Source organism: Dipteris shenzhenensis, chromosome 7 (genome assembly GCF_047967505.1).
Source record: "Dipteris shenzhenensis isolate YYH24624 ecotype China chromosome 7, Dip_SZ_1.0, whole genome shotgun sequence".
NCBI lineage: Eukaryota > Viridiplantae > Streptophyta > Polypodiopsida > Gleicheniales > Dipteridaceae > Dipteris > Dipteris shenzhenensis.
The window spans coordinates 59,828,419-59,900,507 of NC_141602.1; the positions used below are offsets into that span (position 1 = coordinate 59,828,419).

At 40.5% G+C, this 72,089-nt stretch overlaps 1 protein-coding gene across 2 annotated transcripts; it reads right to left on the reverse strand.

Annotated features, from left to right (window-relative positions):
- Positions 1-22,236: 22,236 nt before the first annotated feature.
- On the reverse strand, positions 22,237-45,875 carry LOC147900594 (uncharacterized). Of its 2 annotated transcripts, none has more exons than XM_087377412.1 (2): positions 44,935-45,875; positions 22,237-22,464 (listed from the first exon to the last, which is right to left on the reverse strand). In XM_087377412.1, exons 1-2 carry the CDS (start codon positions 45,705-45,707, stop codon positions 22,398-22,400), a joined length of 840 nt encoding a protein of 279 aa, XP_087233538.1. In that variant the 5' UTR covers positions 45,708-45,875; the 3' UTR covers positions 22,237-22,397. The 2 variants fall into 2 exon arrangements, with proteins under 2 accessions (XP_087233538.1, XP_087233539.1); XM_087377413.1 differs by lacking the exon at positions 22,237-22,464 and adding an exon at positions 23,074-23,202.
- Between the last annotated feature and the right edge of the window lie 26,214 nt (positions 45,876-72,089).

The following is a 72,089-nucleotide window of genomic DNA, read 5'->3' on the forward strand; positions in this document are numbered from 1 at the left end:
CACAATGCTATAGTGTGATGTCACCAAGTAACACACTTTCTCTGATGAAGTGCTCTCTGACATCAATGTGCTTTGTCCTGGAGTGATATACTAGATTCTTGGCCAATGCTTGAGTCGATTGATTATCACAGTATATTGTTGTCGGCTTTGACTCATCAAAGTAATCTGTTTTCGACAATAGTCTTCTGAGCCATATAGCCTCACATGCACCTGTAGTGAGTGCTCTATATTTTGCTTCAGTCGAAGACAAAGAAACAGTTGGTTGTTTGTTTGACAACCATGATATAGTGCCTTGTCCAAGGAAAAATGCATATCCCTATGTCGATCTCCTGGTCTCATGATCTCCGGCATAGTCACTGTCACAGTATCCATGCAACCGTGGATGACTTCTTCTATATTCTATCCCAAACTGTCTTGTACCTCTGATGTATCTCAAGACTCTTTTGGCTGCATTCCAGTGAGACTATTTTGGATTTGCCATAAACTGTGCTAGTGAGCTTACTGCATAACAAATATCTAGCCGTGTGATTGTCAGATATACAAGAGATTCGATGAGCTGCTTGTAGTATTTGTCATTGACTGTAGGCTTTTTTGAATCTTTAGTAAGTTTCAAACTCTGTTCCATGGGAGTGGCTGCAATCTTGCAATCTGCCATATGAAACTTCTTCAGGAGACTATCAACATACTTGATCTGACTCATGAATGTGCTATCTGAATCTCTCCAAAACTCAATTCCAAGACAACAGTGCATAAGTCCAAGATCTTTCATGTTGAACTCTGCAGATAAGTCTTGTTTCAATTTTCTGATGAAGCTATCCTTGCTTCCTGTCACAATCAGATCATCTATGTACAAAAGTGCAATAGTAATGTCTTCCCCTTGAACTTTGTAGTAGAGAGTATGATCTGCATTGGACTTCATGTATCCCAGACCAGCAAAATACTTGTCAATTCTACTGTACCAACTTCTGGGTGCTTGTTTTAAGCCATAGAGACTTCTTAAGATGGCAAACCTTATTCTCCTCTCCTGGTTCAACATAACCTATTGGTTGTTGCATGTAGACTTCCTCGTCTAGATAACCATTAAGAAATGCATTCTTGACATCAAGCTAATACAAATTCTATTTGCTGAGTGTTGCTAGTGATATCAAGAACCGTATGGAATCCATCTTTGCTACTAGATCATAAGTCTCATCATACTCTTGACCATATTGTTGTGCAAATCCTTTTGCAACTAATCTAGCTTTGTATCTCTGAATACTTCCATCTAGATTGTACTTCACTTTGTATACCCATTTGTTGGCTATGGCCTTCTTTCATGGTGGAAGGTCGCAATATAATTCCCAAGTATTATTCTTATACAAAGCATCCATTTCTTCATTCATAGCAGTTTGCCATTCTGGCTTGTCTACTACGTCTTCGAAGTACAGTGGCTCTTCTGTAGCCATGATGGTAGTCATAAGAGCATAGTTGATGGTTTCCACCTGAATTGCTTTGCCTTTCTGAGCATATGTCAATCTGGCTTGTGGTCTGCTTTCCCATCCAATTTCCTGTGATGATCATCATGTATGTGAGCATATGCTATGCAACCAAATATGCAGAGATGCCCAATGTGTGGCTTTTGTCCAAAGAATGTTTCATAAGGAGTCATACATTGTATCGGTTTGGTAGGAAGCCGATTAAGCAAGTAGTTTGCTGAGGATAGTTGGCAATTCTTGTCCATCATGGAGCCATCATGTCCAGTGTGAAAATTCTTCATAATTAATTGGGCCATTCATGAAACACACATAATTGCCACACATATTTAGCTGTTATGGTATGTTATGTTGGTATGACTTTCATGCAATTATACTTAACCCCTGTAATGCAAATGATTGGGATAATTTTGTATCTTTTGACTTACCATATTTGGCACAGTTCAATACCTTATGTTAAGTATCATACTTGCAGAGCATTAAAGTTCATGAATGCTGAAGACATGTATTCACCTCCTCTATCCGATCTCATGACCTTGATCTTTCTGCTTGTTTGGTTTTCTACCATGGCTTTGGATTCTTGAAATTTGGAAAACACTTCAGATTCCTCTTTCAAAAAGTAGACCCAACAATATCTGCTGTAGTTGTTGATGAAGGTCAAGTAGTAAAGTGAACCATTGATGCTGCGAGTCTGGGCATATCCCCATACATCTATATGTATCAAATCAAGAATACCTTGTGCACAAGAGGTACTTCTGAGAAAGTTGGTTCGCTTTTATTTGCCGAAGCAGCATGCTTCGCAAACTTTTCCAAGAATCTATAGCTTCGAAATCCCAATTGCCATATTCTGATTCTTGAGATCTAACAAGTACTTGAAATTGACATGACCATATCTCTTGTGCCATTTTGCAGATAGTGGCATCTCTTGCATTTGAGCTGACATGGCATGCTTATCTGGTACTGTAGCTAGCATTCTATATAAGCGTCCTTCCTTGACACCTTTTGCTACTAGCTGACATCTTTTGGATTTGTCTCTGATAGTGCATTCATCACCATCGAAGATGACTTTGTAATTGTGTTCCATCATTTGACCTACTGACAAAAGGTTCTTGCTGAGCTTCGGAACATAGAGCACATCTTTCACTAATCCTTTTGTACCAGTGAAATTATTCATAGAGATAACACCTGTCCCTTGAACTAGATTCGGTGTATTGTCTGCTGTGTAGATGACATTTTTCTATCCTTCTAATGGTTTCATCTCTGTGAACCATTCTTGATGATTTGTCATATGACATGATGCACTGCGGTCGATGTACCAAGGATCCTGTTCCACTTGGTCGACTTGATAGCTGTAATCCTCTTTGGGATTGAAATCAGTGTCTAGGTACACTGTATTAGTCTGATGCAATTCCTTGCTTGCAAGAAACATATTTCCATGTTCATTTGCAAAATGACTGTGACTAGAATGTCCACCACGATGATTTTCTCTGCCTCAGGAGTTCCCTCGATTACTGCTAGATTGACCGCCTTGGTCGCATTGCTTCTTGTGACAATCTCTTTCATAGTGTCCAAACTTGTGACAGTAGTTGCACTGAATGTTTGATACATTGGTGGATGCATTCCCTCGTCCTTGGAATCTTCCTCGATTGGAATGATTTCCTCTTTGATGTTGCTGAGGATGATGCTGATGCTGATGTTGATGCTAATTTTGATTTTGTTGCTAATGATGACCACTTTTCTGGTATGATCTACCTTTGCCTTTGCCTCTGCCTCTGCTTCTGTCTGAAGCTGTGAATGCCTAATCATTAGAACGACCTTTATGTGCTTGAATGGCCTGAGTCCTGAGTCCTTCACCAAGTAGGATTGATTGAAGTTCTTCTAGTGTCGGAATTTGCCGTTGGATGGCAATACTCTGGACTAGATTCTCGTATCCCTCTCCTAGTCCATTCAGAATGACTTGAACCATTTTTGCACGGTTCATAGTCTCTCCTGCTACTGCAAGTTGATTGTTGTAGTCTTTTATGCAGAGTACATAAGCATGACCAGTTTCACTGTTGTTGCGAAAACTCTGGTTGATCTGGTTTCTCAGGGTGAGAATCTTAGATGTGTTCTTGGACTCGTAGAGAGTTGCGAACATATCCCATGCTTCTTTTGATGTCTTGACTGTGTTGAGTTGTCCTAGCATGACATCTTGCACATTCTGCTTGATCAGGTGATAGGCATACTTGTCTTTCTTATCCCATTCTACTTGAGCTTGGGCAATGGCAGGATCTGCTACTGGTGCGGAAACTGTTTGTGTAGATGTAGATCCCATTGTAGATCCTATTGCTAGTGTTGTGACAACAGATGAAGTAGAGCTACTGGTAGCTGGATCGTCCGATGGTCTAGGTGTAGACCCATCAACATACTCCCATTTGTCCTGAAGCACAAGAATGGTCTCCATTCGGTATTTCCATGTACCATAATTGGAGTTGTCTAACTTAGTCGATGCCTCCAGATTGAGGTTGCTAGTCGACATGGTGCAAGAAATGTACTCAAAAGTGTCGTGAAGATCTTTGTATGAATCAATTGCAAATACATTGACTATGCCAAGTGAAATCTCTGAACCGTTGGTGAAGATAGAACTGCAATATATAAAATCTAATCTATATTACAAGGCTTGTGGCAATGATGCCGGAATAGCCAAGAGGCTTTACAAGGGTGAAATGATGTGCACAATGCCGTGAGATAGCCGAATAGGCTTTATAATGGTGGCATGTGTGTGTGAAATCAAATGCTATCGACCCACTGAAACAATTTGCAATGCCTCTGAACTCTGAAGTCTGGTCACTGAACTGATGAACGTAAGGTTTCAGGTAATGTAATGATGTGAAACTATATGTGAGCATATGGACTGACTCCGAGTAGGTACTAGTCAGGAATTTCGAGCATGGCTTAGATTGGCAACTTGGGGAAATTCAAAGCATCCCCTCTATGGCGATCTAGTCTACTCTGATCTAGATCTAAACCAACCGTCGATCGATAAAAGAATAGCAAATAATTCCTTTTCTTTTGTTCTTTTTAAGTGCTGGGTCAGATGCATCGATGTAGAGGCAAATGTGCATGAAGGAAGTGGTTTTGTCGATGAGGCTCAAATGTGAGTGTAACTTGCATTGAAATGTGCACATGATGTAACAAGCACGTAGAGCACAAAAAAATGAGCGACTTTCCTTTTTGGAGCACCCTCAAATTCTTCCTGGATCAAGAGATATGACTTGATCTAGGTGGAGGGGCAAAAGGAGTGCAAATGTGCTCAATGATGATGTGTCACTATGAGTCACATGCAGTGATGATGTGGCACTGTGCCTAGCAAGAGGTGAGCCAATGAAGCCCTATGTTGAGGTGGCAGTTGTGTGCATAGTGTGCCTGGCAAGGGACTGCTGTGCCTGTAGGGGTCAGTGCTGACTAGACAACTGAGGTGGCACTACTAAGGTGGCATAGATGATGATGTCAGCAGATGACATGGTAATGCTGACATGGTTGTGGTGATGTGGACTGCTAATGTGGCTGATGACGTAGCCAGATGATGTGGCCTACCTATGTGGCACTGTTGATGTGGCAGTTGAGCTAGTAGGGTGACTTATAGATTAGATGAGTTGATGACATGGTAGCCTCATTGGGTTGCTGATGTGGCAGTTGGAGATAAGGTGATGATGTGTCCAGTAGATCAGATGATGTGGCAATCGATTACCACGTGTCACAATGTTGACCAAGCTCTCTAACCTATGATCAATCTAACCGGGATTAACTTACCCTGACCCAGGTTGGAGCTTATGTGCCACGTGTCAGATGGATGTGGTTGCCTGTCGAAATATTTTAGATTCTGATAGAATCTTCTAGATTCTGTCCTAGTTCGGTGAGTCATCGCTAGAGGACGCTGGATGACAAAATCATTGAGGAGGCTTTCGTTGAAAGCGCTGTAGTCCGGTGTGGAGGCGAGCTCATTGGATATTGCTGTTGGCAGTTTTGGAGCCAGTCGCAGTAGATAGGCTACATGTTGCAGTAGCTTGCAACGTTGGCTATGGCAGTTGAGTACACGAGATCATGAGGCTTGGAGGTGCAAGGCGCTGTTTGCTGGCTTTTTGACTAGTGTGGTGTGGTGAGCCTTTGTCATTGTCGTAGGAGCCTTTGAGACTACCTTTGAAGCGGTCGTATCAAGGATCTACAGCATCGTTAATAGCTGTGAGCCTTAGAGGTTTGTTGCAGAGGAGGCTTGCGGGAGCTCTTCAAAGAGGCTGGTTGGAGTAGAGAGTCGCATGCGAGGCTTTTGGAGCAGAGAGTCATAGGCAAGGCTTTTGTTTGAAGAAGGCGTGGCCTGTGAGTAGGTGAAGGAGAGGTAGTGTGAGGCTACCTATACCAACCGGCCAAGATCGACCCTGCAGTTGGAGCTGATGGGCTGAGAAGAGCCACGTTGTTGTTGAGGAGGTCCTAAAGGCGCTGTTGGAGAGGTAGAGCCCGTGAGCAGTCGTAGCTTTGTGGTTGTTTGATGCTGTGTCGATGGTTCATTGTAGGTTGTGCATGGCTAAAGAAGGAGCATCGGCGGCGGGTGCCGAGAGCCTGAAGGCTGGAAGTCTATTAATGGAGCTGCGCTTGTAGCAGGAGCCTCAGCAAGGAGTCTATCACTCAAGCCTCAAAGGCTTTGCTCATTGGAGAGAGGAGCTTGGAGGTGCGCCTTGGTGAGGAGTTCGTTGGAGAGCGCAGCAGTGGAGACTATGCCTTAGTTGTTAGATTCGAAGGGCAGCCACGAACAACCGCCATAAGCCCAAGCCGTGAGCTTGCAGATAGGCTATAGATAGCCTCTCAATCAATAAAAAAATCTCTTTCTCTCTCAAATCTCTTGGAGTGAACTCTGAAGGAGATCTGTCACACTATGAAGAACCACTCACTCTCACCGAAGAATGAACGGAATAGAGAGTGAAATGAATCTCTCAATGAAAATCTCACAAAAGGAATGGACGGAAATTCCTCTCAAATGGATGGAAATTTCTCTATCACTCAATGGAAGTGAAAGAATACTCAATCTCTCTCGATCTCTCAATCTCTCAATCACTCTCACAAGAAAGATGGCGCCTCAATGGAAGGCAGAACCATGCTCTGATACCATGACAAAATATGAAGAGGGGAGAGGAGAAGAGTGGAGATGAGGAGAGAGGGCATAGCTAGAGAGCACACCACAAATGACTAACTGTACACTGAATTTAGTTTAAAAAATAGAATATATACAAACCCTTTTAGGGTTAGGGTTAGGGGATCTAACCCTTTCCTTTATAGCACTCTATAAGGTTAGTGCTATGCACATATGATCATGTGATGGTGCTATGCACACATAATCACATGATGTTGAGCATGAACTCTCAACATCACTTGCCTTCCCTTTACCTTTGGTTGTGAGATGATTGATTCCCTGACTTGACCAAGTCCCACAAATTCTCTTTTATAAGCACAAATTTGATTTTCATTTGCTAAGTGTGAAAACCTTGGCCATTGAACTTGTCTATCTTAAAGATGGCCATGAGAGGGTCTTACCTTTATGTTTAGGAAGTGTCTGCTCTCTTACAAATGGCTTATGAGTCTCAACCATACAAGTACATATTGCAAGCCATAAAATCAAAAAATCCTAAACTTTTTGCATCAAAATAATAATATGGTTTATTTGACTTTTCCTTCACAAGTTTGGTTACCTTCCTATTGACATATCTAGGTGCTTGTTTCTTCTTCTTTGCTTTCACATATGAAGCATTGGAAGATGAACAAGAGCTAGGCATTATTAACTAATAATTTTCTGTCAATAAGTCATCTCCAAGCTTGCATCAAGCATTCAATAATAAAAAATGCCCAAAATTGAAGAACAATTCAACTTGTTGAAGAGTGTATTCAAGGGGCATTTGTAGCAGATTGAAAGCTTGATTACCAATGAAGATCCACTAGAGAGGAATGGCGCAATTAGGTGCTCAAACGTCCGAGATAGTTGTGCCTTCTTCAACTGTGAAAAATGCAAATACTCCTCACTCCAGCAAGCTTTGGTCCTCAAATTTGGATACAAGGTAGCTCATAGTGTTGCCCAGCTTGTGCTTAAAGTATTTATCGATATATGGCCCTAGCAGACGGAATTACATGACAAATTAGTGCACTGTATTTGTGTCGGCACACGCAACAGGGACAACCTAAGCTTAATTTCTCTGGGTCATAGTTTTGCCCTAAGACAAGGTATCTCCAGCCCAAAGGGTTTGGCAAATGGCACAACAGATGGAGAGAACAAAGCTAAGAAAAATCTAGAGAGAAGAGGGCAAAATGTGAAAGAAGATGGAGAGTGGAGAAGAAGGTGTTGAGGTGGCAGTTTGAAGCTGAAGTGGACTAAGGGATCAATGGATGGTTTGGATCTAAAACCAAATGTTGGAAAGTGGGAGTGAAGGAGGAAATCATGGAAGAGATTGTGGGAACCAAATGGAAAAGTGTTCCATTGAGTTGGGAGGAAGTCCTCTCTTTTATAGAATGGGAGAGAGGGTGGCCTAAATCAATGGCACCTCTCCTACATCAAAGGAGATAACTCTCAAATCATAGGAACTCCACAATCATAGGCACCACCCCATGTGGGGGCCTTTGCATTACATCATCACCTGTGTCATGGTCTATGGCACTAAGTGTGCATCTTCTACACACACACACACACACACACAACCATATGACTGCTAGTGGGGGCCTTTGCATTACATCATCACCTGTGTCATGGACTATGGCACTAAGTGTGCATCTTTTACAGACACACACACACACACACACAACCATATGACTGCTAGTGATGCACACATGCACCCAAGCCCTTGATCACACATATCCTAACACGCACACCTTGCAGAAAAGGTATTGCAACTCGATTCTCCAAGTCTCTCTCTCTCTCTCTCTCTCTCTTTGAAGGGGTGGTTGTCATGAGGAAACCAGAGGTATAGATCTAATTCACACAAGAATCATTACGTAAGCACTCGTGAGGTTCTGCTACCATGACAATATGTACATACAAAACCCAATGCAGAAGCGATTAAGTAATTCACATGTCTAGGCCCAATCATAATGCATTACATTAACACTCAACTATCATTACAAAAACAAAATCAAAAAAATCAAGAAATAAAATTGATAACTATGCACACATGCTAACATGAATTTCTAATAGATAATTATAATGTGGATCCTACAAGCAATAGACTGGCTCACACAAATTGGTCCAAGAAACCCTATCAGGCTATCGAAGGAGGATAGGCTATAAAAGACGAAATAGGAAAACATATAATATCAATCACGATTTAATGAACCAAGATGATCTAGATCACCATTGTGTGATCCCACATCTTGAGCTCGTTGGGAAGGTCATCATCGAGATGAATCCAACCGACCAAAGTGAGCTATCATCCAAAAAATAACTGGCTCTATTGACATCTACATACAATATATATGAATACATGATACTACCGTAGACCAAAGTGAGGTGAATCCAGCCGGCTGAAGCGAGCCATCACCTGGCCTTGATCATGATACTACCTAATAGAAAACCACTCGAGGCAAGATGAATCTGACCGGCTGAAGCGAGTCATCATCCAACACCAAGTGATAGACATCATACATGCAAACACATATAAGCAAGCATAACTAAGCATCACACATATTCCTCTCTCTCTTGCCCTCTCTCTCTTTTTCTCTCTTAGTTGGGGTGAGGTAAATCCAGTCGGCTGAAGTGATCCATCACCTGGCCTGAATCATGATACTACTAGAATGTCACTCGAGGTGAGATGAATCCAACCAACTGAAGCGATTCATCATCCGACCCTAAGTGATATACATCATGCAAGCATACACACAAAAGAAAGCAAACATAAACATATCACATATTCCTCTCTCTCTTTTGTCTCAGCTAAGGCAAGGTGAATTCAATTGGCCAAAGCGAGCCATCACCCACAGCCCTAACTGAAAACAAAAGTAAGGCTAGAAGCTCACCAAAAGCTTAAAGGAGAAGGCGATAAGCAGTCGGAATGTGGGAAACAATGGAAAATAGCAGTGAATTTCGATCAAGGGTGAAAAAAAAAGCAGCGAGGCTCACCTTTTATAGACCCAATTGAACACACTGGTCGGTATATCACCACACAGGTTGGTGTTTTTGGCCAATGCATGCACATTGTGTGTCCTGACGGTTTACACCAACCGGTGTAGCACTACACCGATTGGTGTAATCCTAATACATTGCCCAGAGTAGGGGTTCACCGATTGGTGTATTTGATACCGATCAGTGTAGGGGTTCACTGATCAGTGTTTTTTCACCAAGCAGTGTTTTGTTACACCGTGTGGTATATTTAGCCAAATATCACACGGTGTTGTGATACACTGAGCGGTTTTAGCCAGTCAACCAGTGTATGTTGACTAGTTATCAAAAATGTATTTTTTGCGTTTTGAATGTCCACAAGTGTTTTAAAATTAAAAAACACGTTCTTTTCTTAAAAAAAATGTACTAAAAAAATCCTAGATGATAGCATCCAAAACGGAAAAGAAAACTAAAAACAATTAGAGTACTATGTGCCCATGTGAGCACATTGACTACATAGCGGAAGCATGTACAATGAGTACAAATTATGAGATCCTGTACATATCATGGATTTACCCCTCTTAAGTTGTGGGGCATCCTTCAACTTTGGGAACCCATAAAATAGGCCAAAGGGGAAAGGAAGGAAATATGCATAAAGTAAAGTCCACATGGATCAAAGACTATGGAATGAGAGTGTGTATGGCTACATGCTAAACATGTCAATCGAATGATGACTACATGAATGACAGTGTGTATGGCTATGTGTTGAACATATCGAGGCTAAACATGGACTCTGCAACTATTTTGTAGAAGAGGCATCCAAATGTGAGGCTACTTAATGTAGCTATGGTGATGTGATCCGATAGGTTGTGACATACGAGAGTGTCACCAACCCAAAAGAATTGACAACAATAGTGAAGGTATGTTGTAGTAGAACTATAATCTCTATCGAATTATGTGGGGCCAAAGAAGACCGCATAGCCAAGAAGGCCGCATAGTCAATGTGGACAGAGTGATCCAGGGGCTAAAATTTGGGGCTGAAGGTGCAAGTATGATACATTGCTCTATTGAAGAAGAGGCTTATAAAACTGGCAAGGTATGGTAACCTATCAAACTTGTATGCTCAATTGTCATGAGCTGAAGGTCATCTGATGTGTGCATGGCTAAACATCCATGTAGTATCTATCATAGACTCATAAAAAAGGAGCTGATAGTGCAAAGGCCTAGAAGCCCGAAATATAGTTGAAAGTGCATAAGATGTCCATGGATGATTTTTCAAGTTAGTTTCGTTAAGAAAATAAAATGTTATGGTGGCTTTGAAAGTTTGTATGCCCTAATAAAAATAAACGTTTAAAACAATCGCCAGGATTTGAAACTTGTTTGCAAAAAAATTTAAAGTTTCGCCAGGATTTACATTTTTTCCTTCAAAATTCAAAATAAAAAATATAAGAAAGTACTATATTCTACCAATATTGTGAAACTAAAAGAATGAGCTTGAAAACTTTTGCCAAGATTTTATATTAATATATAGGCATAGCTTCGAACAAAACATCCTTGAAGATGTCCCTGAGGTATATGAGGTGCCGAATGTTGATGTAGGGACTGATCTGAAGTCATGAATCCAACCACTGATTTGCAAGTATGGACTATAATGACAGCCATAAGTGCATACTAAAACACTGAGTCTCCCTAGGTTGCACTATGGATGAACTTGATGATTTCCACTGCATTGGGGCAAGACCGCATTGACACATAAGTATCCTCGTGCTGAGGAATGATCTATTGATTGAAAGAGGTGGCGATCCAAGGGTCGTGCAATGCAGCATGACTGAGCCAATGTTAGAATGTCCTATAGACTGATCTATTGATCTATACTGCTCGTGGAAACTGTCCAAAGATGTGGTATGCTCCATATCAGAGGTGAAAGCATCAGTGATGGATGTTGGAATGGAATCATCTGAAGAGATGGATGCACGGGGACATATATCTCTGCATGCGATAGAAGATGTGAGTGCCTTGTACTGAGGAATTACCTCCTATAAGACTGCATGATCGATGGTGAACTCCTACTCTCTATCTGCATCTAATGTGATAGTAGATGGACTTGGATCCATGCATGAAGATGATGGTTGTGAATCATGAGAATAAGATTGTGTTGATATGAGTGGGATTGCCTCATGTTGAGGACTTATGACAATCAAATGTGCCTCATGCTGAAAGCCTCGAGGGGGTCACTATGTATAAACCCTCTATATCACGTGCGTTCAAGGCCTATATTTAAAGTCCCTTATCTGTAAAAAATTTCATTAATAAAATGTACCCCTTTCCTATACAAATCTGTAAATTTTTTCCAAAACTATTTTAAATAGTCCCTTATGTATATTTATTTCTGTAAATTTTAGAAATAAAAAAATCCTTTTGTTGAACTCACGTGATAGGGTTACATATAGTGAGTGACCCCCCTGAGCTGAAAGCTTATCATCAAATATGCCTCTTGCTGAGGGCTTATTGTCAAATGTACCTCATGTCGAGGGCTTACTGAGAAATGTGCATGATTGAAAACCACAGGCTGATTCATGCTAACATCTGAAGCATCTACATCTAATCTATCAAGGACAATGAGGCTCAAGTCGGCATCATACACTGGTACATACCTTGTGGCAATAAATGGCCAAAGAAGGTTCTCTTTCCCCTCACGGATCTCATCCAAAGTTATGACTGGTGTATCATCAATTGTGTGATGTGGATAACTTCATGCTGGAGGTGGCGGTCTGGTGCTCTACGCAAGAGGCTTACCCATGTATCAACAAGTGTATCTACCCATGAGAACACTATGTGTAAGCTGCCACTAGAGGGCTTACACAAAACTATCAGAACCAAGTCATGTGTAGAATGATGGTGATAACTGAGTGTCAGGTGTAGCCAAGGGGCTGTACAAGGCTGATGTGTATGTGTAGGGACCAATGCTAAAAATAGTCAATGTTGTACAAGGCTGATGTGTATGTGTAGGAACCTATGCCAAAAATAATCAATGAAAATGACTATACATGGGTGGCATATGTGCATGCAAGAAGAATGCAACAATCTTGAATCTGAGAAGAACTCTACCAACTTGAAGTGTCAATTGAGGTGCTGAAGTGTCAAATGCCAAGAGACTGAGCTGGTGTCAGTGTGTGAGATGGACTGACATCATGGGAACTAATCGAGTAATGTGGCAATGGCTGACTTCGCTTGGTGGAGTTGGATCTCCTCTATGATAGTGCTAGTCTATAGCTAGACTACACATCGAAGTGCAAAATGCAGCAAACTAATTTTATTTGGATTCATTTTAAGTGTTGGGTGCACTGTAGTTGATCAAGAGGTGGTTTTGATGATGAGGATTCAATGATGCTGGCATGTGGAAATGTCAGATGGAAGATTTGAGGTGCTCAATGCATAGAGCACGAGTTGTGAGCATTTTTGCTTTTTGGATCACCATGAAATTCCCTCTAGATCAAAAGTCATGGCCAAACTTGATCCCAAGAGGGTGATAAAAAATTGATGATGTGGCATGGAGTGTGAGGTAGTAGGTTGAGGTCACATGCTAAAAGCAAAGTGTGCCTGTGAGGCATTGTGTGATGAGGTGGCACATGGTGACATGACATTGTTGATTGGGTAGGCTGGCTGTGCTATTGATTGGGCACTGCCATGTGTCAAGTGACTTGGTAGGTTGACTAGGTAAATGAGGTGGCATTGCCACGTGGGCATGTTGAAGTGGCTATTGACATGGCACTTATGATGAGGTGCCACATGGTACATCCTTTACCAAGCCTCTTAACTAAGGGTTTTATGAACCTAACCCAAGTTAAAGACTATCTAACATGTGTCCACTTGGGAAAGCACCCACTAGACCTATGGTTAGATTCAGTAACCCTTGGTATAGGTCTATATGCCACATGGCAAAAGGAGAGAAGTGAGTTTTGGAAGGAGGCGCATGGCACGATGGTATGACAAATGCTGTTGAGAGAGGCTCATTGTAGATGACTTTTACAGAGGAGGAAAGCCGCTTGTAGACTGCAGTCGATGGAACTGCATCGACTTTGGAGCTTGGAGATGTAGGCACTTACTGTTGTGGAGGATCACTGCTGGTAGAGGCTGAAGTCCATGAGTTGTAGGAGTTGATCTGTGTTGAGGTGGCTTGGTGGTTGGAGATATTTGAAGGAGAGAGTCATAGAAGTCATGATGGTGGTCTCGTTGCTTGCAGTTGCTGCACTGCTGAGGTGCTCTGGGTCATCATGAAAGTTGTTGCAAGCTAGGAAGGGCTACTACTCATTGTGGTTGATGGATGTCGCAATAGTCATTGGAGCTGGTGATGGCTGATGGAGTCTGTTTCATAGTTGAGGATGGAGAGTCACGACTGTGAGTTGATGTTGAAGATTGTTGCACCCGCTTGCTATTGTAGTTGAGTCAAGCTATTGAAGGCGAGAGCTGGCATGGCCAGAGAACTATAGCAGGGAGCTGTGGCGTTGAAGTTCAAGGTGGGCACTTGGATGAATGGTGTAGCAAGAGGTCGATGGCTGAGCACTTGAGGCTACATCCATTGCTTAGGCAGGCTAGTTGGTTGGAGCTATGAGCTTGGAGCCTTGTTGATGCTTTAGAGGCACTAATGATGCCGATGGAGATGGTTGTCAAAATGTAGGTCATCATGTCAGCCATGCTTTCAAGATGAGGCTATTTGAGGGCTGAGAGTTGAGCCAATTGTCGAAGATCTTGGGTGCAAGATGTTGTATAAGGTCATCCGTGAATTGCTGCAAAGTTCTCAGGGTCTTAGTTGTTGCTGAAGGTCACCTGAGGCAACTTGAGCTCGTTGAAGGAGCCACTATAGACCTGGTTGGTACTTCTATTGCTCGGTGATGTAGTCCATTTATGGAAGACTTGGGTGTTGCTTCTACATGTGCCAGGGAGTAGACTTCACTTAGAGTGAAGAGGCAGTACTCCCTTTTCTCAAACACCTTACTGAACACTTAGCACTAAATCCCTCAAAGAACATCATAGATTGAACTTTCCTCATTTCAAAACATGAATGATAATATCTCAAGATCCAGGAAGTGGATTCCTGAGTTTTCTGATGCAATTTCTGATGCAAATCAGAGAGAAGAGGGAGCTTTACAAGAAGAGCTAAAGAAATGATGAAGGTTCCTCATAGAGAGGGCTTGTCACCTCAATGGAGCAAGGGCTTATACTCTCTCAGACGCAAAACTCTCTCTATGGAAGATGCTTCACGCACAGAGGGCTTGATGCCTTGACAAGATGCAAGGGCTTGGGAGCACCTAGTGCTCTGATACCATGATTGCGGAAGTGAGAGAGGGAGAGAAAGAGGAGTGCACATGATATAGCTACCTGTACACTAAGTGTATAGAACATGAACATGAAGATATACACGTGGACCCCTTAGGGTTAGGGTTAGGGTTTCCCCTAATGCCCTAGAGGTATCGTGCAATTTACACCATCATCAACAAAGCATTGCATTGTCAGAGAGATGGTCATCTAGTAAATGCAGATGTGATGCCTCTAAATCCAATTCTTCCATTGGATCCATTCCAAAAATGAACCTTGGACTTCATGGGTCCATTTAAGTCGGCAACACATTACAGGGCAACAAGTATGTGGTGATGGCCTTAGATTATTCAACCAAATGGGTCGAGATGTAGGTACTAAGAGATAATATAGTGGCCAATACAGCATAGTATTTGTACCAAAATAGATTTTCACGGTTTGGATGTCCAATCAAATTGGTGTCGGATTAGGGAACTCACTTCTCAATGCGACGGTGAAGCAATTGACGGATGTGCATATGGTAGTTCACAAGATGGCCATGATGTATCATCTGTTAGGAAACAAAGAGGCAGAGAGAAGTAGCAAGACGATGAAGTAGATCCTAAAGATGACCTTATCAGAGAACGAGAAGGACTGGGATACAAAACTAGACTCAGCGGTGTGGGCATACGAAATGGCTTTCAAAGTCACCATGGCCATGAGACCGTTCTAGGTGTGCCCACACCATGGGCACACATAGAACTAACTCTTCTGGGCTCCATCTTCTTGATAGCAATCCATAGAATTGAGGATATAAATTCCATCAGGATGAAAACCTCCAAACTTTGAGCAGTTCACCAATTTGCAAAAATCAAGCAGATATTGCACTAGGTGTATAGCTTACGGAGGAGGTCATGTCAAAAGTGTTCTAGTTACCTCTGTGCACCAACTAGTGCAGAAGTGAAGTGCACAATGCATCCAATGGTAGCAGAATTTGGGATGCCTCAAACCACACAGTTGTATTACATGATCAAAAATTGTAGAAGTCCAATAAGATAGAAATAGTTTCTTTGGTTTTTGGAACGAGTTTTATTTCTAACAAAGTATGGTTATATGTCAGAGGCCAATTATTTTGTGATGGAAATGGCAAATCAATTTGCAGGTGGATGAGTAGTTCACCAATTTGCAAGAATCAGGCAGATACTACACTAGGCATATAGCTTATAGAGGAGGTCATGTCAAAAGTGTTCTAGTTACCTCTGTGCACCAAGTAGTGTGGAAGTGAAGTGTAGAATGCATCCAATGGTAGCATAATTTGGGATGCCTTAGACCACACGGTTGTATTACATGATCAAAAATTGTAGAAGTCCAATAAGACATAAATAGTTTCTTTGGATTTTGGAACGAGTTCTACAAAGTATGGTTATGTGTTAGAGGCCAATTATTCTTTGATTCTTTTTATGAAAATGGTCATCAATATAATTGGGCAGGGATTATTTATGCTAGAATTATGGGTAAGGAAAAATGAAGAAGCGTTTTGCAATCCAAGCTAAGATAAATGGTTGTTGGTTTGTTTGAGTATGCCAATGTGGTAACACAACCTAGGAGGCTCATTACAGCAATAGGGGTATCAGAGACTCCAGTGATGGTACCCCTTATAGAGTAGGAAAGAGTGCAGCTAAAGAAGATTGGATACACAGGTCAAGATTTAGAGTAGTCTTACAAAAGGGTGAAAGTTATTGATGACATTTTGCCATCACCACCTCGTCCTAATTTTGGAACCAAGAAAATCATGAAATTGAGATTTAAACAAGGAGGGTCAAAGACGAAAGCAACAACAACACAAGGAATTAAACATAAATGATCCACCTGGTCAAGAGGAAGAAGTACCTTTCATAGAATAGAAACACAAAGGAGTAATAGAGGATACAAAAGAGAAGCCTAGCAAGAAACTAGAGGAAGTGCTTGACATGCCTACTAAGGAGAAGCCAAAAGAGAAGCCTCAAGAGCTTATTGTTATACCATCCCCTGATAGGCCAACTGATCACAGCAGAATATTTATCTAGTAGAGATGTCTATGCCAAGTTAGAAAATTGTACCTTCTTTATTAAGTGAAGTGACTACAATATATGAAGAGCAAGCTGACTAGGTAATTAATCAATTAATTTCTTCTTTTAATATTTAATCTAGTTATCATCATGAGTAGAAGGGAAGAGTACAGAATGCACAATTGTTGGTGGAGGAGTTGGAAACTGAGAGGCAAATGCATAAGGCATTTAAAGATGGTCATGAGAAATTTACGAACCATATGCACAACAAGCTCACAATTTTGCAAACTGCCGACAGGCCTTAGATGAAAAAGCATTGTGGATGCAAGACAAGAACAATACTGCAAAGTTAGAGGGAAGCACAAAGGAAAGAAGAAGATAATACATTAGCCTTAGTAGAGATTTAGAAGCTGAATGCCATTACATTTGAAAGAACTCAGAGATTACAACAATTTGTGGCTACTAAAATAGCCATCGGGATGTGCTAGGTGTTTGAAAGAACTTAGAGATTGCAGCAATTGGTGGCTACTAAAACAACCACTAGGATGTGCCAGGTGTTAACATAGTCAAATTGTCTATTCGGATATGGATAAAATATATATGATCCAAAAAGGTATAGGGAAAAGGGTCGTAATAACTATTGGGATCAACTGTAACTAGAAAATGAGTAATCCGCATGAAAGAAGAGAGATGTATTGGAATGAATATGTTCAGTGAAAGTGAATGAAAGCTGAATGATTGTCTACTTGTATTTATCTATTTGTTGGATCACCTCCAATTACCTATTTTTTCTAAACTTTCAAGTTACAATAAGAGAGAAAGAGTTTTTCCAATTATGTTTGAATTCATAATGCTTCCAATTAAGATGGTAGATCCATGCAAACACGTTAATGCTTCACCTTGCAATGCATTCCATCTCAACTAATTGCGAAGTACTCAACCTCGTTAACAAGGAAGTCTGGCTCGATGGATATTGTTGTTACAAGAGTTCCAATACCGAGTGGTACATACACCAGGAATACAACACTTGGTGGTTGATTACCTGAGAAAATTAGGAACTAGAGAAAGTCCGTGTGGAGGCATCTCGGATGATTTTACTAGATGCTGCATTATTTTTAGTAATCAACCAAGGCTAGAGAGAGAGAGAGAGAGAGAGAGAGAGAGAGAGAGAGAGGGAGGGAGGGAGGGAGCGAGGGAGGGAGTGAGAGAGAGAGAGAGAGAGAGAGAGAGAGAGAGAGAGAGAAAGAGAGAGAGAGAGATTATAATAGACCTTGGCTTACAGTGGCAAAGGGAGGTGCTCCTTAGTGACTTTCTTATGTTTTTAAGAGAGAGAGAGAGAGAGAGAGAGAGATTATAATAGACCTTGGCTTACAGTGGCAAAGGGAGGTGCTCCTTAGTGACTTTCTTATGTTTTTATCGAAGCTATTCTTATTTATTAATGTAAAATCTTGGCGAAAGTTTATTGAGCTAATTTTTTAAGTTGAACATAATGTTGATAGAAGATATTACAAATTTATGTATTTTCTTATGGACTTCGAAGAAAAAGTTGTAAAATTTGGTAAAACTTTAAATTTTCTCATGTAGAAGTTTCAAATCTTGGCGAAAGTTTCAAACCTTTATTTTTATAAGGGCATACAAACTTTCGACACCAATATAAAAGTTTCATTTCTTAACAAAACTAACATGAAAAAATCATCCATGTTAATAACTGTTAGACTTTAGTTGTTGGTCATGGTGCCTCTTCATCCTTTCATCTTGGTGCCCCAAGACGGACTGGGAGCAAGATAACAAAGGTAGGGTCTTAAACTCTCGATATAACCTACATCCTTTAGTTATAAAAGAAATCATGTGAATTTCCTCCTTATGTTTGATAGAAAGGGTGCAATGAGCTCAACCTAGGATGGGAAGTATTCAGATGTCAAGTGGAGATCAGATACGTCCCCTAGTAATGCCGATTGTTTGGTTACAAAGGAATAGGTGTATGTTTTGCTGGGAAGCCTATGTGAATAGATGGAGAGAGATAGCATTGAGGATTTGATGCAATATTCTAAGAGCAGAGAGGTTGAAGGTGGTATGTCTTATTGATTGTCATTTTATTTAGTTGGATAATGAAGATTCCTATTTGAAATCTCATCGGTCAAAGTTGTGTGCTCATCACTGCAAGACTTATCGCATGTGACATATAGTGCATGGATGATTTTTTAAAGCTAGTTTCGTTAAGAAGCTAAACTTTCATATTGGTGTCAAAAGCTTATATGATCATTGCTCTAATAAAAATAAATTTTTAAAAAATTTGCCATGATTCAAGACTTTTATGCAAAAAATTTAAAGTTTCGCCAGGATTTACATTTTTCCCTTCAAAATTCAAAGAAAATATGTAAAAAGTATTACATTCTACCAATATAAAGAAGCTAAGAAACTAAGCTTGAAAAAATTTTCCAAGATTTTATATTTATATATAAGCATAGCTTACATAAAAACGTCCCTGATATAGTGTTTTAAGGTTGATGGGGTATGTTTTCTACCATGGAGCATAAACAACATTCTATGGATTGATAGGTGTATGATTATAAGGGATTTTGTAGGTTTTATAGAGGGCATTCCACTACATACTTAGGGGTCATGAGTGCTTTAAAATCTTATTTTCATCCATCATTGGCTATGCAAGATGTACGGGGGTGATTTCTTGTTGTGGAAATGGAATTTATGGGGATGAAACACTACGATTTCTTGTTGTGAACCATAATTTATGGATGAAACACTATGAATCTCTCATGATTGGCCTTTTGTTTAGCTGGATAATGAAGATTTTTCTTTGGTATGTCAAAGATGTGTGTTCATCACTCCAAGACTTATCGCTTGTGGCATATTGGGTTTCAAGGTCAATGGGATATGTTTTGTGCCACGGAGCATAAACAACATTCTATGATAAGACTATTTTGTATGTTTTATAGTGGGCACTCCACTACATACTTAGGGTTCATGATTGCTTTGAAATCTTAGTTTCATCCATCAATGGTTATGGAGGATATATGGGGGTGATTGGAGTTTATGGATGAAACACTATGGATATTGGGATTGTATACACCTAATGGTGGTAACACAATTTTCTAAATTATGGAATGATTTATTGTGCTTGAGCCATGCTAAGGTTGGATTTGTGCTTACTATATGTGAATTACTGGAGCATGTCTCTATACCTCATTTTATTATAGATGGGACAAAGGAGCTTCTCCATTATGTGTTTTCCAATCAAGTTTTGAAACAAGATATGCTAGTCATGACTACATGCACATGAAAGAGGATTTACATATGCTTCTCAACAATATGTGAGTACAAGAGCTCATCCAGACTAAATGTATATCTACAATTATCGAGGAAGTCTCCTCTTAACAATATGCTTCTTAACAAATAGGATTTACATATGCTTCTCAACAATGTGTGGGTACAAGAGCTCATCTAGACTAAATGTATATCTACAATTATTGGGGAAGGCTCCCCTTAAGATTGACTAGAACTTCTTGGAGCATAAATCTTCCATTAGTTTATGTTGTAGATGATACAAAACTTTTGAGGCCATGTGATCTTGCTAGAGTGTTAGCTTAAGATTGTTTTCTATTCCATATTCAAAAGCTTTCTTAGTAGTATTGGATCCACGATGCATCATATGTAAGGGAGAATATGTAGACCCTCATATTTGAATTGGGTGGCTCAAGAGGATTCCTATCGCTCGGACATTGTCCTAGCTTTTGATTGGTTTTCATATTAGGTTGCAAGATTACACAAAAATCCATGTATGAGATATAAGATTTTGGATCTCATGTAGATCTTAGCAAGGATTAGTGATAAGTTTGTGTACTAGAAATCTCGAAGTTGGCTAATGCATGTTTGTGTACTAGAAATCTCAAGGTTGGCCTATGCATGTTTGGTTCAAAGTGGCATAATCCATTATGCTGAATGCCAAATCTTTTGCATCAAATACATGAGCCTATTAAGTTTATGATATGGAAACAATTAAGCCACAATAGACATGGAGGTCTTGGGCCTTGGGATCATATTACTGCCTTGAAGACGAGCAAAGGCATGGCCCTGTTAGATGTCTAATTACATATGGTCACTTGGAGATGGCATTTACTCCAAGATATGTGTGGATCTCAAGATCCATGGGTGCTAATTGCTCAAGTACTCATAGAGGAGGTTGCACTTGGGCATGGTAAGACCAAGAGTGATGGTATGTGGTGGGACATTGTGAATCATTCCCAATAGGTTAGGTAGTGCTTCACCTCTTCTTTATCACTTGCTGATCTCATGGAAGGAGGTGTTGGCACCTACTAAATGGATTCAGCCCTTGGATTAGTGATTGTGTAGTTGAATTTTATGATAGGTGAGGTGCTAGCTACTTTTCCCCTTCTAGAGTGTCCTAACAATTGTTTGAGAGGCTAAAACTCAAGAGAATGGCTTCTAAGATTCCTCGAGGGGTGCACTACTAAGAAACCCTATGTATCACATGCGTTCAAAGGGTATTAAAAAAAACCCTCAACTAAAATTTTCCTCCTAATAAAAACACCCCTCTTTACTAATGGACTAAGTAATTTTTTTCTAAATTTGAATAAAAAAACCCTTCCTATTATTGTAATCCTATTAATTTTTTTCGAAAAGTCGAATTAAAATACCCCTCTGTTTGAATGCATGTGGTACACTAAAATTTTATGGGTGAACCCCCCGAGGAGGATTCTTTGCTTTGTATAGTTGTCATTCACAATTGACCTTAGTATCTCGATACTATCTTGAAGGCTTTGCATTGTACCCATTACTCTAGACCCCACCAATTTGAATCCAAAGACATTCTGCTGTGACATATTCAAGTCCATTATTTCTTTGTATAATCAACCCAATAAGCAAGTTTTATAATTTTATTTGAAAATTGCATCACCTCTCTATCCATAATCCTGAAGCACATGATTTTGTAAAGAGTTCAATTAGCTTATGAATGAATTTCTTATTGCCTCACTTGTTTTATCTACTTTCCTTTCACTCTCAATATTATAATTGTTTCATAGTTATTATATTTGTAACTATTTTATTCTAATTTTTTATGGATGCATTTCATCCATGATGGAGAATAGGGATGCTCAATGTGAAAAGTAGATGAGTGGCCGCAAAGGACAATATGATCTTTAGATTAATGTAGGTAACCATTTAAGACATTACATTTTTTGAGCTTATTCAGATTTACTTTATAACTTATAAGCATTTCTTCCAACTAGCATGGATATGGATAAGCAAAGACTACTAAACTCAACCATAGACAAACAATTTTAGCATTAAAGGAAAGTAATGTGTCCAAGTCCAAGGGATTAGCAAAATTTTGAAGGTGGTGGCATCACTATATTGTCTTGCTAGGGGAATGATATTCCCAACGGCAATTATATTTGTAGAGGATTTTAAAATATATAAATCTCTCGCTCATTCTCAGCTAATCTTGCACCTCTCTTGGCAGATCGCTTGCGCAGTGATTTTGAATCCTCCTGTACACCCCCTGCAGACAAAAACAAAACATACTTTAGAGGATGAAATTACATGCACAGTATAATAATTAAAGCTGCGCGCTCTCTCTCTCTCTCTTCTACTACATCCATAGACTCATCGATAGAGACTCATTGTAATAATTAAAGCTGCGCGCTTTCTCTCTCTCTTCTACTACCTCCATAGACTCATCGATAGAGACTCATTGATAGTTAGTTCCAACCACGAGAAGCCATGACACGACATATGCCCATCAGGGAAATGGAACAGTTCCCTTGATTTGAATGCAATGCAAGTATCGCCTTGTTGTGATTCGACCTCGTGCAACCAACTTGGTCTCATTCTGAGTACTGGTATTGGGCTCGGTGTCTACGATATTCTTTCCTCGTGGGTTTTGGGCATTGAGTAGATTGCAGATAGCATTCTCAAAATGTTGGATGTCAATTATCATAAATATGCAGAGATAAAGCCAGCTTTGACATGCTGAAAACAGCAAAGAAGTATCGCCTATTTCGTCTTACAATTCGACTGTAATATTGCGCAACTTAAATGGTATAGAGCGACGGTATGAAGGCAAGAGACAATTCAATTTTTTAGAACTGGAACGATCGCGAACTGGAAACCCTGGAACCCCTTGCAAACTGTAACCTGGTCAACTAGAACTCTTGAAACCTGCAACTCTTTCAGACTAGAACCCTCACGACTAGGCAACTCGCGACCTAGAACCTTCACGCTCTACAACTGTTCCGACCTGCAACCCTCGCAAATCCAAACAGTTATTTTCATAGATTACACGGTCTTTCCTGCTCCAAAGCTCCAAAGTGAATTATCATAAGCTCCAAAGCTCCAAAGTGAATTATCATAAGACGAAACCGAGCTCCGAAACCGAGCTCACAACGCTCACATAATCCACAAAAAGAGCAACCTATCGAACGTGCTATGCCGCTTCAATCCAAGAGCCTTCTAGGCATGTGCTGAAAATGTTTCGCTTCATTTCAAGGGATTCTTAGGCATGTGTTGAAAATGTTGACAGTACCTTTCAAACCGGATTCTGTATCAATCTAGAAAACAACGCTTGTGAGTGCATATGGTCCAAAAACATGGGGTTCGAGTTAGCAATCCCAGCAATCGAAGTAGGACAACTGGCAATTTTAATGAAGCTACCAGCTCGGTCGAACATCCGTCTTACGATGGCGGAGTCGCCTGGAACTAACAGAGGCAATTGTAACATTCTTTCAGTTCTATGAGGAAGACTTAGTTATAATGCATGGTGGGTAAAGGCCACGATCAATGGTTTGCATTGGAGCTATGATAAGAAGAGAGCGAGAGCGAGCTCATCGCCTTATTCTTTTTAGTACATAGGACATTTGAAGGCAAAGTGCTCCTGTGGTTCAATCTCCTAGCCACAATCTCTTGTAGATCACATAGGGCGCAACACAACCCTCTCTAGGTATGCCCTTAGCTTATCCAATCCCAATGCGTAATCGGTGTAAAGAAATATGGAACTACACAATCAAAAACCTCAAAGAGGAGGGGACATGGATTGATGCGTAGCGTGGCAGGTCCATGAGAGAGAGAGAGAGAGAGAGAGAGAAAGAGAGAGAGAGAGAGAGAGAGAGAGAGAGAGAGAGAGAGAGAACAATGATGTAGTGGGAGAGGAGGAGCTTCAAATCTCAACAGTCACACAAGTATACAGAGTTCTTCATACAAAAGATAGATGGAGACATGCACAACTCTTCGACCACTCTATTTGACTCCAAATCTCCCCTAATTCCTACTCCCACTTAATGCTTGCATATCTAATAGCTTTGAACTTACATGTCTTTCATGTGGAAAGAATTTCTTGGCATGCTTCCCAAGTTGACATGTTTCACTCACCCTTAGAATTTCTTGGCATGCTTCCCAAGCTAACATGTTTCACTCACCCTTCCCATGTCCTCTGCTCTGAACTTAGACAAATCTGCAACTATTCCTCTAGAGTACATTAACTTTAGCCGTTGCACATCCACATGGCCAATCTTCTTATGCCATGTCTCGATGTCCACAACAACTCCACACTTGACATGCCTACATTCAAAGTGAACATCCTACCAATGTTGCATCCTCTTGCAATTACTTTGTTTCTATTCATGTAGTCCTCAATAAACACACTATTTGTATTAGTTCCCCCTTCAGGAAAGGAGTAAGAGGGGTCGAGCCTGCAACCAAGGAGTTCAAAGTAAGGAAAGAGGAAGCAACATGAAGGAAGGGGCCGGGGCTCTGGAGAGTGCAATTAGCCCCCTTTAGGAAAGGAGCAAGGAGAGTCGAGCGTGCAATCAAGGAGCTAAAAAAAGTGACCTGCTTAAAGCAATGTGGAACCAGATCCCTTCAGGAAAGGAGCAAGGAGGGCCGAGCCTACAATCAGGGATCTCAAAAAGGTGACCTTCTCAAAGCAATGTGGAACCTTCCCCCTAAAGGAAAGGAGTCTTTGAGATGTAATCTATTGAATTATTAATGTTCTTCAAAGTTTACTTAGGCAATGTATTTGTTTTAAGATAGCACTTTGTAGCAATACGATTCATTTTAGTATAGCACTGGTTCAGAGGTTAGGTGCACACTAGGATATTAACTGCCACCAACGTAGTGGTTTGCTTCTATTATTACAAAATGGATGGCATACAATTCATTCATTTATGATTTGTGGACACCAGCCCGGTGGCTGAGATCTCTAACCAATAGATAAAGAGAACCATCCTAAAGGGAACTGTTTTAGTATAGCACTTTGCAATAATTCAAGGGTAGCATGGCAGTAGTGCAGGATAAGTGGTCACTAGCATGGTGGTTGGTTGCACACTAAGATATTAAATGCCACCGGCATGGTTTTCTTGTATTATTACAAGATAAATGTCATACAAATTCATTCGTTTAGGATTTGTCGAGTAGTTATGGGATTTACTAAAACAAGCACGGTGGTTGTTTAGGATATACTAAAAACAAGCGTAGGATTTATCATTTGGGATTTACAAAAACAACCATGGTGATTAGTTTGGGATTTACTAAAAGAAGTGTAGTCTCAAATACATTTTCCATTTCTCAAGATAGGTGGAACATTGTTTCCTTGCAATGAGACTATATTTTTTTAGTACTATCTTAGTTGTCCTCGTCCACTACTCCAAGACACCCCAAGATGTGCTCATGCATGTCTAAATCCAATTTAAAGACACTCTTGCCCTTATTTCATTGTGGCACATGTTGCATCTGGAACTTAATAGCTCCTGCTACATGAGAGCACACAAAAGTTTGAGGACACTTGTGTAACAGAACGAAATTCTGGCCTCTCTAGATGTTTTTTATACCAAAAACCTCCAACTACTACATCCCACTTCTTATAGGTTCCTCCCCAATGCTTAAATGCTTCCTAATTAACCTTGTTTTTAGGTTTTCTGCATTGCAACACAAATTATGGCTCATCTTCCTCATTTTTTCTAGAGGCAGCGACAACTACAAAGTTATCCCCATATTCTCGACAATCAGTGAGATCATCAGAACTCTCCCCAAATTGTGTCGAGTCATTGTTTGTCACTCCATATGAACAGAGGAAAAATTTGATGAGCAAAACAAAATAATTTCAACCATTGGTTTTGGACACTCACAATTTCAACCATTTGGCTAGTTTCCTGATGGTATATGACAGTTGGAATTTCAACCATTGGGCTAGTTTAGGGCACGTTCATAATTTTTACTACAAGGCTGATTTAGGATAGTCACAATTCCAACTACCAGTATGGTTTAGCCTGACACTCTTAACGTCACATATTAGATGATAACAAGTATATTGCTTTTTATTTCTGAATTTCATGATTAGAAAATAACAATATATTGCTTTTCATTTCTAAATTTCACAGTAGACAATACCAACATATTGCTTTTCATTTCTTTATTTCTGTTAAATCACAATTTCAATTAGTAATAATTGTTGTTTGAGGTAAACTAGCACTGGGTTGGTTTAGGACAATCACATTAAGTCCAAGCCATCTTAATCTAGAAATTAAGTGGTATGTGACCCGAATAGTAGGAAATAAAATTTAATTAATTTAAGTACTAAGAAACACAGTAATTTCAACCATCGGGCTAGTTAACAACTAATGTCTGTTCAATCATGTTGGTTCAAGACAATCACATAATTGGTGATTGAGCTGAACCAGCCACGATTGCACGATGTTCCAACCATCGGGTTGGTTTACTAAACTAACAATATATTGCTGTTCTGTTGCAAAATATATTACTCTTAATTTTTCTTCAGCCATGTTGGTTCATGACAATCACATAATTGGGGTTTGAGTTGAACCAACCATGGTTACACGATGTCCCAACCACCGGGCTAATTTAGGACAATAACAATATATTGCCATTCTATTGTGAAATATATTACTATTAACTTTTGTTCAACCATGCTGGTTCAGGACAATCACATAATTGGTATTTGATTTGAACCGGCCACGGTTACATGATTTTCCAACCATCGGGCTAGTTTAGGACAATAACATTAAGTCCAAGCCAGCCTGGTTTAGAAATGAAACACGTTAACTATCCCAAAGATCAATCACAAACAACCACTGGGCTGGTTTAGGCAACCACTAACCTGTGTTGTATTAAGCATGTGTATGATATGTTTGTTAAACACCTTGCATCCCGTCCACTTCTTATAGATGTTCTTTCTATTTGGAGAAAATCTCATCTTTTTGTGCCAAAACGTTATCATTCTAGCAATGACTTCCACCCTTAGGTTGTCTCTCCTTTTCTTGCATTCTGTTGAAGCCCATAGACTTCTCGGATCGAGATGATCGTGCATTGCTTTCGCTCTACGTTCAACCACTGGAGCCACATTGGCCCTTTTGATTGACAACATCTTCAACATTGTGCTCCCAAGCCATTTCTCCTTTATTTCAAGGAACACCAACAAAGCTAATGTTGCCTTCTTTGCAGATAGTTGATCTAATCCAAGCTCACCGCTACAATATGGGCATATTGCACCACATTCAAAGTTGCAACTAATTGCACCCCATTTAGCCTCATCTTTGGGGTAGAGGTGGTAATGCCCATGGAATCAATTTTATCCAGCTTGAGGGTGGAAGTTTGAGAAAGAATAACCAAAGAAGCCATCTCTGAGATGACTACTCGGTTCCACCGACTAGGTTGACTGGTCGGGTCCACTGATTAGGTTGATTGGCCGGGTCCATTGACTAGGTCAACTGGTTGACTCCATCGACTATGTTGATCTGACTACTGCCCTCATAGCTAGAAAGAGGCAACCTCCCCAATCCATTAGATCAGATTAGTTTAGATCAGATCAGATCTTCCAGCTAGTAGCTCTTCACCTAGTATCTATCTAGATCGCCATCTAAGCTCCACTGTGGGAGTGCATGGGTGAACAGAGCCATCATCTGTACTACATCAGTATTGAAGGAAAAGTTTGTTCCTCTCTAGTTTGCTGTGTACTCTATTCTTTGTTCAGTTTTTGTTCTGTTGCGCCGTGTAATTTAACAGATAGACACTTGGTTGTAACCCAAAAACCCATCTAGGAAGCTATAGGCTTCCTTTTCGGCTACCCTTTCTAGAACATGTTCTGTGAATGGCAAGGGTAGTGGTCACATCTAGTGGCAGCATTAACCTTTTTCAAATCCACGCATACTCTAATTTTTTCATTTTTCTTTAGGACTATTACGATGGGTTATACCCAATCTGTATGCTCAATCCATATACTCTAATATTTCCATTTTTCTTTAGGACTATCATGATGGGTGATACCCAATCCATATGGTCAATCTCATAGATGAATCCCGCATCTATGAGTTTCTAGATTTCCTCCCTACCTATGAGTGCATACTTGGGATTCATATGGTAGGGGCGTTGATGTACCAGCCTAGCATCGTCTAGCATGGGGATCGTGTGCTACACTATGGCAGGCACCCCTATCATGTTGGTGTACCTCCAGGACATGTAGCCTTTATACTCTCGTAAGACATCTATTAAAGTGTTCTCCTCATTGGGGCTGAGATCATTGGGGACGAATATGGGTTGGGGATCCTACCCTTTCGGCGCCTGGCCTGTCGTACCCTTGGGAGCACCCATCTTCTCGAGATCTCTTGGCTTGTTGGTATAAGATCTTGCGATCCTCGAGCGATCATGAAGGCCTTGTAATGGGTTGGTACCTATCGTAGGTCCTCCTTTTCTTCAGCCTCCTCCTTTATTTCTGCAAAAGTAGTGGTCCTTTTGGCCTCAGTCGAGCTTTTAGATACAAGGAGTTTTGGACCTGAAGGGGGCTCTGTCATTGCACTTATAGAGCCAATGGGGGAGGTTAGAGCAATCATGGCACCTAGGTATGATAGCTAGTGGAGATTTGATTTTACCCTTATGGTTACCTTGCTTACCTCTTGAGGTTTGGCATGCTAAAAATTCTTAGGGGAACCACCGGGGTTAGACCCTCGAGCTCTGAGGTGGTGATCTGGAACATCTATGCTGGCTAAGATGTGCATCTAGTTCTGAGAGAATTTCAGCTTGGGAAGAGGTGCATACCAGAATTCATCAAACTCCCTTTCATCCTCTTCCTTGTCACAGGTTTGGAATAGCTTCATGGATGTGGTTTGGGTGGTGGTGTTGGATTTTGCGGCAAAAAGGTGTCCTGACAATGGGTGGGCCTTGTAGGTGTGCAAGTCCACTTGCATGATTTGTTCCTCATGCCACAAGTAGATGTTATCAATATGCTAGTCACTGTACGAGCCCAGACGTTTGTAAGAAGGGTTTGCTTAGGATAGCTTCATATCCCGGCTGCTGAGTGAAGTCCATGACTACGAACCTAATGAGGTACATGAATTTGAATACTTTAATGTTTATGCTAGTAAGCACTCTCAAGGGTTTCACAGTTCTACCGTTGGCCAACTTCACTACCATATGGGTTTGCTCAAGTGCAGGCTTTCCCCACTTTACCCAGCATTCCTTGGTATAGACTCTCACTCCCGCTCCCCCATCTAGGATGGCATCAACCTTTTGGTGTTGATAGATTATGGGGATAGAGGTGTTCATGTCATTACCCTCAAAGTATTGGCCTAGCTTATTGATGGGAACCTTGGGTAGGTCCTGCCCCTTTTTCGATGATTATTGGTTGGGATTAGGGCTGGTAGGGCCTGGGGGCAAGAGTGCTATGTTCATCCAATTGGATAGATCATGCCACAGGATGGGATTTTCTCTTAGAATGGAGGCAATCATCATTTTCACCTCTGTCGATAGGAAGGTAGCCAGCCTGGCACTATCGCAGGGTTCTTGTGAAGACTCTCCTTCCATGGATAACAAGTCCTCGAAACTGTAAAGGTCTCCTTCCTCCTGTAGGTTTTGCAACACTAGGTCTTCCAAGAACACTTTTTGCATCAGATCCGGAGCTTCTGACTGATCAAAGCTGAAATGTTCCTCTTCCTCCATCTTTTTCGGCACCTTGAGCAATTTTGCCCCGTGGTGGCCCATTAGATGGGCTGGATGGATAGTATCCGACCCTTTGCTTTCTTTGAGTTGATGCTCAAACTTCTCTTGGCAGTCCCATACCAAGTTTTGAGCCTCTATTACATATTTCTTTTCTAGGACCGGGTCAGCAGGATAGGTCTCCTTATAGGAGGGTGGGGATGCTAGGCCTTGGGCATGCACTGGCTTGACCTTTGGACTCGGAGGTACCTCAAGATCACCCTAGGTGGAAGCACGTTCAGAAGTAGAGGAGGTGGCGAGAGTGGCTGTCTCCTCATCGAAACCGTTCTGAATGGGCACTTGGTCAGACCCATCACCTACCCTTATGGCCTTCTTGGACTGGGTTCGGGGATGTTGAGGGATCTTAGGGCTTGGTAGTAGGGACCCTTTATCTTTCCTTGCCAGTTTCCTCATTGCCTTGCGTAATTCCTTGGCTTGCATCCTTGTGATGACTTTTAGAGGCACTGCGGCCACCTGGCCTTGTTCGATGTTAAGCAGGTTAAGGCTGGTGCTCTTTGGCAGGGTGGTCAGGGTTGTCGATCTTCTTATAGGACAGTCCTTGAATAGATGCTTGATCGCACACCCCACACACAAGAGTGTGGGGTTGGTCATGGATGGAGCGGTGGGGGTATGATCCCTATAGGGATAGTCCTTCAAGAAATGTGACCCCTGGCACTTGAAGCAGGACACCGGAGGGTTTGAAGTACCTTGTAAGGGCATTCACTTGCTTTGTGGGGGCCCTAGTAGGTGTAACATTGGACCGGGGCCCTTTGAGCGACTGAGTCTAGGTCTCTCACCCTTGAGTTCATGGGAGTGGTCTAGAACATGGGGACTTGCTAATCCTCTAGTAGGAGGTAGTGGCTTAGGGTGCCACTTCCTTCCTCGTAGGGGTAGTAGTCATGAGGTCCATGATCTAGATCCGTCTCCTCCCAGTCATTGGGCACTTCCTCTACCAAGAATTGATTGATCGGATCTATATGAGGTAGTGGAGTTTGAGGGAGCAATATGGGTGGTGGTAACGGAGCTAGCTAAGCTCTGTACTGGCTTGAACTAGCCAAAGAGCCACCTTGTGTGTTCAGAGAGTTAGGCAGAGCCATTAGGGCTAATGGGGGTCTCATTTGGTACATGGGTTGGGGGGGACCTCAAAAATCTACATCGAGAGGTATCATGGTTTCCCCACCTATGGCAGTGTGCACAATAGAGTGTCGGCCTTGCCCTCGGGTGCAGACACTCATTGGAGGGAGGGTTAGGCAGAGCCATTAGGGCTAATGGGGTTTCTTGGAACCTCCTTGGAGGTTCCTGACCTCCACTGCTGGCCTAGTTGATTTAGCGAATTGGAGGCTAGCTCACTCATATCCAAGCCCTTGGGGGCTTATTGATCTCCTTCTTGATCATTTCTACACTCGAAGACCTAATCGATGGAGCTAATTCTAAGGGATTTGGGGTTCTATCTACATTTGCCTTGTCCATCACAAATCGCTCCACATGGGAGACTGGGTCTCCTATAAGGAATTTGGTCATTAACTTGGAGATAGCTATGGGTCAGCTCCTTGAGGGATTCTACGGGAAACATTGGGGTGGGTGGAGTTGGTGTGGCCCCCCTTCCTAAGGCATTCACCAAGATGCGCATTGCCTCATCAGTTAACACTATTTGAGTAGTTGGTGGGGGCGGTGCCACTGTAGGCCTAATGAGATGTAGGGTTGACCCTGGCATGTGCTAGGAAATAGATGTACTTCTAGAGGAGGTGGGTCATGGGGGATGGGAACGGTGGTTCCATGCAATGGGTGATAAGGTGGGACTATGGAGCCCCATAGTTGATGAAGCTTAGTGGCACATGGGCTGTTGGGGGTTCATAAGGCACCCCTCCTTGGAAGCCTCTTGAATCCACTCGACTATGATCTTGCCCTTATAATTCCCTCATCCATGGATCTTCATCATCCATGCATTCCCATTGGGGAGGTCTTGCAAAGGAGGAGGGTCTTGGGTTTGCGAAGGTGGTTTCCGTCCTAGTCTATGGTTTGGGAGCTAGATGTTGCTGACCTTCCCTTCTTACACACATGCCAACAAAAGGGTTCTCCATGTCTACCGACTTTGTTCGGCCTAAATGTCCAAACATGTTGGAGAACGTTCCTCTTAGCCTAGATGCAACCGAAGGTACGGGAGAGTTGGGAGAGGCCACACTAAGGAATGGGGCTTGGGAAGCCCTTGGACTCGAGGGGTCTTGTATTACCTCATCCAAGCTCTCTGTCTCATTGGAGCTAGATAGATCTTCCTATCGAGGGCCTATTACCAAGTGGGGGCTAGGAATTGAGCTTTTGGATACCGAGCTAGGGCGAAAGGTGGGCTGAGCATAGCTTGAAGCACTATCTTCTGGCACGAGATCCTTAGACAAAATTCTTCGGACCTCAAGTGCATGTATGAGACCTCTAACTAGGCACACTCAAGTTGAACTATACTTTAGGAATTTTTATATTCTAGACTACCCCCTAGAGGTATCCCAACGGTCATAGGGATAGCTCTATGGTGATGAGCATAGGGATAGGTTATCGCATCGAGCGATAGGTAGGGCGATGGAACAAGCGTAATGCACCAGGCGGTAGAATAATTATGGCGATAGGATTGGGGATAGAGAATAGCAACGGGCGGAAGGATATTAATATGGCCACGGATGTGGGGGTCGGCTTACCATGCTGGTCGGTGAAATAATGATATAGCAATGGTTGTGGGGATAGCTCTATAACCATGGGCCAACGACTGTCAAGTCAGCGTGATAATAAACTCTGACACACATTTAATTAAGGCAGCGGGCTAGGCCATGGTCAAAAGTTAGGTGGCGAGATACAGCTAACACAATAGGTCAACAAGGTTTGACCGACAGGATACAACTAATGCACCGGTTAGTGGGATAGCTTTAATGCGCTGACCCATGGGGATAGTGAAACACTATGTCATCGACTAGTTTTTATAGGTTTTTGGGGAATTTTGAGTTTTTGTTTTGGTTTTTTAATGCTAGGGGGTGCTACACTGCCTAGTCTACCTACACAATGAAAAAAACTTGAAAGAAAAACAACTTTTACAAGCCAAAATGCAAGATTTCTTGAGGGGTGAGTTGCATTTTAGTCTCTCTGCCATCCACCACGACCTCTTTGGCTCCCCCTGCCTCTAAGGTTACCACGTCCTCCTCCATAGGATTGGTTTTCTTGAATTTGCTACATATTCTGATTTCTGCCACAACCTCCAGATCGAGCCTCTAGATCGGCCTGCTCTACCTCTGGCTCTACCTCTTCCAGCATTTGAGTAGAAGACAGCTTCTTTTGAAGTTCCTCCTGAAGAAGATGCACCACCATTTCTCTACTCTTCAGAAATTAGAACAGCAATCAACTCCCCAAAATTAGGGAAATTCTCACGGACGGCAATGGATGTCCAGAACTGTGCATAATCCTTTCCTAGACAATTCAAGGTCACAGAAACTAAATCATCATCTTCCACTGGCGACCCAATGGAAGCAAGTGCAACTGCAATCTTCTTCACCTTCATGTGGTAGTCATTGATGCTCATATTTTCTCTCTGCACATTATGCAACTCCTACTTGAGCTGCATTTTCCTGGCTTGTGTATTTGTGCTATACATTTTTGTCAAAGTATCCCATGTCTCCTTCAGCGTGCTTGCATCCTGAATTTGCACAATCATAGAAGCTGAAATATTGATAGACAGCCATACCACACAAAACCACTTCAAAATTCAGCAACAATCATCATTTTTGGTTGTTTTTTGTGTGTTTGAACATCATAAACTCCATAGCGATCTTTCAAACTAGGTTCCTATCAACTCAAAACACTTAAAAGCATAAAAAACAAGTTTCAAATGATCCAAAATGACTTTCCAATAGAAAATGACAGCTTTCCTAACTTTTCCATCCAAAACTCTCACTTCTTCACTCTTTCTTCTCCTATAGCTCCACTAACAAAGCTCCAAGTTAAGCTTGAAGCCTTGTGCAATGGGTAGATAACGGAAGAAGACTACTATAATGCAAAAGCATACCTTCATTCCTTAATAGTAGCGATGCAAAAAATGTGTAGGTCTTGACGGTGACTTATGTGTCATGGGGATGTTGAAGAGATGCCGATGGAGCCTTCACCCCAAGCTACTCCTTGTGAGAGCAATGCAAGGCATGAGCTATCCACATGTGTCACTCAAGCAGCCTCTGGACTGTTGCAATGTGTTTCCATGAGAGAAAGAGGGAAGGGGGAGAGGGGAGAAGAGAGGGGAGAAGGGAGGGAGAAGGAGAAGGGAAGAGGAGAGTGAAGGGGGATGGAGTGGCAAACACAAGGGCACTACAATGGAAATAAGGGAACACCCAAAACACTCTTGGAAGAGAAGAGAGAGCTTGTATTCAAACTTGTGCAAACAACAATGAAGACCGAAGTCAACCATTTGGCCTTTTATACAAGTCACCTTTTGAAGCCATCTCTCCCTACTAGCAGAAATAGCGCTTGTGTTAACCATATTAGAGTGCTTGGGACAAACCTGGAATTAGGAGGTGTTCCTAACCGGTTTTCAAATAGTGCTTGTGTTAGCCTCACACCTCCAAGGATTAGGCTATTTGGGGCTCAAGCTCCCTGAGCGCCTCCAAGACTTAAGCCATTTGTGGTTCAAACCCCATATACGAGGCTCAAAACCTAGAGTGGCGGGGCTTAACTCCCACGAGACTCTTAATTGCAGCTTGCAGTGGCAATTGGAACATAGAACTTGGTAGCTAGAACCTATAATTTGGCAGTTGGAACATATAATTTGTGCATGTTGCTTGAAATCTTTGGCCTTGGGGTATTTGGGCTCAAACTCCCTGATCTTGTACTATACTCCTTCCATTGGCTGTAACCGTTGAAGTAAATCATGAAGCCTAATCACCTCTAATCACACTGATTACCCTGCATTCAGCGATTGTACTCTATGGATGTTAACAACTTGGAATACCTCGTATGTGGTTAAAATTCATACTATATATTATTAAAAACTCTACAAACTAGTATCTAAGAATGATGAATAAATATTTGACTTTGAGCCGGTTGTGGGCTCGCTAATGCCAGCCATTTACATCATCTTGCTCAAAGTGTAGCCAGTTGTGGAGCTCGCAATTGCTGCCTGATAGCAACTTGCAAAATAATGTCGTGTACATGTGGAGACATAGTGGTATACATAGGTTTACTGTCCTTATGTTTTATAAATTATTAGGTGAAACAAATTAAAACTCAAACTCCATAGTACATATATACATAGAAAAAAACAATATTGATCATGATAGAGGGTATTAGGTTAACAAATTCTCCTAGCTTAGAAAGGAGTAGTAAAATTGTTTACAACTACTTCTGTATACTGCACTAGTGTGTGTAAAATACTGATATCTGTCAATAGAGCATGATGTTGTGGATGATCATGATGCAGATAGATGCTTACTTGAGAGAGAGAAGAACATGGGAAAAGGTGATTTGCCATCCCACACCTATTTCAATAGGTAGATTACACGTTTACAATAATCCAATTATGCCGGGAGCGGCAAGACACTTGGATGATTTCTCTCTCTCTCGGGCTAGCAAGCTTGCATGGAGTTTTCTAAGTTAGTGTCCCAAATAGCCACATTGATTTTGGACATAGAGCTGTAAACATTCAAAATATTGTCATGTGTCCTAGAACTTAAATGATATGGTAGTATTCAAAACAAGAAAATTAATGTGAATGTACGTAGTACTTATATAAAATTTTGTGTGTTTCTCTTACAGTCTTCATTGGAAGCATGGCTCTAAAAAAACAAGGAAGAAACCCAACAAAGGCTCGTGATTACTTTACTATGTTGCCTAACAAGAAGTGGAAATGCAACTTTTATCATGAGGTACTCAGGATCCGGCACAAGAATGCAAAAACACTTCTTGGGTGATAGCAACAAACAGATTGGAAATGCAAGGGGCCAGGACTCAAGAGTTGAGAGAGTTATAGCCACTCTAGGCAGACAAATGCCTAAAAGTATGGACAAACAAATAGATGCTATAGTCGCATGTCACCAATCCCAGCCTCAAGAACGTATACCGGATGATATACTCACACCTCAAGCTAGCCAATCTATAGATGTGCCACATCAAAGTAGTGGTGTGGCCTCGTTGACATAGACAGCAAGCTGCTCTATGAAGTATATGGAGATCAGTGGACAATGTAGTGACATGTCTCATTCGCAATCGCGTGCATGTCCACAACAAAGATCTTTGGAAGAGTAATTTAAACAACAACATAGAGAAAGTGCAACAAGATGTTTTTGAGGCCATTTGTTGCACCAGTCACCCACTAAGCATGGTTCAAAGTCTGCCTTGGAAAAGAGCCATGGCATTTGTAGCAAGGGTGGGTCTAGGCTTTACATTGCCAAGTTACAATGCTGTCCACAACAACTACTTGGATGCATACTATGAGAGAATGAAACTAGAGATGGAGCAAATAGTATATGATGGTATTGAGAGAACATAATGTACCATTGTTAGTGATGGATGGAAAAATGTCACCAAGAGGTCTCTAATCATTATCATGGTCATGACATTTAAGGGGATACTTTTCGTCAATCCATTGACACAAGTGGTAATGTCAAGATAGGTGAATAGATTATTGAACAATTGGAGGCTGTAATTCTGGATGTTGGGGGGAATAATGTTGTTCAAATAATCACCGACAATGCGAAGAACTATAGGAAAATTGGAAAAATTATAAATAAAAAACATCCAACCATTTGGGCATCACCATGCTCTTGCCATTGCCTTGACCTTGTGCTTGAGGATTGGTATAAATCTATGGAGACTCTGTAGTTCAAAGCCACTGTAGATGAAGGACAAAGATTGGTGTTGTACTTCCTCAACCATGAGAGATTGTTGGACATATTCAGAAACCACCAACCCGCTGAACATCCACTAGAGTTTTTGGAACCTGGCAAAACACGTTTCGAAACAAACTATATAATAATGGACCATTTGCTCAAGCTACAGGAATTTGTAATGGAGACACTATTTAGTGTAGAAGCTAGTGAGGGGATAGTTGAGTCAACATCACGAAACGCCTGTATTGAGTTCACAGAGATGAAGCAAATGACTCACATTGATAGCTTTTGGAAGAGAATAGCTGTTGCGGCCAATGCAATGAGGTCGGTATGGTTTGCCATTAAAAAATTAGACATGAAAGGTCCAAGTTTGGGCAATGCTTACATGGCTTGGTGGACTACTGAGCGAGACCTCTTAAAGGAAACTAGAAGATCCACAGGTGACAGAATTAGCTACAATGCCGGTCATTGTGCCACTTTGCAAAAGATGTTTCGAAAGCGATGCAATCATGCTCAATGATCTTTACTATGCTGGTCATATTTTAGATCCCCCATGGTGGGAGTATCATCCAAAAACATTGGAACACATAATGTAGCCTTGGCATAATCTCTTGGGATGATTTTTTGAGAATGGATCTGAATATACTGCTGCTGTCAGGGAATTATCCACTTTTTGAAATAGGGAAGGGTTGCCTAAGATCTGATGCAGTGGAATTGGATAGATCAAGAAAACACTTGGAAATGTAGATCAAGACTGTGGTGAATTCAAGTACCTGTATCCTTTCTCTCCATAGCTTTTGCACAAGTGTAGCTAGGCGAGGACGATGGTGGGAGACAAGCTAAGGCTAAGTGTTGTCCAAATGAAGATGAGGAAGAAGCCTGAGGCTACAGTGTAGGAGAAGATGAAGATCAAAACTATTGAATCGATGGAGAAAAGTGAAGATAAGAGGTGATGGCACAGATATCTATGTAAGTCACACTTTCAACCACACATGCCAAAAATAGTCTTCAAGGTACTATTGAGTTAAGTATTTAGTGATTGCTTGCACCTATTTTTAGACTAAGCCGCCATACTAAATCATCCCCCTTGTCATCTCCATCTCAAGTTTCATCTTCCTCCCTACAGGCTTGTGCTATCCAACCTCACCAACTCTATTTATTATCAATGAAGCATTGATATTGATTGATCTATTTTAGCGTTTTGCCTTCTTATGTAGGTGCTATGGTTGAGATGATGTGTAATGACTGCATTCAATGCCCCCATCAAAGAGAGAAGGCATCATCGCAATATCTATGTGGATGACATCAGTAAAGAAGATTGAGTCTAGTGATTTGACATGAGTTTTTCCCTTCAAGCAATTCATTTTGCTTGTGATGCCCTAGTGTTGAACATGCATAACTTTTGTGGTGTCTTGCACCTATTTTATTTGCTAGAGATGTAGTAATCATATTGAAGAACTATTAGTACATCATGTGAGTACCCGTGAATATTAATCTCAATATCACATATTCAATTTTGAGCATGTTGGTTTCATAAAACTTTTTCTATTTGCTAGAGATGTGACAATCATGTCACATCTTAGTTAAGGTTTGCACGTCAAAACTATGAGTTGTGTACAAATGATCATCATGGTGAATTGAAGCAAAGCCACAACAGCTTAGATGATCTACTAGGGAAAGCAGGCCTCCAGCCAGATTGACATATGCTCAAAAAGGCAAAACAATTCAGATTGAAACCACCAACTATGCTCTTACGACTATCATCATGGCTACAGAAGAGCCAATGTACTTCAAAGATGCAGTTGATAAGCCAGAATGGCAAACTACTATGAATGAAGAAATTGATGCTTTGTATAAGAGTAATACTTGGGAATTATGCATCATAGCAAACAAATGGGTATACAAAGTGAAGTACAATCCAGATGGATGTATTCAAAGATATAAAGCCAGACTAGTTGCAAAAGGATTTGCATAGCAATATGGTCAAGATTGTGATGAGACTTATGCTCCAGTAGAAAAGATGGATTCCATACAATTCTTGATATTACTAGCGACACTCAGCAGATGGAATGTGTACCAGCTCAATGATAAGAATGCATTTCTCAATGGTTATCTAGACGAGGAAGTCTACATGCAACAACCGGCAGGTTATATTGAACTAGGAAAGGAGAATAAGGTTTTCCATCTCAAGAAAAGTCTTTATAGGTTAAAGCAAGCACCAGAAGTTGGTACAGCAGAATTGACAAGTATTTTGCTAATCTCAGATACATGAAATCCAATGCAGATCATAGTCTCTACTACAAAGTTCAAGGGGAAGACATTACTACTATACTTTTGTACGTAGATGATCTGATTGTGACCAGAAGCAAGGATAGCTTCATCAAAAAGCTAAAACAAGACTTACTTGTAGTGAAAGATCTTGGACTTATGCACTATTGTCTTGGAATTAAATTTTGGAGAGATTTAGATAGCACATTCATGAGTTAGCTCAAGTATGTTGACAGTCTCTTGAAGAAGTTTCATATGGCAGATTGCAAGATTGTAGCCACTCCCATGGAACAGAGTTTGAAACTTACTAAAGATTCAAAAAAGCCTATAGTCAATTATAGTTACTATAGGTAGCTCATTGGATCTCTTATAGAATGCAGCCAAAACAGTCTTGAGATACATAAGAGGTACAAGACAGTTTGGGATAGAATACAGAGGAAGTCATCCATGGTTGCATGGATAACATGACAGTGACTATGTCGAAGATCATGAGACCAGGAGATCGACATAGGGATATGCATTTTTCCTTTGTCAAGGTGCTATAATATGGTTGTCAAGAAAACAGCAAACTGTTTCTTTGTCTTTGACTGAAGCAGAATATAGAGCACTCACTACAGGTGCATGTGAGGCTATATGGTGGAGAAGACTATTGTTAGAAATAGATTACTTTGATGAGTCAAAGCCAACAATAATATACTGTGATAATCAATCGGCTCAAGCATTGGCCAAGAATCTAGTATATCACTGTAGGACAAAGCACATTGATGTCAGAGAGCACTTCATCAGAGAAAGAGTGTTACTTGGTGACATCACATTGCAGCATTGTGATAGCAAAGAGAATGTTGCAGACATCTTTACCACTAGCTCTTGGTTTGACACAGAGGAAGGACATTCCCATTAAAGGGGTGTGATGGAATGTAATGCTCACTCCTTCTTTGATTCTCCAGAATCATTATTTTGAGGGAAGGCCTACTTCATGATGTTAATCTTGAGGGAAGGTGTTGAGAGTTCACGCTCAACATCATGTGATCATGTGTGCATAGCACCATCATGTAATCATATGTGCATAGCACTAACCCAATAGAGTGCTATAAAGGAAAGGGTTAGATGTCCTAACCCTAACCCTAACCCTAATCCTAAACGTGTTTGTATATATTCTAAAATTTCAACTAAATCTAGTATACAGGTAGTCATTTGTGGTGTGCTCTCTAGCTGTGTCCTCTCTCCTCATCTTCACTCTTCTCGTGTCCCCTCTTCATATTTTGTCACTTCTCTTGATTAATGCTACCTCCACTATCAATCCACAAGAATTTGGACCGCCTCCATACATGCCTCTATGTTGTCATAGTGTAGCATGACAAATAAAAAACACATAGTATGGGATGGCTAATACCATAAATGCAAATAAGGAAGGGCACAACAAGGCAAACCTTTTGTAATAGATTGTATTATGAGGAGAAAGTGTTTGGATCTAATCCTTAATGGATGTCCCAAAGCTTGCTAATAGAATTAGAATTCTCCCATTTCCCACATTAGGAAACCCCAATCAACCCTGGCCTTCATAACACCTCGTTTAATGAATCCCACATCCTCCCACCATCTTGATTTATGCCTGTGTGAGACATGAGCCCATAAATGCTTTTTTTGTAAAGACATGATGCCATGAAGGCCACGTCTAGATTCATCCCTATTAATACCTTCATAAAGCCTAGTTTGATGAATCCGACATCTTGATTCATCCCTTTGGCAGACATTAGCCCATAAAGGAGTTGAAAAGAATCTATCTCACCATTCAAAACCAGCTTGAGTCTTTCTAATGATTCCCTATATAAAGTTGTATAATCCAAAATGATTGGATATCTTATAGAGATATTTAACATAGTCAACATGAAAATTAATTGTGTAAAATAAATTCAGACTTAAATGAAGCCATTCAAAAAGACTAAAGTGAAAATGAATGAACATTGAACTTGTATCAAAGGCATTATTAGGTCTATCCAAAGCACATCTTCTCAAGAATATTTACACAACCTTACATATTGCACCTTGAAAGGAATCCATTCAAAAGAAAAAACTACTTTAACTTTATGCATAATCAACTAAAACAAAAGGTTGCTAATTAGATATCACAATTAGTTGAGTTCATGTGTTCGCTTTACGAAATACATTTATGCTACTATTTGCATCAAAATAGATTCAAGCCTAGGGGATAAACTAGGTGATGTATTGCATTTGTGAAGCAATTTAGACACTCTGAAGTTTCATTCAACTACCTTTAAATATAGCACAAGGGTTTGACATAAGGGGTTTCTTAATTATCATTTTTAAATTCCAATATCTATTTACATAAGGACCTCTACATGGGCCTTTGAAAGTGGTATGGGGTGTTATAAAGTGGTTATCTACTTTAGTGTTAGTACATGCAAAGACTCAAGAAATATTACTATACCCTACTATGTTGTTGGCCTAAGAATCACACTCCTTGTACTCCAAGGACCAAAGGTTAACATTGGCCATCTTAAAATGAATTGTGTGGCTTGGATCATTGGATTGGGACTTGAGTTCATACCCATATTTGGCATTATTCGGTAGCATTTATGATCCACATGTTGCGTGTGATGACATAGATGGAAGCATCTAATACGTGACCACAAAAAGGGCTCATCCATGATTCTCCCCCCAACCTCGATTCATCGAGTGCTCTACTTCCTTTTTTTCGTGAACTCTCTCCTGAGTTCCTTGTCCTTCCTTTCTTTTTTTGGAGCCTTTCTCTAGAATCTCCCCTGAACCTAGTGCATGACATGTGGACCCCTTTTTGCCAAGTGTCCTTTCAAAGGACCTTAATCTTTTGACCCCTCTTGGCATCCTTCTATAATGCACTGCTAGGCATTAATTTACATGTCCACCGTTGCACTGTCGAGCCCTCTGGCTTCCCACTTTATTATATCCACACTCCTAGGATTATGGCTGATGTAACATTCCCTCCCCTTAAGAATGGTTTACGCCCTCGAAAAGAAAATTCGAAAACCTCCTCTGGAGACTGCTTACCCTTTCCCATGTTGAAATCTCTTCAAATCTATATTTTCACTTAACCAGACATTCTTGCCATATAGTATGTCGCGTTCTTTTTTCTTGTTTATCTAAAATTCTTTTTGGTTCATGTGGTAAAGATGCAGGTTTAATGAGTTCAACTAGGACTTCATTTCTAATCTGATTAAAGATGATCTCAAATTTTGCACCATATAAATAGTGCCTCCACTTTTTTAAAGCATAGACTATAGCATATAGTTCCTTCTCATATGCCGAGTAATTCCGTTGGGCACGATCTAACTTTTTGCTTTTAAAAACCACTGGTCGACCTTTTTGTATAAGATCCGCCCCAACAACAAAATCACTGGCATCTGTCTCAACCATGAATGGTTCATTGGGATCCACTACTTTTAAGACAGGAGCGACAAAACTTCTCTTTTGAGGTTCATCCCATATGAAGGTGCTTCCCTTCCCCTTAAGCTGGTCCATCATCGGAACAGTAATCTTAGTGTAATCTTGGATGAATCTCCTATAGAATCCGAACAAACCTAAGAATATCTGTAATTCTTCTAGATTTGTAAGATGTGGCCATTCCAATATGGCCCTTACTTTGTCAGGGTCCATACAAACCCCTTCTTGGGATATTATATGTTCCAAGTATTTCACTTCTTTTGCAAAGAATTCACAATGATACGTGACTACAAAAAGGGCTCATCTATGATTCTCCCCTCAACCTCAATTCGTCGAGTGCTCTCCTTCCTTTTTTCCGTGAACTCTCTCCTGAGTTCCTTGTCCTTCCTTCCTTTTTTTGGAGCCTTTCTCTAGAATCTCTCCTAAACCCAATGCATGACATGTGGACCCCTTTTTGCCAAGTGTCCTTTCAAAGGACCTTAATCTTTTGACCCCTCTTTGCATCCTTCTATAATGCTAGGCATTAATTCCCATGTCCATCATTGCACTGTCGAGCCCTCTAGCTTCCTACTTCACCATATCCACACTCTCGGGATTATGGCTGACGTAACAGCATCATGCCCACACACATTTGTCTACCTAGCTTTATTATCTCCCAATTACCATCTTTATCAACTTGCTAGTTTTGAATACGCACGTAGAAGCCCTTGGGGGGATCACTAAGAAATATGTAAGATAGCACGTGCGACCAATGGAAGCCGGGTTTTATATTTTTATGGAGTTACAAAAAATATACATACAAAAGGTTTTTTAAATTCAAAAAGTGAAGATTTTCATACATAAGGGATACTCTTATCATCTCAAAATTTATAGCAGGGGTGTATATTGGTTATAAAAATTTGTAGGTATCACACATGCTATATAGGGTTTTAACATAGTAGCCTCCCCGAGGTAAAAACCATATCCATTGGTAACTAGACAAGATGTTCTTTGCCTTGTGTTGATTTCTATCAAAGCAACATCATAAGATGATTGGTGGTTATGTGAATGGAAGCTAAACCCATTTGTCTACCTTGCTCTTTTTTCTCCTAAATATCATCTATAGCAACTTGCTAATTGTTGCATGTGCACCAAAAAAACCATAACAATAGTAATCTCCCTAAGGCTTTGGAGCTAGAGTACAATTCAAGAGGAGTTGAGGGCTTCAAAAGAGGCTATCTCAATGCACAAGTAGTGTAAAGTCAAATGCAAAAGGAGTGGCTAAATCTAGCTACATTATCTTAAGCAATAAGTTTACTCCCTTGTTTACTATTTCTTATAGATAGTCTTAAATTAAATCCTTAAGGCTTTTATTTGACAATCTTAATACCAGATTGCACTTGGGCTTAGCTATAGCATTCCAACCTAGCTAAAATTAAACTTTATATAAAGATTGGATAGTTTCCTAAGCCTATTGGATCCATCTTTGCAAATCATCTTGCCTTAAAAAAATATGCACTTTAGCATGCAACCCTAGCCATCATGTTTATGTTTACTCAATTCCAAAAAGCTATAATTTGATAAACGCTAAAGTTATGCAATTAATTGTCTTGGCCAAACAAAATTACAAACAAACTCATGTGGAAGTATAATGTGAGTGCAAGTATGGCATTTCTATAACTTAGCCTATGCAATACCAAAAGAAGAACAATAGTGCTCTTTAGTTAATCAAATCAAGGTAATACTAAAGAAATGTACCATTCCAAAGTGGCCATGCATCACCAAGTGCCCATAATATCTACGCTCTTTCACACTGCTTCAAATGGTTAAGTTGTCTCATAGACCATCCCACCTCCTAGTAGAACTATGATCATGCTTTGGGTGGTTAAGTCCAATATGAGGCGCCATTACCACTCCAAAGCTTACTCTCTCTACTTGGGTAGCTATGCTACCCAGAAAAGCAAGCCAAAGACAATCTTGCTTTGAGGATCTAAGAGGTTTGTTAGCCATTGAGGAAAGAAAGCCAAAGCCAATCTTGCTTTGAGGATCTAAGAGGTTTGTTAGCCATTGAGGAATTTGGATCTCAAAAGGAAAACTTACTCTTGTGCCTCATGAGATAACTAAATGTTTGATTCCCAACCTACATTTATGATACCTCTTCAAGGCAATTAAATTCCTTTTAAATCAATTAATACAACGTGTGCCTTCCTCTTACAATTTATTAATGGACCAAAACCCTATAGTCACTAAATGTCTTCTATTCTAATAATTAACTCTCTTGCCACATTTACTTTGCCATTGGGAGGAATGCGATGCCTAGATTTTGCTTGAACAGTGGACAACAGACGAGCTGCAAACTTAGTGTTCGCTTGACGTACGTAACTCGAAGGACAATCAGGGAGAGTAATCAGCTAGCCTTAATGGTTGAAATAAGGTGGGGAAACGAATCTTACGAATTAGGGAGCGAGTGCTGCCTCGAAAAATGCTGGCCTAGCCGCAACTCCAAGTCCAACCCATGTGGCAGTGGCACTTCTTTTTCTTCAACGCCGCCCGTGTCCGAATTTTTGAGTGAGTGTGCTTGATACGGCTGAAAACCTGCGGAAGCAGCTATCTTCTTTCTCGAGCTCTCGCTCTTTAGGTGATGGAATTGCGCGGGTAATCCGCTTCGTTTATTCTGATGATCAAAAACTAATGAGGAGTTTTGTTCGTGCGGGGAGACTGATAGGGGCCTGCGGCCAGACAAAGAGGGCGGCAAGAAATCTAACGATTGGAATGGCGAAAGAGAGGAACACGACCCCAAGAGTTGTACTGAAGGAAAAGTGGGGAGATTGAGGGAGTCGCGTGAATGGCAAACCAAGGAAGGAGGTGGAGATGCCGTTCGACGGGGTAAGGACGAGGGTGTGGATACACGAGGTGGAGGAGGAGAGGAGGAGGAGGAGGAATCAAAGATGGAGGAGGTGGATGAAGAGGGAGGAGAGGCTACGGGGAGAGAAGTGGAGTCGGTGGAGGAAAAGCGGAGCTGAGCACGATGGTGACGATGGACGTTCATGTGACCACCGAGGGCTTGGGCAGAGCGAAAGAGGCGATGGCAGAAGGAGCAAGGGTAGGAACGGGGAGGGCAAGGGGGAGTGGAACCCGTGAGGAGGCTACGGGACGAGTAGTCGTCCTCATGGAGTGAGGGCTCTGGATATGGAAACTGGTGCGGCTGGTCAAAGTTAGGGGACATGGCGGCGAAAATAAAGCAGAGAAGAAGAAGAAGAAGGAGGAGGAGGAGGAGGAGGAGGAGGAGGAGGGGAGGATGAAGATGGTACAAGGACGATTTTAGGTCAATTACCGGGAGTTTCTAACGTCAATTATCTGTTGCCACCATCGTCACCTCCTTTGCCTTTGTGAATTGTTTGCTTTCTCTCTCTCTCTGTGTCTCAGATTGTTTGCCTTTGGCAGCTCGTCCCTCTTGCAGCCGGCTCACGAGTGGCTTGCTGCCTCACGACGTACACTTCCGTCGTCGCCATGCACTCGCCCAGGGTCCTCCCATCGTAATTTACGCCGTCTCCTGCCTGGTGATTCGCTCGCTAGATCAATCCCACTCAGATACTATTGCTCGTTTTGTCTCAACCTCTGCTTTACCCATCAACTTCTCCGCTGCCCTTCCTTGGGCCACTCCCGCAGAAATGATCGGCAGAAGACGATATTTTTAGAACCATGGTCCATCAGTTGCTAGTAGAAACATCCAGATTTCCTTAGGAGTCCAACGTGTCTTTGCCCAAGCTTTCAGAATGGCAACCATGAGAGGGGAAGAGCGAGATCTAAGATGGACTGAAGTAAAATCCCATCTTGACCTATCCATCCAATCTCCCCCGTTGCATGCACAGAGAGATGCCCCACAGTCGGCATCAACGGATTGGATTGCCTGTCTCGCCGCTTCCGCGCATGCGCCCCTCTAATTTTTTTGTCGACCACATTGCAACGCCTAAGTTCGTCCTTGGTCGGTATACCTCCATCCCGTGACTTGTCCGGGCCCTGGAGGCTGGAACCTTTACCAGCCGCCCTCCGGCTTGAGTCACTAGCAAGCAGTTAGCCAACGCCATACGTCATAGTTCCTCGTCGGATTGTTCGACTTCTCCGCCCCACTCTGGCAAGACTTGTTTAGATGCTGCGTCTCGTTTTAAGTTGAATCAGGGAGCCCTGAAAGAATCTGCATATTTTCTTCACTTAGAAAACGAATGGAACGGAGACAAAATTGATACGACATTTAACCTTTTCTATTATACAAGAAGATGGTATATCGTTGTACAGGCTGTCACGTTGGTGTAAAATTTGCTCCGATTGTACTCTGTAGTGGCTGGCGAGTCGCGCTGCTGTTGCTTTTGTCGAATCTCTTTAGCAATGAAAGTGTCACGAGCAACAGCAGAGTGTCACATGACAACCTTGATCTCGATTCTACGTGCGTTGGCTCCATTGCGCATTACACAGAGTTAAAAGCCTAAAAATTGGAATCCTTTTGTATCAACGCATGCATGACGGTTGTAGGGAAGTTACCAAAAGACGTATCTTCTCCTCTATATCACGGGATTGGCACCTCCACACGATCAAGGCAGCCGGGAAATGCTAACTCAGCATTCCATGATTGAAATGACCTTCAACTCTTTCAATCCATGGTGATAGCTATGGTAGGGACCATGATTTCTACGTGTGGCTATCAATGTAACTTGACGTGTTTTGTTTTGTTTTGAGAGCCTGCTGTGCTGTGTAGGCAATTACACCCAACGGACATGTCATGGAGAACTCTTTCCGACCACCTTATTTGTGTGGGCAATTGCACCCACCAGACATGCCATGGAGAACTCTTTCCCACCATCTTACATTTAGAGACATAGCTTCTTAAGCAACCAAGGATCTAAAATCTTCCTCTAGCGTACCTCATTCAATTTCAAGGTAATAATTAAATCACAATCTTTCATATTATAGAGTTTAAGTAGGTTTTCTAGCATTAGGTTCATTCTAGTTGTGATCAATAGTTTGGCATCTAGTTCATAATCAACTATTATGTGGACTCAATTTTTGGAACAAGGTAAGTTCTAGCACAATCTAAGCCTCGCTAGTTGAGCAATTTAAATGAACACAATCATTGACATGAGACAAGAGATGTGGTCCCTAATATCTTGATCCTACTTAAAATATCACACATAGTGGCGTTAGAGATCACTACCTCACATGTAAACCTCTAAGAGTCAAGTGATGATTCCTATGAAGTCTTTAAAGTGAATTCAAAGTCAAAGTATCAAAGGGTAATTTAGTGTTTAGAGCGAAGACAAATTACAAAATCGTCATTCGATTAATCGGCAATATTTTCACATCTTAGACTTAATGCATCCGATGAACCATGGGTGTCAAACGAGCAATCAAACTAGATTCAATAGGTAATAATTATCATGTAATCGACTCAATGAAGCAAAGATTCTATTGATTAGAGGTTAAGCGGATGCATAGGATTCCTAGAATCTATTTCGGGCTAAGTTATATTGATTTTGGATTCGTTTTAAATCATGAATTCATGTTTTTTTAAATATTTTTCTTGAAATTAAAAAAAAAAGGCCATGTATTTTCCTACGTTGTACAAATAAAGTTGTATTTGTACAAATAAAGTAATTTAATTACTACGAATAAAGTGTAGCATATATAATAGGAAATTAATTCGTGCATTTTCCTTATTCAAATGAATCCTTGCTCATTTTCTACATCTCGACCAACTCTTCTACTTACTCACATGCCTCTCTTGTGATTCTGGCTACTTCTTCCTTTCTTCACTATACCGCTGATGCATATGCCCTGCTGAAGGTGGAGCTAGCCATGTCGGTGGCACACAAAGGCATGTGTCGTGCCATAGGCCATTCAAATGATGAGGAGTTATGGACTATTAGTCCATTATTTAATGGTGGCTTGATCCAGGACATGTTTATATGTTTACTTACAACAATGGGAAGCTATAGATGAAAGTCAAAGATAGATACCCCGGAAAGATGTCTCGTCATGATTGGCAACACCCAGTGACAAAAAAAGAGGGCACGATTGTTTGAAGATTAGTCCTTGCCTATCATTGTTGCAATCACCATTGCATTGAAGGTGGTGCATGCTAGAAGGTATACACATATATTACAAGGTATTCATTGGTTTTTGATGAAAATTACACTTTTTTTGTGTGGACACAACGCATCAGTAAGTTGTCAGTATTAGTGTCAATAAATATCTGTCACTATTAGTGTCGACATTGGTAAAGTGTTGCCTATCATTGTCGCAATCGTCATTGTATTGAAGGTGGTGCATGCTAGAAGGTATACACATATATTACAAGGTATTCATCAGTTTTCAATGAAAATTACACTTTTTTTGTGTGGACACAAAGCATCAGTAAGTTGTTAGTATTAATGTCAATAAATATTAGTGTTGACACTGGTAAAGCGTTGGTATATACCAACACAATACAAAAGAAAAAAAAAAGGGGGCAAAATAGGGCTTGTTTTAGCCCCATTCAGCCCCACTATTATATGTGTTTTATTAGAGAGTAGGAGTTACAACATGCCATCTGAGGTAGGAACGTGCGAAATTGCCTAAAACTCTCAAATCATGTCTTATTATTAAATTTTGCTTCCGAAGAGGGTGCAGTGTACAAGGAAAACACTACCAAGCCAATCTACACTAAGCTTCCACGACTCAAGCAACCTCCACGCTCTATCCATATTGGACATAAACACACAGTTGCCGGAGTAACAAGACAGCAAGCAAGCCCTTGTCGAACTCCAATGCTCACGGGCAACCAGGGCAAACAAGCAATTGCACATGAAATGTAACATAGCCATGCAAACTATAGGACAGATAATTCTAAAGATTGTCCTTCAATGGAATTTTCCAAGATTCCATTAGTACCTCCGCTTAATTATAGAATCAATGGTACAATCAAACATCCTTGGGAACAACGATGATTGGAGTAGACTTACATGCCGAGAGGCCACTTCTTCCTAATTGATGTTGTATCCTTGATGCTCTAGCTCTTCAAAAAATGCCCTCACTCCTGCTTTCTATGCATGTTTGTACTTCTCGTCTATAGGACGACAATGAATCATAGATTTCTATAGATCCAAATTATGAGAGTTACATGAAGTGCCATATATAAGTAATTAAAACAAGTAGAATAATATATAATAAAAGAAATAGACTTATGACCCATGCCTCATAGCTTGCCCTTCCGCTACTCTTAAGATGTGAAGTACCTACTACCGTGTTGAGACATCTCCTTATGACCCTCTTTTGAATCAAAAACTTGTCCGACATTTCTCTGAGATATTTATTTGGTAAACTTCCAATCTTCTTTGTGTGCCCACCAAGGCCTACTCCTGGCCAAAGAGGAAAAGAGAGAAAGAGACCGAAAGAAGAGAAGTAGGAAAAAGAAGAAAGAAAGAAGAAAGAAAGGAAGAACGAAGGAAAAAGAGAGCAAGAGAGAAACATAGAAAGAGAGGAAGACAGAAAGAGAGAAAGAAAGAAAGAGGAAGAGAAAAAGATACTAGAGAGAGAGAGAGAGAGAGGAAAAGAGGTAGTGAGAAAGAAAAAAATAAAGAGAGTGAAAGTGGGAAAGAGAAATGAGCCGAAGAGAGAGAGAGAGAGAGAGAGAGAGAGAGAGAGAGAGAGAGGAAAAGACGGAGCAAGAAAGAGAGAGAAAGAGGCAAAACAACGGAAGAGAGAGGGAGAGAAAATAGAGAAAAACAAAGAAACATAGGAAAAGCAAAGAGATAAAGAGAGAAATAGATGAAAAGAAGAGAAGTAGAAGAAAGAAGAAAGAAAGAAACAATAGAAGAAAGAAGGAAAAAAAGAGAAAGAGAGAAAGAGAGAAAGAGAGAAAGACAAAAAAACGAGAGAGAAAATAGAGAAAGAGAGAAATAGAGAGAAAGAGAGAAAGAGAGAGAGACAAAGAGAGAAAGAGGAAGAGCGAAAAGAGAGGAAGAGAGAAAGAGAGGAAAAGAGAGAAAGAGAAAAAGAGGAAGAGAGAAAACAGAGCAGGAGAGAAAAAGAGGAAAAGAGAGACATAGAGAAAGAGGAAGAGAAAAAAAAGAGAAAGAGGAAAACAGAGAAAAAGAAAGAGAGAAGGAGAGAAATGAGAGAAAGAGAGAAAGACAAAAAGAGAGAAAGAGGAAGAGAGAAAGAAAAAGAGAGAAAAGAGAAGAAGGGAGAAAGAAAGTAAAAGAGAGGAAGGGAGGAAGAGAGAAATGGAGAAATAGAGAAACAGGAGGAGGAGAGAAAGACAAAAAAAGAAGAGAAGTAGAAGAAAGAAGAAACAAAGAGAGAAAAGAAGAAAGAATGAAAAAGAGAGCAAGGGAGAAGAGAGGAGGCAATCGATCAAGTGAGCCATGTGGAGCGAGTAGGACCAAATTAGTGAGTGAGAAAAAGCGAGCGAAGCAGAAATGGTTGGGCTACCAACACATAATCTCATTGTATGTATGTACTGATCATTAATAAACATTTATAGTGCTTCCTCAACATTGAACATGATTATAACATAATATTGCAAGTACACATTAGTAATAGAGTTCTATATTCTCATGAGATGAGCTTAAATAGAAATGGTTTGGCTATTAATAACAGGTACTATATAGTTGAAGTGCATCACTTGAGAAAAAAATAACCTTACTATATGTATGTACTCATCCTTAATAAATATTTATAGTATCACCACAATCTTGAAGATGATTATAACATAAGCTTGCAACTCTACGTTAGTTGCATTTAATCATTGCCATTAGAGTGAAGAACACGAGCTGCGATGTCACGATTGGTGGTAGCATTTGAGGAAGCAACATCAGGGCATTCAGGTGAATATCAATTTCGAGTCTTTATAAGCTTTAGTGACACCCTAAAGTTCATAGAGTGACAACCCTACCAACACCTCGGAAGATGCATGCAGAGTTGAAGCAATGCCCGATCATCCCAATCCGAGTAGTCTATGGCTTCACCAGAATGCAAGAAAAGGAGAGATAGCCCAAGTGCAGAAGTCACTACAATAGTTGTGATGTTTTGGCATGAAAATATGAGAGTTTCTCCAAATAACAAGGACATCTGTAGAAAGCAGATGGCATGCAAGATGTTTGACAAGCACATCATACACATGCTTGATACAACGCAGGTTAGTGGTTCCCAGGGATGTTTTTATTGAAGCTATGATTATACATTGATATAAAATCTTGGCAAAAGTTTTCAAGATAATTTTTTAAGTTTCACAATATTAGTAGAATGTAGTAATTTTTTATATTTCTTCTTTTGAATTTAGAAGGAAAAAATGTAAATCATGGTGAAATTTTATTTATTTTTGCATAAAAGTTTCAAATCTTGGTGAATGTTTCAAACATTCATTTTTATTAGGCCATACAAACTTTAGATGCCAATATAAAAGTATAGCTTCTTAATGGAACTAACTTTAAAAAATCATCCATGGTGGTTGCCTAAACCATCCAGATGGTTGTTTGTGATTGAGCTTTGGGAAAGTTTACTTGTTTCATTTCTTGATACAACCCAGGTTAGTGGTTGCCTAAACTAGCCCGGTGATTATTTTTGATTGAGCTTTGAGATAGTGTACTAGGCTGGCTTGGACTTAATGCGATTGTCCTAAACCTACTTGGTGGTTGGAATATCATGCAACCGTGGCTGGTTCATCTCAAACACCAGAACCATAGACTTAATTTGATTATCCTAAACTAGCTCGTGGTTGGGTGGAATATCATGCAAAAGTGGTTGGTTCAGCTCAAATGCTAGTTATATGATTCTGTGGTTGAACAGAAAGTAATAGCAATATATTTCGCAATAGAAAAATAATATATTGTTATTTTACTAAACCAGTCGGGTGGTTGGAATGTCATGCAACTATGGATGGTTCAGCTCAAACACTAGTGTGGTTGAACATACATTAGTTGTTGACTAGCTCTAGTTGAAATTACTCTATTTCTTAGTACTTAAATTAGTTAAATTTAAGTTCCTACTATTCGGGTCATATACCACTTAATTTTTGGACCGGGATGGCTTGGACTTAATGTGATTGTGATTGGCCCGATGCTGTTTCAAGTCAAACAACAATATCTGATTGAAATTAGGGTTCTCTTATGGTTGAATAGAAATAAATAAATGAATGCTATATATTAGTATAGAAATAAAAATAAATATATCGCTATTTTCTAATTGTGAAATTCAAAAATGAAAAGCAATATACTTCTTATTGTCTAATGTGACTATCAAACTAAACCTGCCCGGTACTTGAAATAATGACTATCCTAAATCAGCTCGGTGCCATTGAAATTGTGACTGTGTCCTAAACCGACCCGGTGGTTGACATTTTGACTATCCTAAACCAACACGGTGGCTGAAATTGTTTTGTTTTTCTAGTACCTTATTATATATGATTGTATTAAACTAGCCTGGGGGTTAAATTTGTTTTGTTTTCTTGTAGGTTGATTACTTTAATTAAACCGCATTTTTGCACATACTATATTTTTTTTTCCCCCCCCTCATAATAGAGCAAAAAGGGGGCTTGCATGTTGTGTTAGCAGACAAATTGTATCTCAATTTTATGGATCAGAATCTTGACATTTCAATTGGGCAGAGGAGCCTTGAGTATTGGAAGCCTTGGTACGTCAGGAAACTCAAAGACAAGAATGTTTGTTGTTGCCAATTTGCCAAACACACATAGGCTTTGACCTATGTAGGCAAGCTGTGAATGACTTGAGATCTGGTCATATTGGAACATTGCTCCATGGGGATTGATGCCCATGTCTTCGGATAAATTTGCAGTGACTAGTCTGTAGGCCACTTGAATCTTCATCGTGTGTTACAAGAAAGGCCACCTGGATCCTCATCATGTGTCCCAAACAACCACCGCGCTTGTTTTTGAATCCCAAATGGTAGATTAACCCCATACGTTTGTTTTTAGTATATCCCAAACAACCATTGTGGTTGTTTAAGTCATCTAATCACACGTCATGGGATCTAATTGCATTTTCCTTGGTTGCACACAAGAAAAATAGCTCCCACAAATAGCTTGGTTCTCTTTAACTATTGTCAGATTTCAACCACTGGGTTGGTGAAATATTAGAAAATTCATATGTTTATGGCACCCCCTTTAGGCTTGTTCTCTTTAACTATTGTCAAATTTGAACCTCCAGACTATGACCATGAATACACGGGTGACCAAAAATCATAAACAAATGAATTGCATGCCATTCATCTTCTACTAATAGAAGCAAACCACTGCGTTGGTTGCAATTAATATCCTAGAGTGCAACCAACCATTGCGTTGGCGTCCATTTATCATGACCACTTATCATGCACTACCGCCTTGCTATCCTAAAAAGAAATCATATTGTTGCAAAGTGCTACACTAAAACAACCCCCTTTAGGCTAGTTCTCTTTATATGTTATCAAAATTCAGCCACCACTGGGATGATGACCACAAATCCTAAATGAATTGCACTCTATATAATCGCATTGTATTATTGAAAATATAGAACGTTTGAATCCAACTAAATAATCCAACTAAATGCAACATTTTCAAATTATAAAGTCTAGTTGAGTGAAATAGTCATATCCAAAGATGGATAAATGGCGAATAATTACTTAAAAACTGAAGTTATATAGAATAGCCAAATGTATAGTAAACCCATAAAATTATATACCCGGATAGTATACAACCAAGTTTTACTCTTCTACATTTCAAAAAGAGACCACCATCATATATAAGGGTGGATAAATACAAAGACAATGTACTACTTTTTTTTTTCAAAGAAGACAATTTACTACTTAACTCAAGTTCTATTGAAAAGTCGACTATATTGGGTTCTTATAGTATAGAAGGCCTTCCCACAATTCCTCCTACAATATGACCATCTTATGAATGACACTCTTGGAAACTCTATGTTTCTCCTCCAAACAATCAATCTCGTCTGCGACAATCTTGGGTTGCCACCGCGGACCCCTTGCAAAATGGCTTCATTAAGCTTAGGACAAGCAGCAGAAAAGATGTCATTGCTATTGTGGCTTTCCATCTCTGTTCCTCCGCTATTCCTTCACTCAAGACCTGACGGGTTTTTAAACTAGTTTTCTCTCCTACTATCCAAGCTATAATTGTTCAGATATTCTAATCTGTCAAATCAAGCTGTCTGGACATGCTCAACGATGCAATCCATTGAGATGTTTTCCATATTTGGAGAACCGTGTACTGATAGATTCCCCACACATTACATTGATGAATATGATAGGTAGTTGTATGATAGTTAATGCTAGTGATTGATAGGTAATGGCTAGAGGAGTAGGCACTAGTAAGGAAATGCATTTTTATTGGTTTAGGATTAGCTACAACCCCCAAAAAATATAACCTTTAGTAAATCCCAAACAACAGGCGTGCTTGTTTTAGTAAATACCAAACAAGGGAAAAATATAAATCCCAAACAATATAATAATCCCAAAGAGCCACCATGCTTGTTTTAGTGACAATGATAGTGCATGAGAGACCATCTAATTCATAGGTTTAGATTAGCATTCAGTCAAAATCAGACTGTAATAACAATGATTGTTTAATTCATAGGCTCAGATTAGCAATGACTTTGCATGGGGGACCATCTAGTTCACAAGCTTAGATTAGCATTCAGTTGGTTCATTAGACTGTAATAACAATAGTCCTCATTCTTATGATCGAGAATTATTGTTATTATGTGGTCTGATGAACTGACTCAATGCTAATCTGATGTTCTGTTCTGATCTTTCCTTTCTTCAGTTGACTGCAATAAATTTGACTTTGCATGAGGGGCCATCTAGTTCACAGGCTCAGATTAGCATTGAGTTGGCATCAGACTATAATAATAATGACCTTGCATGAGGGACCATCTAATTTGCATGCTCAAATTAGCACTAATTTGGAGATAGAATGTAAGAACATATTAGACTGTTAAAATTTTTTGATGACCAAGAAATTCTCCCATGGCAACCATCTAATTGCACATCATGGCTAGACGATGATGTATATGACCGCCTATGCTAGGTTGGGCTACTAGCAAGCTGGGTGCATGTGCCACCACTCCTCCCCCCTCATCCCACTGAATTATTATGATCTTGGCTTGACCAAGAAATTCTCCCATGGAAACCATCTAATCGCACGTAATGTCTAGATGATGATGTATATGACTGCCTATGCTAGGCTGGGATACTTTGCTGGGTGCATGTGCCACTGCTCCTCCCCCCTCATCCCATTGAATTATTATGATCTTGGCTCCGATGGCCAAGAAATTCTTCCATGGAAACCATCTAATAGCACGTCATGGCTAGAGAATGATGTATATGACTGCCTACGCTAGGCTGGGCTATCGGCAAAATCTAATGGGTTTATTGTGTGCTCTTAGTAGTGATAGGCACCTAGAGTCGCACAAATGGACATAAGAAATGAAGGGGAAAAGAGTGGGAGGGTGGCAAGTCTAGCTATATAAAGGACTTAAGGGCAAAGAAACAATTCACCACTCCTAGGAAAAACCCTCTCCTACCTCGTTCCACACTCTCCAAGCCCCCTTCCATCCTTGTGATGAATCTTCTGTTGCAACCTCGATGCCCATTCATAATGCTGCCCAAGTCATGGGATCCATTGTTTTCCTTGGCTCTCCATCTTGCAACACTCCACCAGCCATAGCCATGACCAAGGGAGTTGCATGATGTCTTAACGGGGGGATTGCAGAATGGATTATTGGTCCATCACATTTGATCCTATTCTCAAACAAATGTTTGTCATCGTTGTTCTATCATGAACTGGGAGAGAACTCACAACTTGGTGATGAGCCTCTTGTAATTAAGGAAAACCTTCGGGGCACTAGGGAAGTAGAACTCAACTTGGTGATTAGCTCTAGCACACTTAGAGCATGCATCACTGTGCTAGAGCTCACTACCAGATGGAGTTCCTTGTCCACTATCAAATGTTGTACTTGATTGAGTGGATAGGGAAAAGAGTGGAAGGGTGGCAAGTCTAGCTATATAAAGGACTTAAGGGTAGAGAAACAATTCACCACTCCTAGGAAAAACCCTCTCCTACCTCTTTCCACACTCTCCAAGCCCCCTTCCACCCTTGTGATGAATCTTCTGTTGCAACCTCGCTGCCCCTTCATAATGCTACCCAAGTCATCGGATCCATTGTTTTCCTTGGCTCTCCATCTTGCAACACTCCACCAGCCATAGCCATGACCAAGGGAGTTGCATGATGTCTTAACGGGGGGATTGTAGAATGGATTACTGGTCCATCGCATTTGATCCTATTCTCAAACAAATGTTCGTCATCGTTGTTCTGTCATGAACTAGGAGAGAACTCAACTTGGTGATGAGCCTCTTGTAATTAAGGAAAACCTTTGGCACTGGGGAAGTAGAACTCAACTTGGTGATGAGCTCTGACACACTTAGAGCATGCATCATTGTGCTAGCTACGAGATTGAGTTCCCTGTCCACTATCAAATGTTGTACTTGATTGAGCTCACCACCAAATTGACTTCTCTCTCCCAGTGCCTTGAAAGAAGTTTCTATAAAGAAGGTTATGTTCAATTACAAGGTGCTCATATTATCCCCTGTATATGAGGAGTTTTGGGTCAAAATTATAAGAAAGTAGTAACTATGATAGCACTACGAGGTGCTCGTAATGTCCCCTGCATACGAGGCACCAGGTGAAAAATGTCAGAAAGTGCTAACAAGAGCAAAAAGTGACACCACGTCCTGCCACACCGGTGGTGTTGACAAGTGCTAAAAGTGTTTAAAGAAATGTCACAATGACAAAGTGCTAGCATCTTTGAATGTATTATGTTTTGTTAAATGTTTGCTTCAGATGTAATTTATTTTGTTTCGATTTCGATGTAATACTATTATTGCAAAAATTATATGATGTAATTTCTTTTGTTTCAATTTCAATGTAGTACCATTATTACCAAAACTAATGTTTTCGGGGGGTTTACCTCATAAAATTATCGGATGTAATTTCTTTTGTTTCGATTTCAATGTAGTACCATTATCACCAAAACTATTGTTCTCCTATTGTTGTTGTTACTTTGGTAGTGAAAGTGGCTCTAAAGAAGCACAAATGGCATATTTTCTGCCCTCGTTTACATTTTATTGCAACCATAGGAATCGTTGCACAAGAAACTATTGAAAATTTTATTCTTACTGTAGTAAAAATGGTTCACAAATGCCCTTATTTAGGATTTTACTGCAGCTAGTGCAACCGGTGCGATTGCTGCATAAGCAATTACTGCAAAAGGACTAAAATAGCTCTAAAATAGGACTACATTTTCCTTAAATTGGAACTAAAATAGCACTAAAAGAGCTCCAAGAACTAGCAAAAATTGTTGCACAAGGACTAATAGGACTAAAATATCTTCAAAATAGGAGCATATTTTCCTTGGTTTAGAACTATAATAACTCCAATAATTAGTGCGGTGGTTTAGAGATATAATAAATCCAATAACCAGCGTGGTGGTTGCAAGGCATAAATTGCAAATTTCTACATTCTCCTTAGCTTGGAACTAAAATAGCTCCAAGAACCAGTGCGGTGTTTGCAAAATTGTTGCACAAGGAGTAATAAGACTAAAATATCTCCAAAATAAGACTATATTCTCCTTGATTTAGAACTAAAATAGCTCCAACAACTAGCACGGTGGTTGCAAATATGGACCTTGAGGGGTCCCCTTTAGAGAGTAACATGCCACAGTGGTCTTCATGCCAACATGGTGGTCTCTCCATGCCAACATCATTCCTTGAATAGCACAGTGGTTAGTGCAACAAAAGATTGTGTTGTGCAGTGATAGATGGCAAAGACATGCAAGGACAGGTGGCAAGGCAAAAGTTTTGTTCTTTAGTCAGGCTAGCATGGTGGTTGCCTCATGCCAACATCATTGCTCAAACCAGCACAGTGGTCAACGCAATAAAAGATTGTGTTGCGCAACATTAGGAAAAAGGGAGCTCATTTGGGGGCCTTTTAGGGTTTGGGAAAAATGCCTCTCAACCAATGAGGAGAAGGCCAATGTAACATAGAAATTCCACAAAAAAAGGTAAAAATATGAAAAAAAAAAGTACTTTATTTTGCTACAAGCGTGTGGCATTAATGAGAAGATTTGTTTTTTTTTCTTTTACGGTTCGCACGTCCCTATCAAGAGATATGGACCCAAAATCAAAACAGAGCTCCATTTTGAAACCTTCCCACATGATGACCCAAAACAACCATCCACTTTCTCTTGTTCTCAGCCAAGTTACATTAATTTGAGTGTTTTTTTTAAATTCGAAAAAATGCTCAAATACGTGTTTTTAATGATTTAAAACATTTCAAACGCTTTTTGCTTTTCTATTCGTATGAATAACCTATTTGTAAAAATAACTAACTATTTGTATGAATAACACAATTTATTTGTACGAATAAACATAGTATAAACATATAACCATTGCTATTTTTGGTATTCATATGAATACAACCACCTGTCTTCCTTGTCACATCAACCAATTGCTTGCCAGCCTTGATACCTCCTGCTTGCTTGTGGTACCTACTAGCTTTCTTCATAGGTACCTTCGAAACCCTTGCTTGCCGATGACTGACACTCATCTCTCTTGCAAGAGATGTGTGTTGTAGTCTTTTGTTAGTAGTTAATGTTTATTTTGTTTTGTTTTGTTTAGGATTGGCACTCATCTCTCTTAAACACCTATTTCATTAATTTTGGACTTTTTGTGTTGTTTTTGGATGAAGCCCAAAATCCCTTCCCAAATGAAAACTTTACTTTGTGAAAATATCCTTCCCAAATCAAAATTTTACTTTCTGAAAATATTCTTCCCAAATCAAAAGTTCACTTTGTGGCACTATCATATTCACATAAAAATATTGTTTTTTCAATCTATACTACCAACATGCAAGAATTTGAAATAATACTATATTAGAAATTCTAGCTATATCTAAGTTATTTGTTAATTTAATTATTTTTAATATTTTTCCTTGACATGATAAATTTATAAATCCATGAAAGGAGACTTAAATATTTCATGAAAATAACATTGTCACTCGCAATATGCACAAAATTTTTAAAACTTTTAATAAATAGAAAAAAGACATGATGCCATAAGACCCAAGTTTTGTATTGAACCAAAGAGGTATAATAGCAATTATAGCTATTATTATACGATTACATTGAGAGACGTTGCTCTCAGCTAGAGTCTTTATATCCAAAATGATATAGATTGAACATATGTTTACAATTTAAATTGTTGCTCTTAAAGAGCCTCAATTCGTGCCATCTGTATAATTTGACTCCCCATTGTCTTATTGCTCAATGTCATGACAGTCCCTTGCCAGGTGCCATCTGCATAATTTGACTCCCACTTGTCTTGCCAAGCCTTGCCCCTTGGGTGCATTGACTCCCCTTATTGCTCAATGCAATAGTCCCTTGCCAGGTGCCATCTGCATTAACTCCCTATTGTCTTGCCAAGCCTTGACCCTTGGGTGACATCCAGTGCAAAATACAGGTGCCATCTGCATTAACTCCCACAAGTTATCTTGCTAAGCCTTGCCCCTTGGGTGCATTGACTCCCCATTATCTTATTGCTCAATGTGATAGTCCCTTGCCAGGTGCCATTTGCATTAACTCCCTATTGTGAAGATTGTGGGAGAGAGGGAAGGAGTCTCACTTGCGGCTTTCTCACATGCACAATGGGGGAATACACACGAAGGTGGAGGCTGAAAACAGTTTTCCTCTTCTTAGTTGTGAAAGCCATAAGAACTCAAGTACAAAGAAAATAGAAGAACCCTATATGTGGGTCTCAAACCAAACTCAACTAACTAAGGTGGCATACTAACTGAGCCACGAACTAGTGTAGATAAGGATAGCTGTCATCCAGCTATTATTCATGGGCAGTGTACCAACCGCATCTCCAGCTAACAAGTCGGTGACATAAATGCACAACAGTCACCCTGGCATATCGCGAGTGGAGCTCGATATCTCAACACTCCCCCTCGAGCTCAATCCCAAATCCTGCACACCAAGCAGGTCTCTGAACTTGCGCAGCTTCTCTGCGCCCAATGCTTTTGTGAATATGTCAGCTACCTGATTCTTTGTGCTGACATAAACTAGATCAATAAGACCTAGTAAAACCTTCTCCCTCACATAGTGATAATGCACCTCAATGTGCTTTGTTCTAGCATGAAAGACTGGGTTCTTTGCCAAATGTATACTGCTCATATTGTCACAATAAATGACAACTGGCCCATCTGTAGACTGATGCATATCATAAAGTAGCTTATGCAACCAAGCTACCTCACATGTAGCCATTGCTGCACCCCTGTACTCAGCCTCTGTGCTCGACAAGGCAACTGTAGGCTGTTTCTTGCTGCTCCAAGTGACTGCAGCAGTCCCAAAAGAGAACACATATCCACTGGTAGATCGTCTATCTGAAATGCTACCAGCCCAATCAGCATCAGTGTATCCATGCAACTGTATCTGAACCCTAGTCTCATAAAATAGTCCATACTGCAATGTGGACTTCACATACCTGAGTATGTGTCTAGCCACATCCAAATGCGGTTTCCTTGGAGCCTGCATAAACTGACTTACCAACCCAACAGTAGCATAGCTCAAATCTGGCCTGGTAATAGTCATGTAAATCAAACTTCCTACTATGCATCTGTACATAGTAGGGTCCTCCAGAAGCTCACCTGCATCTGCGCTCAGCTTCACATTCTGCTCCAAAGGAACTGAAATAGGCTTACAGCCTATCATCCCATATTTGGACAGCATGTCCAATCCATACTGCCTCTGCAAGAGCTGTATCCCACTTGGTGATCTAATCACCTCAATGCCCAAGAAATAATGCAGCTCTCCCAAATCCTTCATCTCAAACTTCTGCCTCAATAGCATTTTCACATGAATGATATCTTCATCACTATCACCTGTGATGATCAAATCATCAACATAAATGACCAGTAGCATAATCCCTTTCTCTGTTTTTCTCACATAGAGTGAGAAATCTGCCTTGGAAATCTGAAAGCCAATAGTGACAAGATACTGTCCTATCTTGTCAGACCATGCTCTAGGTGCTTGCTTCAAGCCATACAAGGCTTTCTTCAACTTGCAAACAAACTCGGGATGAATAGCATGAACATAACCTGCTGGCTGCTCCATAAAGACCTCTTCTTGCAAATCACCATGCAAGAAGGCATTCTTTACATCCATCTGATGTAAAGACCATCCCTTTGATGCAGCCATAGCAATGGCTGCTCTTACGGTTGCCATCCTTGCAACCGGGCTGAAAGTTTCTTCATAATCAATGCCATATGTCTGTGCATACCCCTTGACAACTAATCTTGCCTTGTATCTATTCATAGAACCATCTGCATTGTGCTTGATCTTATAAACCCACTTACAACCAATTGCATTCTTGCCTTTAGGCAAAGGCACCAATTCCCATGTAGCATTAGCATCCAAGGCATCCATTTCTTCATCCATGGCTTTCTCCCATTTTTCATTTCCCATGGCTTGCTCAAAAGAAGTGGGTTCTGGTTCTTGTATCACTTTGACCATATAGGCATAGTGAATGGCTGTAAATCCATCATATTTCAGCCTATCCATAGGATACCTAACCCTGGTAGACCTGCGCAAAATAGGCTCACTTCCAGGTGCTCTCAAAACATCCCTGGTCTTCCTTACTCCAGGTGTAACAACAGAAGGAATACCCAACTCATCATCAATGCTCTGTTCTGAGCCACTGGATTCACCATCCACACAAGAGTGACCTGCATTCACATCAAACATGGGCTGATCTACCTTCTCTTTTCCTTTTCGTGATACCTGCGTACCACTCTCTGCATTGCTTTGAGGGGATTCTCCTGATCTCAATCTGCCTGTCCATGGCGAAGTATGTGAACCACTGGTAGAGGACACTCCAGGTCCACTGATATTTTGTGATTGCTGCTGTGCATTCTGTGCAGCATTACCATTTTGTGCATCTACATCAATCATCACATTTACTGGTTTATACCAGCTGCTCATCTCATAAAAAACAACATCTCTGCTCACTGTGAACTTACGTGTAGAAGGGTTATAGCATCTATACCCTTTCTGCTGCAGAGAATAACCAATAAAGACGCACTTCTCAGCTTTTGGATCCAACTTGGACCTCAACTCATCTGGCACATGGACATAGGCAATGCAACCAAAAATCTTCAGATGAGAAATATCTGGTTTTCTACCAGTATACATCTCCTCTGGCGTCATGCCATGTATTGTTGTAGTGGGAGTCCTGTTCATTATATAGACTGCTGTAGCAACTGCTTCAGCCCAATAATAATCTGGTAGATCTTTTTCATTTAGCATAGCCCAAGATACCTCTCCAATATGCCTGTTTTTTCTTTCTGCAATTCCATTTTGCTGTGGGGTATGACTGCATGAATATTGCTGCTTTATACCATGCTCCTGCAAGAACCTTGCAAACTCATTTGAGAGGTACTCTCCCCCTCCATCTGACCTTAGGCATTTTATTTGCAGGCCTGTTTCTTTTTCAACCATAGCTTTGAAAGCTTTGAAGTGCCCAAACACTTCACTTTTCTTTTTCATAAAATACACCCATAGTTTTCTGTTGAAGTCATCAATAAATGTGACAAAATCGTGACACCCTCCAATAGATGCAGCTTTTGTAGTCCACACATCAGAGTGGATTAATTCCAATGGCTTTTTACTCTCTTGAACATGCCTAGGAAAAGGTTTCCTTGCCTGTTTCCCAAATTGACAGGCTTCACAAACCTTGTGCATTTCTGCAACCTTGAATTTAGGCAATCCTGCAACAATATTTTGGGCTTGCATTGATTTAAGTCGCTGTATATTAACATGACCAATGCGTCTGTGCCAGATATCAATATCTGCAACTACACCGGTCCCATGTGCAAACATTGCTGCACTCAATTCAGGCATGTCTGCATCCAACGTAAACATCCTGCCCTTCTTCTTTCCTTTTGCTATCAAGCGACCACTATTTTTCATATCCTCAACAAAGCATCCATGAGGATTAAATCTGACGTGCAAGCCCTGCTCAACCATCTGACCAACAGAAACCAGGTTCTTGGTGATGTTCGGGACATGAAATACATCAGACAAGTATTTCTTTTTCCCATCCTGCATAGACAAAGGAATTTTGCCAATCTGCACAATAGGATGTGCAGTATCATCACCAGTCTCCACAAATCCTGGCTTTTCCATTTTCCTTGCATCTTGCATCCATTCTGCATGACCTGTCATGTGGTTTGACGCACCTGAGTCAACATACCACACATCATTTTGTTCTTCTGCACTTGTCACAGAATTGGTCATATGCTGCACCATAAAAAGATGCTCATTTCTATCATCACCTTGCCTGCTAGAAGATGCATAATTGCCTTGCTGCAATTTTCCATTCATAATGTCATTCTGCTTTTTGTAGCTTAGCCATATGACCCATTTTGCCACAATAGTAGCATTCAACATTGCTGTTTGCATTTTGGCTTCTGTGCCATCCACCATGGCCTCTTTGGCTCCCCCTGCCTCTAGAGTTACCACGTCCTCCTGCATAGGACTGGTTTTCTTGCGTTTGCTGCATATTTTGATTTCTACCACGGCCTGCAGATCGGCCTCCTCTACCTCTGCCTCTACCTCTGCCAGCATTTGAGTAGAAGACAGTTTCTTTTGAAGTTCCTACTGAAGAAGATGCACCCCCATTTCTCTGCTCTTCAGAAATTAGAAGAGCAATTGACTCCTCAAAATCTGGAAATTTTTCACGGACGGCAATGGATGTCCGGAATTGTGCATAATCCTTTCCTAGACCATTCAAGGTCACAGAAACCAAATCGTCATCATCCACTGGTGACCCAATGGAAGCAAGTGCATCTGCAATTTTCTTCACTTTCATGTGGTAGTCATTTATGCTCAAATTTTCTCTCTGCACATTGTGCAACTCCTGTTTGAGTTGCATTTTCCTGGCTTGCGTATTTGTGCTATACATTTTTGCCAAAGTATCCCATGCCTCCTTTGGCGTATTTGCATCTTGAATATGCACAATCATGGAGTCTGAAATACTGATAGACAGCCAGTACATAACTTTCCTGGCTCTCTCATGCCATCCTTAAATGCCTGCATTTCCTGTTGACTGGGAACATTAGGAAGAACAGGTTCTTCTTCATTTCCTGTAATGAATTCCCAATAGCCTTTTCCCATCAAGAAATTCGTCATTCTAAACTTCCATGCCTGGAAATTGTTCTTGTCACGCTTTTCAGTGACAATCTGTGAAAGAGAATCAGATGCCATTACAGAACACTGCAAAATATTCTGTCACTGCAAAAAACACAGCTTTTGCCTCACACGGGCAGATCTGCAAAACTGACGAAAGTGGTATTTCACCACACAGTCACTTTTTAGTGATGATTTTGCATCAACAGGCAACAAGCATGAATCTACAACTCCCAATATCTCTGCACACAGGCATACGATGCAATTTCTGCGGCACCTTTCCACCGACTAGCCGCGCACAGCAAAAAATAGGGCCTTTTTCTGAGTGCCTGTGAAGAACTTCCGTCTCCAAAACGGGCCCCGAAATGACCTCGAATCAGAAAAATAACATCACTTAGGGCTTCGTCCTGTCCCACAGCATACAGTGCACTCTTGCACTTCTAGCTGTGCTACCTGCAGAGATTTGCTCCCAAACTCAAAATAGGAAAGCAACACTGGTCCTCTTACCAGGAAACCACGAACTTGGCTTGCTTTCTTGAGCTCCTTACCACGAACAAGGCTCTGATACCATGTGAAGATTGTGGGAGAGAGGGAAGGAGTCTCACTTGCGGCTTTCTCACATGCACAATGGGGGAATACACACGAAGATGGAGGCTGAAAACAGTTTTCCTCTTCTTAGTTGTGAAAGCCAAAAGAACTCAAGTACAAAGAAAATAGAAGAACCCTATATGTGGGTCTCAAACCAAACTCAACTAACTAAGGTGGCATACTAACTGAGCCACGAACTAGTGTAGATAAGGATAGCTATCATCCAGCTATTATTTATGGGCGGTGTACCAACCGCATCTCCAGCTAACAAGTCGGTGACATAAATGCACAACAGTCACCCTGGCATATCTCGAGTGGAGCTCGATATCTCAACACCTATTGTCTTGGCAAGCCTTGACCCTTGGGTGACATCCAGTGCATATTTTGACTCTCATTTGACATAGGAGGTGATGACTCTGATTATAATTGTCTTGGATTGGCTTCTTCCCTAGTACCCAAATAAAATCCTTCAATGAACTTCAATACAAAGCTTTGATCATGGACATTCTTCATTTGCACTATCTCCTTCTACTTCCTCCATGGCGAGCATCCTTAAAAATTCGTGTATATGCAAAATAGTTTGCTGTGGTATTTTTATTTTTCCTTCTACCTCATATCCCATGCGCTTCTTTGATTTCTTTGCCCTTGAATGCCAAGACACTATGATTGTCTCCGTCGAAACTTGAGAGACCGCTTCATCATTTGGGACCCACTCCTTCATTATTATACAATTAGTATACAATGTGTTGTTATCCATATTCTCCTTCCTACCCTTTGGCTCATACCATATCGCTATGAATGTTGTAGCTCTCCCTTGGTCATCTCTTTGCACATCAACTACTTTTGCAACCCAAAACTTCAAATTCTCATATTCATCATCCGATGGCTGAACCACAACAAAACAATCGACCTCTATATCTACTTGTGGCATAAACCCTCTCTTCTTCGGTCCACAATATGGACGTGCGAGTAATGATACAAATTCATTTTCAAAGACTGGAGTTGGGCGCAAATCGTTATGAACATTTGGCCAAAACATATTGCATTCTTCCTTGACATCCTTTGAGCCTCGCATTCTCTCAAGGTCCTTTATTAAATTTTGTGTCTTGTTAATTATAGTGGTAGTGTGTTCTCTCCAAGTAGGCTTCGAATCAGGATATCTCCGGAGCATTTCCTCTTTGTATGTAATAAATGCTTTTAATCCTTCTATTTCACAGTTAGACCTCTCATTGAATTCTTGTATAGGAGCCCATGTTGGATACCTTTCCTTGCTGGGAATTGAAGTTAAGAGACTGTAAGGTTCTTTAGGTTCCCATTTTTATCATGAGAATACTGTTGCCATCGCATTACGGGTTTTTCATCTTTAAAAAAAAAACTAAAGTAGTGTGGATTGGTATGACCTGTCAATGCATCACCACCCGTTTGTATGAAAGGTAGAATGAAGCTCTTCTAATCATACATTCTTTCGAGCCTCTCACATACTGTACTTTCCTTACGACCACCAACTTGCCTGTCACATCTTCTTACCAAGTCATCTATTGTCTCCACATCCTTGCATTTAAGCTCCCTTGAGACTGTGCTAAAAACCTGATCGATATCCTCATGTGTATGCCCAACATACAAAAATCCACATTCGACCTCATTGAAGATTCGATGAGCAACTAGCATGGAGCAGAATGCAAACATGAGTACATTCTTATTTTCTCACCAGCAATTATCAGCTTGTATTCTCAAAGTCGGTGGTAGGCGACCTTTTTCTGCATGTACATTGCAAATGGCCTTCATAATAGATGTTACAACTTGATTGCTATCATGTAGATGCAAGGAATCAATCCATATATCTACAAAGAACTTAATTCCATGCACTAACACTCCACATAGATGTGTCTTTAGAAAGTTCTTTCCTTGTACTTTAGGTGGAGTGGCAACAAAATGAGGCAATGTTGTTGTATTCAGATCCATGCCATCTACAATAAGGCACATGTAGTCATCGGGATGCGAAATAGCTTGCTCCTTCCAAAATGCATATTTTTGTCTGGAATGTCGAATAAGGTCATGATGAGATTTTTGGTTTTTTTTGTATAATTCCCTTTGATTTGGACATGTTGCACTCTCAATCGCTCGCTTTAAATCATCACAGACATTGCACTTTGACATTTTTTGCCTCCTTGGGATTTTAACATATCCAAAGTTTTTCTTCCAAAGAGTATACAAAGTATGAGAAGAAGCTACGGCATCCCCTCTTTGCCTTTGCTTTTCTGCAATAGAGTCAAATACTTCGAGCTTTGTCAAGCCCATTGGAAGGTGCATTTCATTGATCGTGTCACCGTTAGGAGTTTGGTAGATATATGGGGTTGAGGTAAAGCATTTTCATGTATGAAGTCTTGCAAAATTGTTGCTGCCCTGACAGTTGAGATTCTTGATTTGGATCTTTCTCTATTACCATGAATGCTAAATTTGTTGCCGCCCTTTGCCTTGGTGACTAAATCCCAATATGTACCATGGGATAACCCAGTAATATTGTGATATGCCTTATTGCAAATCCTTTTTCCATTTACGAGAGGTTTTACCTTTTGTCTTGAACTTAGCCTTTTATTGCCATTCTGAAGAAAGCAAGAGAGACTTGTGAGAAGGTATTCATTTCTTTCGCTTCCTCTTCTTTGCCACACATGTCCTCGACATTCCCTGATGTCTGCAAGATTAATGAAGTGCATACATCTTCGCTTGCAACATAGATATCCCAATGCATTTAACATGTTCTCCTCCTTCATTACTCTCTTCCTCTTTGGTTGCTTTTGTGGATCTGCCTGGATTCGCTTTCTCTTCATGCATATGTATGACCGTTTTCGTTCCTTGTGCACGTTGTTATTTGTATTTATGCACTTCTTCTCCTCACATTTGTTTGTAACCAAGTATCCATGATTGGTCATTGCATCCTTGTCCATATCACAATCAAAGTTAAATATTGAATAATCCTCTGTTGATCTCATCCTCGGTTTTAACATACTCTTAGGACCATTCAATGAATTCAATATTCTACGAGAGTATTGAGAACCTTGAAACTCTTCCACTCCTGAGAGAACATCACTCATTGGGACATCTTGCATGGCTTTCACAAATCCACAAGCTTGATTGACACTAGGTTTGTTAATATGCATGAACTCATCCACACTTGACAAGACATCGCTATTGAAACCTTTGCCCTTCTCACTGTGCAAGAATTCATCCACCCCAGATAAGGCTTCGCTTCTAAAATCATTTTGTTTCTTGGAACCAATGAACTCATCCACTCTAGATAAGATGTCACTTCTATAATTGAGTATATTGAAATCATCCACATTTGAAGTGATAGAGCCTGGCACATGGGCACGCTTTTTAGGTCCTTTGATATTGTAGTATACCTTGTCTTTATCATTGAAAACCATGTGCCTCTTTTTCATGTTTAAATATTGCATGCTCCATCTCATATTCTTGCCTACCTCATAGTAGGGATCACATAAGGATGTTATGTTAGCAACCATACCATCATCAGTGACTTTTAGAATCCTCATCTATGCAAATGACCATTGCTCCACTTGTTCAAATCCCAATACTTCACCTTCTGCTATAGTCTTATTTGCAAATGATCTCATTTGTAAAATGTCCCCTATAGTAAAATCCAAGGTGGTGCACTTTGTATTCTTGATAATGTCTGTTGCATAAGTCTCATCTTTGTCCCATGCTATAAATGATTTGTTGGATGTATTATAGGGCATAACATCTCCAAGTGTTTCCATATCTCCACATTTATACTTTAGCTCAACATGTGTGCTAAGAATCTTTGATACAGTAACTGCCACCTTATCTTCACCAAGTCTTCGAAAGTGGCAAACTGAATTGGGATCACTATCATGGATTGTAGCAAATGCAACTACTTCTCTTTTGCTACATAAAATCACATTCATCCCTGGAATAAAATCTATAGCCATCTCCTTTGTGAGAGTCCTTCGCAAGCAAGCTACAATAGTAACAATTACATTAATATTAGTCTCTTTTTAATAATCTACTCATTTATTATAAATTAGTACTTAATTTATTGGTGGGAGAAGTTATCCGATCAAGTACTCATCAGATGGTCATGCGAAGTTATCCTTTGCATGGTCGATCGAGCATTAAATACTATTTTTGCTCTAGTGTCATGCACATCCGTAAAAAAACACGAGCCTGCTAGGTATGTTATCCAATCAAGCACTTATGTGATGGGTGTGCCACTTTGCATGTAAGTCAATTCCACCTAGTCAAAAGTGTGTACAAAGTATTGTGCCCATCGGATATGCTTTGCATTGTCGATCAAGCATAAAACGCCGTTTTTGCCTTAGTGTCATGCACAACTATGAAAAAACACGGTCCTAAGTGTGTTAATCAAACAAGTACTTATTGGATGGGGGCTCCACTTTTCATGCAAGTCCATTTCCACTAGGTTGAGATGCGTGCAAAGTATTGTCACCATCGGATATGCTCTGCATGGTCGATTACGCATTATACAATGTTCTTCCCATAGTGATATGCACATCTGCAAAAAAAACATGCCCTTAGGTATGTTATCTAACCAAGTACTACTTATCGGCGGATGGGTGTGCCTCTTTGACAAAATTTCAATACCACCTAGGTTAAGGCGTAGGAAAAGTATTGTTCCCATTGGATATGCTTTGCATGGTCGATCGAGCATTAAATACTATTTTTGCTCTAGTGTCGTGCACATCCGTAAAAAAAACATGCTGCTAGGTGTGTTATCCGATCAAGTACTTATGCGATGGGAATGCGACTTTGCATGTAAGTCAATTCCACCTGGTTGAAGGTGTGTGTAAAGTATTGAGCCCATGGATATGATTTTCATTGTGGATCAAGCATAAAACACCGTTTTTTCCTTAGTGTCATGCACAACCATATAAAAACACAGCCCTAGGTGTGTTATTCAAACAAGTACTTATCGGATGGGGGCTCCACTTTGCACGCAAGTTCATTTCAACTACGTTGAGGTGCGTGCAAAGTATTGTCACCATCGGATATGGTTTGCATGGTCGATCACGCATTATACACCATTTTTTCCTGAGTGATATGCACATCTGCAACAAAACACGCCCTTAGGTGTGTTATCTGACCAAGTACTTATCGGATGGGTGTGCCTCTTTGAGAACATTCCAATACCACCAAGGTAAGGCATACAAAAAGTGTTGTGCCCATTGGATATCCTTTGCATGATCGATCGAGCAATAAATACTATTTTTGCTCTAGTGTCATGCACATCCGTAAAAAAACACGCTGCTAGGTATGTTATCCGATCAAGCACTTATGGGATGGGAGTGCCACTTTGCATGTAAGTCAATTCCACCTAGTTCAGGGTGTGTTCAAAGTATTGTGCCCGTCGGATATGCTTTGCATTGTCGATTAAGCATAAAACACATTTTCGCCTTAGTGTCATGCACAACCATGAAAAAACACGGTCCTAGGTGTGTTAATCAAACAAGTACTTATCGAATGGGGGATCCACTTTCCACCCAAGTCTATTTCAACTACAAAAAGTGTTGTGCCCATCAGATATCCTTTGCATGGTCGATCGAGCATTAAATACTATTTTTGCTCTAGTGTCATGCACATCCGTTAAAAAACACGCTGCTAGGTATGTTATCCGATGAAGCACTTATGGGATGGGCGTGCCACTTTGCATGTAAGTCAAGTCCACCTATTTGAAGGTGTATGCAAAGTATTTTTCCCATCGGATATGATTTGTATTGTCGATCAAGCATAAAACACTGTTTTTGCCTTAGTGTCATGCACAACCATGAAAAAATACGGTCCTAGGTGTGTTATTCAAACAAGTACTTATCGGATGGGGGCTCCACTTTACACGCAAGTTGTTTTCAAGCATGTTGAGGTGTGTGCAAAGTATTAGATATGATTTGCATGGTCGATCACGCATTATACACCGTTTTTTCCCTAGTGGTATGCACATTCGCAAAAAAACATGCCCTTAGGTGTGTTATCTGACCAAGTACTTATCGGATGGGTGTGCCTCTTTGAGAAAATTTCAATACCACCTAGGTTGTGGTGTAGGAAAAGTATTGTGCCCATCAGATATCCTTTGCATGGTTGATCGAGCATTAAATTGTATTTTTGCTCAGTGTCATGCACATCCGTAAAAAAACCACGTTGCTAGGTATGTTATTTGATCAAGGACTTATGGGATGGGTGTGCCACTTTGCATGTAAGTCAATTCCACATAGTTGAAGGTGTGTGCAAAGTATTGTGCCCATCGGATATGCTTTGCATTGTCGATCAAGCAAAAACACCGTTTTTGCCTTAGTGTCATGCACAACCATGAAAAAACACGGTCCTAGGTGTGTTATTCAAACAAGTACTTATTGGATGGGGGCTCCAATTTGCATGCAAGTGTGTTTAACTACATTGAGGTGTGTGCAAAGTATTATCACCATCGGATATGATTTGCATGGTCGATCACGCATTAGACACCGTTTTTTCCCTAGTGGTATGCACATTTGTAAAAAAAACACGCCCTTAGGTGTGTTATCTGACCAAGTACTTATTGGATGGGTGTGCCTCTTTGACAACATTTCAATACCACCTAGGTTATGGTGTAGGAAAAGTGTTGTGCCCATCGGATATACTTTGCATGGTCGATCGAGCATTAAATACTATTTTTGCTCTAGTGTCATGCACATCCGTAAAAAAACACGCTGCTA

What these genes read in the sequence shown, in the direction of transcription:
- LOC147900594 (XM_087377412.1), bottom strand. Translation starts at nt 45,707, where the DNA reads ATGTCCCCTAACTTTGACCAGCCGCACCAGTTTCCATATCCAGAGCCC. An exon ending in CAGCACTCGCTCCCTAATTC is followed by an intron (nt 22,465 to 44,934) that starts GTAAGATTCGTT and finishes TTTTGTCTGCAG; the next exon opens with GGGGTGTACAGGAGGATTCA.